Genomic DNA, 60,948 nt, shown 5'->3' on the forward strand with positions numbered 1-60,948 from the left:
CAAATCACTTAAATTTGCTATTGTTGTGAGAACAAGTAAGATCTGGTCTCTTAGCAACTTTAAGGTTTATAATACAGTATTGTTGGCTAGAATCACTACCCTGTTCATAAGATCTCCAGAATTATTTTTTGGAGCAGGAGAGAGCAAAAGCTGGGGAATGACACTGAAACCAGGTTGGACAATCAGTGCCTTAAATCATATGGTACAAAATGTCCTTCATAAAAGAGGGAGACATTAAGACATTTCCAGATAAGCCAAGGCTTATATTCATTATCATTAGACTTACCCGACAAGCAATGATAAATGAATCCTTCAATTTGAAGTAAAAAAGGACAATAAAAAATAAATCAAAGCGATATGAAAATACAAAATTCTCCAATAAAGGTAAATACATGGACAATTACTGGTATAAGATCTTACTTTATTGTAATTTTTTAAAATACACTTTTTATTCTTTTATAGGATTTAAAAGACCAGAGCATAAAACCTAATGTTTGAACAGGGTGGGGCAAAAGTAAGTATGCATTTGTGACTATGCAAAACACAGCGGTTATCACCTACTTTTGCCCCACCCTATATATATTAATTGGTAGGCAATATAAAAAGATAGAGTTTGTGACATTATTAACATAAACTAAGGAAACAGAGCTATAATCGATTTGTTTTTATATGCAGTTGCAATTAGCAGCTTGTAAGAGATTATAACAAGAGAGAGAGAGTGTGTGTTTGTGTGTGTGTGTGTGTGTCCTACATAATAAAACCCTAATATGCAAAGTGACCAAATCATGGAACGAACAGTCACTATGATGTGCACTGACCACCAAGGGGCAGATGCTCAACGCAGGAGCTGCCCCCTGGTGGTTAGTGTACGCCCACAGTGGGAGCGCTGCTCAGCCAGAAGCTGGGCTCATGGCTGGCGAGCATGGGGAGCCTAAGCAGGCAGGCAGACATCACCTGAAGGATCCCATACTGTGAGAGGGCCCAGGCTGGGCTGAGAGACCCCACCCCCAGTGCACAAATGTCATGCACCCTGCCTCTAGAGTGTGTGTGTGTGTTTGTGTGTTTGTGTTTGTGTATCTCCTATCTAATAATAGACAGACATGGTAATTGACCATACCTTCACTACACCTCCCATTTGCTAATCAGCGTGATATGCAAATTAAACGCCAACAAAGATGGTGGCTAATTTGCATACTGCAGGCAGGGTGGGTCAGAGCCATTCTGCCTGCCCCGCTGCCATCCGGGCCTGCTATATGCCACCCGGGGCAGTGGCCGTCCCGTGTGCGACCCGACCCAGGGCAGCAGGGCAGGACAGTGTGGCTCCTCTGTCACCTCAGCTACCTCATCACAGTTGGGGGCCTAAGCCTTTAATTGGACATCCCCCGAGGGCTCCCTGGCTGCCAGAGGATGTCTGACTGCAAGCTTAGGCCTGATCCCTCTGGGAGTGGGCCTAAGTCAACAGGTGGACATCCCCGAAGGGATCCTGGACTGCAAATGGGAGCAGGCCGGGCTGAGGGATTTCCACCCTCACCCCCTGAGTGCACAAATTTTTGTGCACCGGGACTCTAATGTATATATATATATATATATATATATATATATATATATATATATACCATGTGCATTAATATTACTACTATTTAAAAAAAATAATAAGTGTAAGGAAGTGGAGCAATTGGAACCCTTGAGGATTGTTTGTAGAAGTGCAAACTAGTATAGAATGTAGTAATAAAAAACTTAAAATGGAATTACCAGCAATTCCATTTCTAGGTATATTTCCAAAAGTTGAAATGGAGATATTACACTTCTGTAAATGCAAGGGACCCAGTGTACAAAAATAATCTAAAACAAAGAGCAAATTTGGAATATATTATATTCAGATTTTAACACAGACGACAATGCTATAGTGATAAAAAATAGTATGCTATTGGCATAAAGATAGACATATATAACAATGGAATAAAACATAGACAAAATATTCATACATATATGCTCAATTGACTTCTAAGACTTGATTTTTAGAGCAGTTTTACATTCACCACAAAAGTGAGAAAGAAATGCAGAGATTTTCCTGCTCAGTGCATTTACTGTTTTCCTCATTATAAACATCACTCACCAGAATGGTACTTCATTTTCTTACTAAGGATATATCTACATTGAAACAGCAAAGTCAGCCATAGTTTATGGTTTACCTTAGGGCTCACTCTTGGTGTTGTACATTCCATGGGTATGGACAAACGTTTAATGAACTCCATCAATCATTATAAATATCAGATAGAGTATATTCATTTATTCCCCTAACAGTATTGTGCTGTGCCTATTCATGTCTCTCCCCATTCCTCCTAGAAACCAGTGATATTTTTATCTCCATAGTTTTACCTGTCATAGAATGTCATGCAGTTGTAACCATACAGTGTATAACATTTTCAAATTGGCTTTTTTTTCACTTAGTAATATGCATTTAGGGTTTCTCCATATCTTTTCATGGGTTCATAGCTCATTACTTTTTATCACTTTTTATCACTGAATAATATCCCATTATCCAAATGTATTCACATTTGTTTATGCATTCGTGTACTAACAGCAATCTTTGTTTCCAATTTTTGGCAATTGGGAATAAAGCTACTACATTAATAAAGATTTTTTGTGTGTACATAAATTATCAACTCTGTGGGTAAAATATCAAGGAACATAATCGCTCAATTGTATGTTAAGAGTATACTTAGTTATGGGGTAGGGGCTGGGCAGAGAGGGGTAAAGGAGGATAAAGGGGGGTCTCAGTAATACTATCCACTATATATATATTTGAAAAATAAAACTACCAAAAAAGAGAAACTGCCAAATTGCCTTCCAAAGTGGCTGAACCATTTCAGATTCCCATCAGCAATGTATGAGTTCTTGTTGCTCTACATCCTCGTCAGCATTTGGTGCTATCAGTGTTCCGGGATTTACCCAGTGCATTAGTGTTGTAGTAGCATCTCATTTTTTAAATTTAATTTCTCTGATGACATATATGTGGAGCAACTTTGCATATGCTCATTTGCCATCTAGATATATTTGATGAGTTGTCTGTTAAGGTCTTGGGCCCATTTTTTTTAATCGAGTTACTTATTTTCTTATTTTTGAGTTTTAAGAGTTTTTTGTACATAATGGATAACCATCCTTAATCAGATGTGGGTTTATTTTAAACATTTCTCCTAGTCCGTGCCTTCTTTTTTCATTCTCTTGATTTTGTCTTTCACAGAAAAGAAGTTTAAATGTTAATGAATTCCAGTTTATCAATTATTTCTTTTGTGGACTAAGCCTTTAGTTTTGTATCGTAAAAGCCATTACCACCCAAGGTCAGCCAGGTATTCTCCTATATTCTCTTCTAGGAGTTTTATAGTTCTACACTTTACATTTTGGTCTACAATCTTTTTTCAGCTCTTTTGTGAAGGGTGTAAGGTCCGTGTCGAGGTGTTCTGCATGCAGATGTCCAGTAATTCCAACACCATTTGTTGAGAAAACTATCCTTGCTCCATTGTATTGCCTTTCCTCTTTCCTCAAAGATCAGTTTGCTGTATTTATATGAATCTATTTCTAGATTCTTCCTTCTGTTCCACACATCATTTGTCTATTCTCTCACCAATATATACTGTCGTAATGTATCAATTGATTTTTGACAAGAGTTCTAAGAAAATTAAATGGTAAATTAATGGGTAAAAAATAGTCTTCTCAACAAATGATGGTATGAAAACTGGATAGCCACCTGCAAAATATATAACTTTGTAGCCATAATTCTCACCACATGCAAAAATTAACTCAAACTCTATCAAAGCTCCAAATGCCAGTACTAATGTTATAAAACTCTTAGAAGAAAACCTTGGTGCAGGTCTTTTTCAGTTTAGATTACACAGCAATTTCTTTTACTGAACAACAAAGGTACATGCAACTAAGGAAAAATATAGATAAGTTGGAATTCGTTAAATTTGTAAAAATTGCAGCAAAGGGTACATCAATAAAGTAAAAAAGACAATCTGAAAATCAGGGAAAACTTTTGCAAGCCACATCTATATTTCTAAAAGCCTAAGCGACCAAATGACCAAACAGCTGAACAACTAGTTGACTATTCGCTATGATGCTCACTGACCAACAGAGTGCAGACGCTCAATGCAGGAGCTGCCCCCTGGTGGCCAGTGTTCTCCCACAGTGGGAGTGCCACTCAGCTGACTAACAGGTGCCAGACACCTGGCTCATGGCTGGCAAGTGCAGTGGTGGTAGCTTGAGCCTCTCCTGCCTCCACAGCAGCACTAATGAGAGTGAGGGAGGCAGGTGCAGCAGAGCTTGGACGAGCAGGAGCAACATGGTGCCTGGCCTGGGCTCAGGTTCCTCACTGGCCGCCTGCTGCTTTGCACACTATTACATTCCTCGGGTGATGTCTGACTGCCAACTTCCCCCAAGGGGTCCTGGATTGCAAGAGGACACAGGCCAGGCGGAGGGACCCCACCGGTTCATGAATCTGTGGACTGGGCCTCTAGTATCTTATAAGGGCATTGGATCTAGATTATATTAAGTACACTAACAACCTTTGTCTTGACTGATTTGTGAGTGGCCAAGAAATTAATGTAATTTTCCCCCAATCCTCAGAAATCATACAATATCTTTGAATAGATTTTGCAGTTCATTCAATCATAGATAAGGCCTATGTTTTATAATACAAATCCGTATTGCCTAATATTCATGATTGTAAGATTGACCCTGGGTACTTGTTAGAATTCAAGTCCTATATCCCTCTTCTAGAGGCTTTGACTCTCTCTGATAAAGAGAATCCTAAGGGTCTGTAATTTTAATGAACACCCGGGTAATGTGTTATTTTTTTTACCTTTCAAAGTAGTTCCTTTTAGTTACCAAAGTAATCATGTGCTTTAATCCATTAATCAACAAAAGGTTGTATTTTTAATAAAGATAATATTGTTTAACATTGTATTGATTGAAATATTTATGATTGTAAATTGCATTAGGTTTTATATTATCAAACACATGATTAAGGTAGTTTTTCAACTGCTATTTAATAATTGAACAGAGAATGAAAATCAATCAAAAGTTCTTAGAGTTGAGAGACAATTTTCAACACTCCATATTCCATCTTGTATAGCATACAAGGCTTTGTCCGGTCACCTAGGAATTTTACACCCTGATTGAAAAGACTGTAGAATTCACTGGAAAATAGGATTGCCATAAAAGCCATAAGAGTGTGTAGCTCAATCAGTTGCATTCCCCATATTGCTTAAATCCAAAAGATCTCTTACTTTCTCTGTAAAGAAAAAGAGAAAAAGACATTATAAACAGCATTTAAAATTACCTGGATAATTTTCACTAAGTGCTTGTAAATGAGCAGCATGATGTGGAGAAGCTGTGCTCCACCTCCACAACAAACTGAGACCTACATACTCCCCAGAACCTTCACACATCCTTCCCTCATCTGGGGCTACTTGGCTCTTCCTACATGGTCAGTCCTGGTTCAGTCGTGGAAACCACCCAGACTCGAGAGATGAGAGGAATGGAGATTGTTTTGATGGTTCTCTGAAATAGAAGCCACTTTGGGGATTAAATAAGAGGAAATAATTTTGAGAGAAAACTAAGAGGAAAATAGGAAGGCTGGCTGAATCTTTAGACTGCAGACTCCTTTGGAGTGGAGCACATAGGAAAGGAGGTTGAGTGGAAGGGTGCTGGAATGCCCTGCTGTCTAAGGAAGGTTCACAGTCTGTCATGGAGTTTAGAGACAAGGTTGACCCACAGAGGAGTCCCATCCTAGCATGAATAGGCCCATTGTGATGGATTTCAAATTGCTGTAGTCAACTAGTGTTTGTTGCTCAGTTATGGTCCCTGTAGCTTGGTTGCTACATCACAAAGATGATCAGTTATCATATGGACTTCAGAAGTCAATATATTGGGCATAGACTCATTCGTAAGTCCTAGTGGTTAAATTAATTGATTTGTACATTTCCAGAATATCCAGCAGATATATTTAGAGGTCAAATATAAATCTGCTTTTGCAAATGAGAACTCCTGGGAAAGGTACCAGTGTGATCCTCTGGCATTTATTGAGATAGTACAATTTTTTCCCATATATACTAGTACTGTGCATAGGCTTTCAAAAACATGGGTTTTCCTATCGTCTTGTGATGGTTTCCTCATTATTTTGGAAGAGCCGATATTTAGTCTTATATTCTTACAACATTTCACTGCAGAAAACGCATGGATTGGAGTATGTTTTCGTATTCGAAGCGCAGACTGGATCCATTTCTCTGGTGCACATATGTAATCTATCTTTAAATATTTTACAGTCTGGCTGTCAAACATAAAGAACAACATAAAATTTGTCAGATAATGAACTCTTTGAAAAAAATGTCTTTAACCTTAGTACAAGATTCCATGCATCCAAATGGAATGAAAATATTCTATATATTGGTTTGGAAATACACAGTCTACTTAGTCATAAAATTTTATTGATATATTTTTACAAACCCAATATCATTCTTAAAAATCAGACAAATGGTTGAATGTATTTTTATAATGTAACCACTCTCATCTCACTTCTACTCATACCTGCATCAGATTTCCCCCATTGTTTCATACCACAAAAAATAGTAAAAAGGTATTTTAATAATTTCCCTATCTTTTTCAATGATTTAACTACTGGAGAATCAGATACATTCAGATTATCACCACATATGTATATATTCATATGTTAGTATTTGCATACATATATATGTGAAATTTGGTTAGTTATGGCACTATTCGTAATTTTACTTAAATAAACAATATGGTGTGTATTCTTACATTACTGCCTTTTGAAATGTCCTTGTAATCTTTATCTATTTAAGTGTTTTCCCCTCTGTATTATTCTCCTCTATGAATATGTGAAAATTATTATTTTTTTTATCCACCTTTCAGTGGATAATTTTTGCAATCCTCTTGTTTTGCTAGAGAAATAATTCTACTTTAAGTAGACTGTAACCTTTATCAGGTGCTTGCACATAACAAGGATACCCAATAATGTAATCTTTGAAATAATGGGATATTTTATCTTGTCCAAAATACCAAATATTTTTATATGGCTGGCTAGATTTTATTTCTTGAACTTAGCATAATAATGGCACAGTTTAAATAAAAACTTTTGAAGGATCATTCTGTTGCACATTTTTTTTTTGGTGAATTTTTTCTTTTTTTATAAAAGAACAAGTGAGAAGGACTAGAGAGATAGAAACACCAATGATAAGAGAGATATCAAAAAGTTGCCTCCTGCAGACCTCCTACCAGGGATTAAGCCCACAACCTAGGATTGTGCCCTGACCAGGAATTGAACCAGGGGCCTCTTGGTTTATGGGTCAGCGTTTAACCACTGAACAACACTGGCAGGGCTGTCTGGTGAAATTTGCTGTTAAAACTTACAATCTATATATATAAAAGCCTAAGTGACTGAATAACCAAACGACTGAATGACCATTTAACCAGTTGCTTTCATGTGCACCAACCACCATGGGGCAGGTGCTCAATGCAGGAGCTGCCCCCTGGTGGTCAGTGTGCTCCCACAGCGGGAGCAATGCTCAGCTGACTGATGGGCACTAAACACCAGGCTCATAGCTGGTGAGTGCCGCTGCAGCATCACACTACCAAGCAGCAGCGGCAGGCGCAGCTGGGCTGGGATGAATGGGAGCGGCGCAGCACCTGGAGGCCTACCACTTTGTGCACTACTACATCCCTCGGGGGATGTCAGACTTCCTGTTTGGGGTTTTTCAGTTTTTAGAAGGTGACATGCTGCATGCACAAGGTGTTTCAACACCTCCAGAGAGTTCAGAAGCAGCATTCTATAATCTAACATGTGAATGTCTCTACAGCAATGCTCTGCAAATGGAATCATTTACAATTGGCTTTTTTCCACTTAGCATAATTCTCTGTAGATTTATGTGGGTATCATTCATTTTTTAATTGCTGAATAGTATTACATGCTATGAATGTACTTCAGTTTGTTTAAACATGCACCAGCTGAAAGGCATCTGAGTCCTTCAGCTGGTGCATGCAGGCCAGGCTGAAATCAAAAGTCCAACATCCCCCCACAGGTCCCAGGTTGCGAGAGGGAGCAAGCCAGGCTGAGGGACTCCACCATTGCATGAATCCGTGCACCAGGCCTCTAGTATAAAATAATTAAAAGTTGCCCTGCCAGTGTCGCTCAGTGATTGATTATCGATCTATGAACCAAAAGATCACGGTTCCAATCCTAGTAAGGGCACAAGCCCAGGTTGTAGGGTGCATCCCTAGTGTGGGGCATGCAAGAGGCAGCCTATCAATGATTCTCTCTCGTCATTGATGTTTCTGTATCTCTCTCCCTCTCCCTTCCTCTCTGAGATAAATAAAAAAAATCTTAAAAATATTAAAAGCTTTTTTAATTTCCAAATTAATCATTATTAACTTACCTTTTTGCGAATGCGTCTTAGTGATGCAATAAAGGTTTCTGCAACAAACACACAAAAGAAAATGTAAAAATAAGAAGGGAAAGAAATCAGAGTCTCTGGTGGAAGAACCTATACTTCCTAGTAGCAAAATTCTATACAAGTTGCCTACTCAGGACCCCCAAGTTCTGAGGTGAGCCTTTTGTGGTAATATCAAAATTGTAATTCACAAAAACATCCAAATCAGGAAATATAATTCCAAATTATTCTCATCTGTGAAAAATAATTTGAAGTGTTTTGCAGTAATCATCAAACTCTCCTGTGAAGACACCATAGTTCTTTTTATTAATTTTTTAATAAATGAGACATCCTATTCAGAGAAGACAATGCCTTGTTTAATGCCAATTAATATGACTTGCCTAAGGTCACCTAACTTGAAGAAATTATTGCTTCATGAAATAGTACTCAGTTCTAATATCAGGGTCCAATTCAACACATCACAGCTCCTTTACTCAAATTCACCATTCTTCTTGCACTGAAGGAAGATAAATTTTGAATGAATTCTCACCTTATACAAAGTTTTGACTTTTGTGGCTTCAGAATTGGCAAACAACAAATCAGATTGCACAGGATTATCTGATCTGGGAGACATCATTACTCCCTGCAATCAGCATTTAGCAAACATGGAATCTGACCTCCAAAATAATAATTAGGTAAATATCTTTATTTTCATAAAGATAGTCATATAGTCATAAATGAACAAAAAACTAAGTTCTACTGCTCATTCTAACCCACCTCTCTGCCTCCATGTCTCTAAGGTGGAAATGAGAAGAAATAACCCACAGATAAAATTTTAAAAGGGGGTTTGTAACATGCCTGCTTTCATTTTGCCAGTTTAAGTATTACAAACCCAATGAAAGAAGCTGCTACATTTCTAGGCAATAGATGTGATCTCCTGCATTTTCTAAGATGTGTGAATTGCTTCATCCAGAATTGAAAATGCACTCACCAGAATAAAGAGGGAATACCGAGGCAGTGATGAAAATAATTTTGAGCAATGATGAGAAAAAGGACATTTTATCAAATCTGTAGAAGAAACCCAAAAGGGATGTTTACAACACATGACACAGAGACAAATTTCCTATTTGCAATTGAATGTTTCTTACAGGCGAAGGACCTGCTACTCCCCTAGTTACCTTATTATGTTGGACTTTTCCCTTTTTTCTTTGCCGAAACACAGAAGATCAAGGAGACATACATGGGAACAGAAGGTCTCGTAGAGACTTGAGAGAAACCACAGGACACATTGTCAGCACACTTAAGAATGAGCTGTTCATTCCCAAACCTTGGCTCAGCCCAAAGAGGCCTGACACCACTTAAGGAAATATGAGCACTGGAATCTCCTTTTTCCTCAGAATATAGAAACATTTGAGGAAGGACTGACCTGAAGCAGGCCTCACAGCAATGCTGCACACCATGGCCAGCCCATAGATTCCCCACCCAACCTCCCTGAAACAGGAGGCAGTGGAGCCTGACGCCTACAGCTCTGGAGACTGTGCCTATTTTGTTCCCCTTTCTTTGTCAACCACCTTCACCCAGCTGAGGTGTCTCCTTTACTGGCTTGCTGTTGAGGAGCTTGATGGGGTTAAAATACATGCCTCATAATAACATAAGGCAGAGGTATTTTGTGTAAAACAGCTTGTGAGAGATGCCACTCAAATATTTCCCAATAGGTCTTCCCTCGGCAGGAGGTTTGGGGAGATATTATGATATTCTCAAAAATATGGGGAGGGGATAAAGTTATAAACAGTTCTTTAAAACCCTAAAATACAGAAAAGATGTGAAAGCTTTTCAAGCTACTGAGTAAAGCAAGAAAGAGAACAATTAATTTTGGAAACTGTAATTACATCTATATATAGGCCTTTAATATTTTGAAACACTGGGGCACATTCGACTCAATTGGAGATATGGTTTCTTAAACTTTTTATTTTGAGAAAAAATGTAGAATCTCATAAAGCTGTAAGTAATAGTACAGTAAGTTATCATGTTTCTTTTAACCAATTTCCCCCACTGGGAACATCTCGTAAAGCTAGAGTACAATTTCACCACCAGGAATTTTTAAAAAGCTCCCAGATGAATATTAGGCAGCCAGCTTTGAACCTGGGCTCAAATACAACATGCAAATATTAAGACCAGGAGAGAGAGAAGGCTCAGTAGCGAAATTGAGACTATGAGCCACAGTGCCCTAAAGTTTATATTGAATCATTTGATCTGAGGAATAAGTGAAGAAAACGAGATCATGTCAGTATAACCCAGCTGACTTAAAATAGAGTCTGTATAGTCAGGCTGACAAAATTAGTTCAAACCAAATGTGCTGAAGCATGAGGAATGGATTTTACTTTAACTAGCCTGAGGACTCATAAATGGAGGGATATTTCATGTTCATGAATAGGGAGACTCCTTACTGTGAAGATGTCAGTTACTCCCAAGTTGACCTATAGATTCAGTAGAGTCCCAATCAAAATCCCAGCAAGTTATTGTGTGGCTGCTATTAAACCAATTCTAAAGTTTATATGGAAACTCAAAAAACAAAAAGAGAATAGCCAAAGAGTATTGAAGGAGAAGAACAGAGTAGGAGAATTGATGCTACTCACCTTCAAGACGTACTATAACTAACTCAATAATCAAGACAGTGTGTTATTGGCAAAAGAAGAGACAACTTGATGAATGGAGCAGAACAGAGATTCCAGAAACGGACCCCCATAAATGTAGCCAAATCTTTTTTGACAAATGAGCAAGGGTAATACAATGAGGCAAAGATAGTTTCTCAAAATTAGTGCCTGAACCACTGGATATCCACATTCTATAAAATAAATGTAAGCATAGACCTTATACCCATCACAGAAAGTATATCAACATGAATCACAGACCTAAATGTAAAAATGCAAACTATAGAACTCCTAGGAAATAAGATAGGAGAAACCTATATGACTTTGGGAATAGTGAATACTGTTAAATTACAATGCCAAAGGCATGATCCATGGAAGAAATAACTGATAAGTCAGACTTAATTAAAAACTCCTGTAGTGTGAAAGATGATAATAAGACGATGAGAAGACAAGCCACAAACTGGGAGAAAATATTTTCAACAGACACATTGATGAAAGGACTGTTATCCAAAATATACAAAGCAATCTTAAAATTCATAAAAACAGAAACAAATATTTGGCTTAAAAATGGGCCAAAGTCTTTAACAGGTACCTCCCAGAAAGAGGTATTAAGGTGTCAAATAAGAAAATATTGTCCACTGATACATCCACAAGGAAATTAAATTGTAAAATGAAATGCACCACACACCTATTAGAATGCACAAATTCCAGAACATTGACAATACCAAATGCTTGCAAGGATGTGGAGCAACAGAAACTCTCTTTCACTATTGGTGGAAATGCATGATAGAACAACCATTTATAAAAGAGTTTGGTAGGTTATTACAAAACTAAATAACCCAGTAATAATGCTGTTTGATATTTACCTAAAGGGGTTGAAATCTTATGCCCACAAAAAAAATGGGGGGGAAAAAAGCTTTCACACTGATGTTTAGAGCAACTTTATTCAAATTCCCAAAACAAGGGAGCAATCAAAATGTCCTTCTGTAGCCCTCACTGGTTTGGCTCAGTAGACAGAGCGTTGGCCTGTGGACTCAAGGGTCCCAGGTTTGATTCTGGTCAAGGGCATGTACCTTTGTTGGGGGCACATCCCCACTAGGGGTTGTGCAGGAGGCAGCTGATTGATGTTTCTCTCTCATCTGTGTTTCTAACTCTCTATCCCTCTCCCTTCCTCTCTGTAAAAAAATCAACAAAATATATTTTTAAAAATGTCCATCTGTAGGTGAATGGATAAATAAACTGTGGTACAACCAACCGATGGATTGTTATTCAGACCTAAAAAAAAAAAAAAAAAAAAAAAAACTATCAAGCCATGAAAAGACATGAAGGAACTTTAATGTATGTTGCGAAGTGAATGAAGTCAATCTGATAAGGCTTCATACTGTATAATTCCAACTATATGATATTCTGGAAAAGGGAAAACTGTGGAGACAGTAAAAAGGTCAATGGCAGTCAGGGATAGGGAGGTGGAGTGATGAATAAGTGGAGCCCAGAGGAATTTTAGGGCAGTAAAAATATGCAATACCATAATGATTAATGTATCTCATGATATATTTGTTCAAACTCATAGCATATGCAACACCAAGAGTAAACTTAATGTAAGCTATAGACTTTGTGTGAATATGAAGTGTCAATGTGTTTGCATCATTCTTAACAAATGTACCACTCTGTTGTTGGTGTTGATAATGGACGAGGCTATGCATGTGTAGGGGCAGGGGAGATAGAGATATATAGGAAATCTCTGTACTTTATTCTCTATTTTGCTGTGAACTAAAAATTATTATTCAAAGTAATTCTTAATAAAATTATACATGTACAAGTTTATTTGTTTTCTGATGTATAATCTGTACTTGCAAAAGTTGGAAACATTTATATACTGGAATATAAAAGGTTGAATTATACCTTGTACTTCCATACAGTATAGTACTATACATCTCATTAAGAAGGAGAAATATAAGCATGAATATGTATGCTTCTGGATTGCTGGAATTTCTATATTTTCTCTGGAGAGGGTAGTAATTTAGGATTTCACTTTGTAACACCATTATTATTGCAAGAATTTTCCCATATAACAGTTCATTTTATAATAACTTATAAAATTGTAATGTTTCCCATTTCCTAATAAGTGAGAGGTAATCTACCCACATCATACAAATCAAAGATTTTAGCCAATTTAGTTCCTGCACAAATAAAAGACTTTAAATAACTTGGTATCGTCAGTGATATTTCCATGTATGTTGTGAGAAGACATGAATGCAGTTCTTTTAATGAGGACACAACAGGGCATGAGTGAGACTTCTTTGGCATTGACTATGGATAGGAAAGTCCATTTTCCGAAACTATGTACAATGCTGATTTCTACAGTAGATCTAACCTTGTCTCAAAAAGCATTATATTATTTAAACCCAACAAAACCTTCATTTGAAGATATCATTTTGTTACTGACAGTTTTAGATGAAGAAACTGAAGAGCAAGAAAGATAATAACTTGCTAATATCATTCTATAAAGAGAATTAATTGAGACTGATTATTTCAAGGTTGTTTCCATTGTCCATGCAGTTGCTTCACAATAAACAACTCTCAGTTTCAAGGCAGATGAATTGCCCCAAGAGATATCAAAGAGCGTTTGCCTAACATAAGGCTTTGATGTTAGAACTGATAACTGAAAATGTAAGTCCTTGAAAGAGGTTATTCTAACAAATTCCATTGGAAAATATGACCTTCAAAACAGACAAGGATTGTTCAAATACTTCAGCTCTGTAGGTTGAAAACAGATGAATTTCCCTGCCCCAGTATCCAGTGGCCATTCGAATCCACTCTACAGTTTATTTCCTTTTACAATATATGGATTTTTTTTAATCCATTAATGTAATCTTAAAGGGGCATTTGCATTGTTCTCTATTTGGTTTACTGGTTCAAGGATTCTAAACCAAATGGAACAACCAATTTTCTTCCTAGATGACACCAAATCTTGCCTACATTTTTTAGGATATGAGAAATTCTCTATCCAGGATTGGAAACTGTACTCACCAGGAGAAAACGGAAATGCCAACACGATGATAAAAAATCTGGCTTTGATATTCAATGAGAAGTTAGCCATTTGAACTCCTTAGAAAGTTGTAAAGAAACCAGAATGTTATAAAGAAACTTGTAAGGAAACCAGAATGTTTATGACACAGCCCCATAAATAATTCAGTGAAGGAAGGCCATTTCCTGGATCCTCCAACTTGAGGAATAACAGCTATAACACCTGAGTTGTTAAACTCCTTCACTTTTCTTTTCTTCTTTTTTTTAAATTCTCACCCAAGGATACTTTTTCCATTGACTTTCAGTGAGAGTGGAAGAGATGGAGGCAGGGAAGAAGGATAGGAGGGAGGGTGGGAGGGAAGGGAGGAAGGGTAAGAGAAAGTGAGAGAGAGAAAGACATCTGTGAGAGACACATTTATTGGTTGCCTCCTCCACATGCCCAGACTAGGACCTGGATAGAACCTGCAACCCAGGTACATACCCTTGACCAGGAATCGAACCCAAGACCCTTTTGGGGGGAGAGGTAGCGAGGGAGTTGCACTCCAACCACTGAGTCATACCGGGCAGGGCTAAACCCCTTTACTTTTCACTAGGGAAGACTGTTCCCTTTTTTCCTCCTGCACCCAAATTAAAAGTAAACATGTTAAACAATACAAAAAAAAAAAAAAACAGACCTCAACAGCAGTTAAGAATATATGCCATTTTGAATGCTCAGTTTATCCTTCAGAGAATCAGGAACAATTATTCCTATAAGAACCAGAGCTGAGCAGTCCTGACAGCAATATTGTACAAAAACCACAACAATGATGCCCCATGTTACCCACCTCAAGAAGACACAGTACAAAGGGAGACAGTGGATGTCTTGTTTACTTGTGCAGCCTCAGCCAGCTCCTCTATGTGGAGCAGTGTATTTTAAATACTGCTATAGGAAAGCAAATGTCAGGAGAGATAAGACACAGAGGGATCAAAGGTGGGGCAGTGACTGGGATGTTGCCACACACAGAGGTCCTCAAAGCCATTCCTACAGCAGGAAGTTTAGAGGACAATTTTATCTGATGGGCATAATGAATGGGGAGGGGAGAAAATGGTAATTATGTCTATAGATCCTAAAATAAATAAGACATGAAGTCTTTCTAAGCAAGGGAGCTGTGTAAGATCAGGAGATAAGGCAGGAAAAGAATGTCAGAAACTACAATTTGCAAATATGTCTGGAACATCAGTAGTTTTCAAACATAGATAGCTATGAGAGGTACCTGGAGAACTTTGTAAAATTACCTGTGCCCATGTTCCCTCCCCAAGGTTGCAATTCCATTTGCTATATGAGATGCTAGTGACTGATGTGTTTTTTTTTAAGTTTCTAACATGATGGTAACTTGCAGCTACAGTTGAATGTGACTGAGCTAGAGCCACAGAGCAATCTCTGGGACACTATTACATCAGTCTTCCTGCCTCCATGTACCAGAGTTTCATCGTTAGTTGAGATACATACAAACCTGTGGCTAGTTCTATTCACACATTTAAATTTGTCTTCTTTTGGAAATTTACCTTGTTTCAAATTTCTTTCTTTTTTTAAATATATTTCTTTATTGATTTCAGAGAGAAAGGGAGAAGGAGAGAGAGAGAGAAACATCAATGATGAGAGAGAATCACCGATCGGCTGCCTACTGCACACCCACCACTGGGGACAGAGCTCGCAACCCAGGCACGTGCCTTGGCTGGAATCGAACCCGGGACCCTTCAGTCTGCAGGCTGATGCTCTATCCACTGAACCAAGCCAGCTAGGGCTTATTTCAAATTTCTATGATCAAGTCTCAAAAAAAGGAAAATAAATGCTAAAATGTTAATGATACCTTATTCTTAGGAATCTAGAGCCAGTCCTGGCTGGTGTTTCTCAGTGGTTAGAGGGTCAGCCCATGCATTGAAGGGTTTCAGGATTGATTCCCAATTAAGGGCACCTACGCGGGTTGCAGGTTCCATTCCCAGTCCCAACGGGTGCACTGGCATCCAATGGGGGTGAAGGGGCCTCCAATCCATGTGTCTTTCTCACATTAGTGTTTCTCTCCCTCTCTCTTTCTCACTTTCTCTTCCCCCCACTTCTCTACCTTCCACTCTCTAAAAATCAATGGAAAAAATATCCTCGGGTTAAGACTAACAACAACAAAAGAATCTAGAGCCAGACAATTGTGCTTCAGGTCTTAACTATGTGGCTTAGTAGGTGAGGGACCTTTAAAAATTGCATATATTATCTAATTATAAGTTAACTCATTTGTAAAAAATGAATTAAAATGAAATATCTGCTTGCAGTTGTTAAATGATTTGTTACATACAAAATGCCTAAAAGTGCCTGTACCAGATTAGCATAGAATAAAAGGCCTAGGAAGCAACAGAAGCATTTTCAAATAGTTAATTAAAACCTGTTATATAAAAAGGATATATAATTTACTGACAAAATATCAGCGAGTTGAATACAGCAACATTTTTTAAAGATTATTGTTGCCCTGACCAGTTTGGCCCCATGGATAGAGCATCGGCCTGCGACTCAAGGGTCCCAGGTTCGATTCTGGTCAAGGGCATGTACCTTGGTTGCAGGCACATACCCAGAAGGGAGTGTACAGGAGGCAGCTGACTGATGTTTCTCTCTCATCGATGTTTCTAACTCTCTATCCCTCTCTCTTCCTCTCTGTAAAAAAATCAATAAAATATATATATTTTTAAAAAGATTATTGTTAAGTAGGATTTTCCACCACTCAAGATTGATTCAGCTAGATGGTACTGCCAAAAATTGATTGGTAAATTCAAATTTAGATGATAAAGGGCTCTATTGAATTGCCTTAAAACAAATGAGCGCTCATACAAATTAGAAAAATAATAGAAGCTAACACAACTGCTTTTAAAGTGCACATGATCTAGGATTAATCTTTAGTAAATAAAAGCTAACTTGAGGATGTTGGTTTAATTAAGGACATGCAGTTGCCCACTACTCTCTAGCCTTGGAGCTAGCAGACCAGATGCTAGCTTCCCAGACAGATGGGAAACCAGGGTAATGAGTTTGGAGCCTTAATGTGCCACTTTACAAAGCTAGAAGGGCACAAGATGCCTCAGATGAAGATCCAGACATTTGTGATAAAGCCTGATTAGGATGTTAGGGTGATTGAAAATGATAGCATATAAAGAATAAGATGTGTGTTTGTTAAATGAACTTACCAGTAACAGAACACATTTTTATTGAAGAAAAAGAAAGTAATCTTGTCCTAAAGTAAATTATGTTCTAAAATAAAAAAGGAAGAAGAACAAAAGATAGCCCTAACTGGTTTGGCTCAGTGGATAGAGCGTCGGCCTGTGGACTGAAGGGCCCTGGGTTCGATTCTGGTCAAGGGCATGTCCCTTGGTTGCAGGCACATCTCCAGTAGGGGGTGTGCAGGAGTCAGCTGATCAATGTTTTTAACTCTCTATCCCTCTCCCTTCCTCTCTGTAAAAAATCAGTAAAATATATATTTTTAAAAAGAACAAAAGATAAAAGGTTTATGAAAGTTGCAGAACGTCTGTGTGTGTTGAATAAGGTTCATGGAAAAGGAATCCTGAAAAAGAAATCTTATGTGTGGTCAAACTAAGTTTGGAATGGATTCATTTAAGTTAAAGTATGCTGATCCAGAATTGGGATTGGGTTTCTCTCTCTGTTAAAAGGACAAAAGGTTTCTTTTTCTATATTCTTGGCATGCTCTTAATAGGAAATTATAAGGGAGAGTAAGATGTACTCTGCACCATCAGTCTTTGATTGCTTAGGTAAAGCAAATCTTAATATCTAAAGAGCTAACTTTTCCTTCTAACAATTTAACTTCCTATAATTTCTTGTGAAGTTGTTTTTTTTTAATTCTTTATTGATTAAAGTATTATATATGTCACCTTTTTCCCCCATTAACCTCTCCTCGGCCACTCCCACCCCCAGCACATGCCCTCACCCCCCTAGTGTTTGTGTCCATTGGTAATGCTTATATGCATGCATACAAGTCAGTTCGATGTGTCTCTGTCTCTGGATCTCTTTTTGTTCATCAGTTTATCTTGTTCATTATATTCTACAAATGAGTGAGATCATGTGATATTTATCTTTATCCAACCGGCTTATTTCACTTAGCATAATGCTCTCCAGGTCCATCCACGCTGTTGCAAATGATAAGAGTTCCTTCTTTTTTACAGCAGCATAGTATTCCATTGTGTAGATGTACCACAGGTTTTTAATCCACTCATCTGTTGATGGATGCTTAGGCTGTTTCCAAATCTTAGCTATTGTAAATTGTGCTGCTATGAACATAGGGGTGCATATATCCTTTCTGATTGGTATTTCTGTTTTCTTGGGATATATTCTTAAAAGTGGGTTTACTGGGTCAAATGGGAGTTCCATTTTTAATTTTTTGAGGAAACAGCATACTGTGTTCCTCAGTGGCTGTACCAGTCTGCATTCCCACCAGCAGTGCATGAGAGTTCCTTTTTCTCCACATCCTCACCAACACGTGTCCTTTGTTGATTTGTTGATGATAGCCATTCTGACAGGTATGAGATGGTACCTCATTGCCGTTTTGATTTGTGTCTCTCAAATGATTAGTGACTTTGAGCATGTTTTCATATGTCTCTTCTGTATGTGCTCTTTCAAAAGGTGTCTATTTAGAAAACCAAGATGGCGGCATAGGTAAACACCGGAGAATGCTGCCTTGCACAACCACTTCAAAAATACAACTAAAAGATGGAATGGATATCACCCAGGACCACAGGAAGGCTGGCTGAGTGGAAATTCTACAACTAGAAGGAAAGAGAAAAGCATACCGAGACTCAGAGGAGGCGCAGTACGGAAGTAAAATACTAAGGTGCGGAGGTGCGTGCGGAGCAGGCTGGCGGTTGAGGGCACGGTTATCGTTTTCAATCAGGAGGGAGCCTCAGGCTCTGAGCTCCAGTTCCGGGTGAGTCTCTAGGGACCCAGACTCATACGGGAGAAGCGGGACTGTCTGGCATCGGTTGGAACTCGAGGGCAGCTTTCTCTCCGAGGTACTTGTGTACTGGGCTGCATATCTGGCTCTTTGGCCAGATGGGTCATGCTGTGCTGTCTGCTCCTAAAACACACAGATAGGAAGGTACTGAAATCAGGCCAGGCCTTGAGATATGGTCTCATGGCCCCTTCCCAGCACACAGGCCTTCTTTCTCAGAAGGCCCGGAAGTCTCATTCCAAATTTGGGAGACAAAGGACTGGGAAAAGTATAAATAAAGAGAGTTTCCTCCATATTGGGGGGCCCAGAATTTGAAAGACACCTTTTCTCTGGGCCTCCACAAAATTTAATAATAAAATGTAACTCCTGTAGTCTGGGCTGCAGTTCAGCCTCTGTTTCGGCGGGGTGCTGTAACTATAGTCAGCTGGCCAGCTTAATAAAGGCTCTCAAATTTAAATTCTGAGTCGGTGGTCTATCTTGCTGAGTCAACCCATAACACTTGCAGTGGTCGCTGGGACACTGAGAGGCAGAGCCTCTGGGGACGGGACTGAGAGCAGCCATAACTGCTCGGCCCATCCCCTGGGACCCGCCCTGCCCAAGCCCTGCACAGAGGCATTTGCTGGTTAGCCTCAGGCAAAGGCTAGATTAGCACCTCCCTAGAGGACAGAATTTTTCCCACTGCAGACACAGCTGATTCTCACAGCCAGTTGGCCTGGAGGTCAAATCCCCCCCAGTGTTACCTACAACAATCAAGGCTTAACTACAACAAGACGGTGCACAAAGACCACTAGGGGTTGCACCAAGAAAGCATAAAAAATGTGGAGACAAAGAAACAGGGACAGAAATGGAGGAAGGCAAAATGCTGGATATAGAGCTCAAAACCACACTTTTAAGGTCTCTCAAGAACTGTCTAGAAGCCGCTGATAAATTTAGTAAGGCCCTCGAAAAGACTGGTGAGACCGCCGATAAATTTAGTAAGGCCCTCGAAAAGACTGGTGAGACCGCTGATAAATATAGTGAGATCCTCAAGAAATCTAATGAGACCCTCGATGTTGTGATAAAGGACCAACTAGAAATTAAGCATACATTGACTGAAATAAAGAATATTACACAGACTCCCAACAACAGACCAGAGGAGCGCAAGAATCAAGTCAAAGATTCAAAATGCGAAGAAGCAAAAAACACCCAACTGGAAAAGCAAAATAAAAAAAGAATCCGAAAATACAAAGATAGTGTAAGGATCCTCTGGGACAGCTTCAAGCGTACCAATATCAGAATTATAGGGGTGCCAGAAGATGAGAGAGAGCAAGATATTGAAAACCTATTTGAAGAAATAATGACAGAAAACTTCCCCTACCTGGTGAAAGAAATAGACTTACAGGTCCAGGAAGCACAGAGAACCCCACACAAAAGGAATCCAAAGAGGACCACACCAAGACACATCATAATTAAAATTCCAAGAGCAAAAGACAAAGAGAGAATCTTAAAAGCAGCAAGAGAAAGACAGTCAGTTACCTACAAGGGAGTACCCATACGACTGTCAGCTGATTTCTCAACAGAAACTTTGCAGGCCACAAGGGAGTGGCAAGAAATATTCAAAGTGATGAATGCCAAGAACCTACAACCAAGATTACTTTATCCAGCAAAGCTATCATTCAGAATTGAAGGTCAGATAAAGAGCTTCACAGATAAGGAAAAGCTAAAGGAGGTCATCACCACCAAACCAGTATTATATGAAATGCTGAAAGGTATCCTTTAAGAAGAGGAAGAAGAAGAAATAGGTAAAGATACAAATTTTGAACAATAAATATGCATCTATCAACAAGTGAATCTAAGAATTAAGTGAATAAATAATCTGATGAACAGAATGAACTGGTGATGATAATAGAATCAGGGACATAGAAAGGGAATGGACTGACTATTCTTGGTGGGGGGGGAAGGGATGTGGGGGATGCGGGAAGAGACTAAACAAAAATCGTGCACCTATGGATGAGGACAGTGGGTGGGGAGTGAGGGCAGAGGGTGGGGTGGGAACTGGAAGGAGGGGAGTGATGGGGGGGGGAAAGAGGAACAAATGTAATAATCTGAACAATAAAGACTTAATTTTTTTTAAAAAAGTGTCTATTTAGGTCCTTTGCCCATTTTTTGATTGGGTTGTTCATCTTCCTCTTGTTAAGTTGTATGAGTTCCCTGTAAATTTTGGAGATTAAACCCTTATCAGAGATAACATTGGCAAATATGTTCTCCCATGCAGTGGTCTTTCTTGTTGTTTTGTTGATGGTTTCTTTAGTGGTGCAGAAGCTTTTTATTTTGATGTAGTCCCATTTGTTTATTTTCTCCTTAGTTTCCATTGCCCTAGGAGCTGTATCAGTAAAGATGTTGATACAACCAACATATGTCTGATATTTTGCTGCCTGTGGTTTCCTCTAAGATTTTTATGATTTCCCATCTTACATTTAAGTCCTTTATCCATTTTGAGTTTATTTTTGTGTCTAGTGTAAGTTGGTGGTCTAGTTTAATTTTTTTGCATGTATCTGTCCAATTTTCCCAACACCATTTATTGAAGAGACTGTCTTGACTCCATTGTATGCTCTTGCCTCTTTGTCAAATATTAATTGAACATAGTGGCTTGGGTTGATTTCTGAGTTCTCTGTTCTGTTCCATTCGTCTGTGTGTCTGTTCTTGTGTCAGTACCAGGCAGTTTTGAGGACAGTGGCTTTGTAATATAGCTTGATATCTGGTATTGAGATCCCTCCTACTTTGTTCTTTCTCAGGATTGCTGCAGCTATTCAGGGTCTTTTTTATTCCATATGAATTTTTGAAGCATTTGTTCTTGGTCTGTGAAATATGCCGTTGGTATTTTAATGTGGATTGCACTGAATCTATAGATTTATTTGGATAGTATAGACATTTTAGTGATGTTGAGTCTACCAGTCCATGAACACAGTATATTCTTCCATTTGTTTATGTCTTCCTCTGTCTCTTTTTTCAATGTTCTGTAGTTTTCTGAGTACAAGTCTTTTACCTCCTTAGTTAAACTTATTCCCAGGTATCTTAATTATTTTGTTGCAATGGTAAATTGGATTTTTTAAAAATTTCTCTTTCTGTAAGTTCATTATCTATATATATATATAAAAGCCTAAGTGACCGAATGACCAGCCAACCGGTTGCTATGACACACACTGACCACTAGGGGACAGACACTCAACACAGGAGTTGTCCCCTGGTGGTCACTGTGCTCCCACAGCCAACCTCCCGTGGCTGGCCAATCTCCTGCAGTCCCTGATCCCCAACCCCGAGCTGCCCACAGTCGCTCCCTGCACACCCCACCAGCCAATAGACCCCAATTGCCGGCCAGGCTGAGGGACTGTACCCATGCATGAATTTGTGCACTGAGCCTCTAGTTGGTGTATAAAAAAGCCATAGATTTTTGGGTGTTAATTTTGTATCCTACTACATTGCCAAATTCATTTATTAAGTCTAATAGTTTTTTGATGGTGTCTTTTGGGTTTTTTATGTACAATATCATGTCTTCTGGGAATAATGACAGTCTTACTTCTTCATTTCCAATTTGAATGCCTTTTATTTCTTCTTCTTGCCTGATAGCAATGGCTAATACTTCCAGTACTATGTCGAACAGGAGTTGTGAGAGTGGGCATCCCTGTCTTGTTCCTGTTCTTAGGGGAAATGGTTTTAGTTTTTGCCCATTGAGTATGATGTTGGCTGTAGGTTTGTCATACAAGGCTTTTATTATGATGAGGTATGATCCTTCTATTCCCACTTTGCTGAGAGTTTTTATCAAGAAAGGGTGTTGGATTTTGTCAAATGCTTTTTCTACATCAATTGATATGATTATGTGGTTTTTATCTCTTCATTTGTTTATGTGATGTATCACATTTATTGATTGCAGATATTGCACCATCTTTGCATCCCTGGAATAAATCCCACTTGGTCATGGTGTAGGATCTTTCTAATGTAATGCTCGATCCGATTTGCTAGGAATTTGTTGAGAATTTTAGCATCTATGTTCATCAGAGATATTGGCCTGTAATTCTCTTTCTTTGTAGTGTCTTTATCTGGTTTTGGGATTAGGGTAATGCTGGCTTCAAAGAAAGAGGTTAGAAGTGTTCCTTCCTCTTGAAGTTTTTAGAATAGCCTGAGGAGAGTAGGTTTTAGTTCTTCTTTGAATGTTTGGTAAAACTCCCCTGAGAAGCCGTCTGGCCCAGGGCTTTTTGCTGGAAGTTTGTTGATGACTGATCAAATGTCCTCCTTAGTTATCAGCCTATTCAGCTTTTTAAATTCTTCCTGATTAAGTTTTGGAAGTTCATATTTTTCTAGGGATATGTCCATTTCTTCCAGGTTAACCAGTTTGCTGGAATAGAGTTGTTCATAGTTTTGTTTTGTTTGTTTTTTGTTTTTTACAATCCTTTATATATCTGTGGGGTCTGTTGTTAATTCTCCTCTTTCATTTCTGATTTTGTTTATTTGGGTCCTCTTTCTTTGCTTCTTGGTGAGCCTGGCTAGAGGTTCATTAATCTTGTTTATCCTTTCAAAGAACCAGCCAGCTCTTGATCTTTTGTATTGTTTTTGTTTGTTTGCTTTTGTTTTTTGTTTGGTCTCTATGTCATTTATTTCTGCTCTGATCTTTATTATTTCCTTCCTTCGAGTTACTCTAGGCTTTCTTGCTCCTCTCTTTCTAATTATTTAAGCTGTAGAGTTAGATAATTATTACAAGCTTTTCTTGTTTTTTGAGGTACCCTGTAGTGCCATGAACTTCCCTCTCAGGACTGCTTTTTCACTGTGTCCCATAGATTTTGGATTGTTGTGTTTTCATTGTCATTTGTTTCCAGGATGTTTTTAATTTCTTCTTTGAGCTCTTTGGTAACCCAATCATTGTTTAATAGCATGCTATTTAGCTTCCATGTGTTTGAGGGGTTTTTTATTATAATTGATTTCTAATATGCCATTGTGATCTGAGAAGATGCTTGATATGATTTCACTTTTCTTGAATTTGCATAGTGTCCCAATATGTGGTCTATCTTTGAAAATGCCCCATGTGACGTGAGAAGAATCTATATCCTGTAGCTTTGGCTGAAATGTTCTGAAGATGTCAATTAAGTCCATTTGATCTAGAGAGTCATTTAGGATTTTTTTTTTTCTGATTCTTTATTTAGTTGATTTATCCAGTGATGTCAATGGGGTATTAAAGTCCCCTACTATGATTATATTGCTATCTCTCCTTTGATATCTTCCACAAGTTTTTTATGTATTTGGGTGTTCCTGCATTGGGTGCATATATGTTTACCAGGGTTATATCCTCTTGTTGTATCGATCCCTTTATTATTATGAAGTGGCCTTCTTTATCTCTTTTTATGGCCTTCACTTTGAGGTCTATTTTGTCAGATATAAGTATTGCTACCCCACCTTTTTTTTCATTTCCATTTTCCTGAAAGATATTTTTCCATCCCTTCTCTTTTAGTCTGTCTGAGTCCCTTGTTGTGAGGTAGGTCTCTTTAGACAGCATATGTGTGGGTCATGTTTTCTTGTCCATTCAGCCTCTCCATATCTTTTGATTGGAGCATTAATTCATTTATATATAAGGTTATTATTGATAGGTACTTGTTTGTAGCCACTGTTTTTGTGTGCCTGTGTTTCTTCTTATCTTCCTATTTCTTCTTTTTACAACAGTCCTTTTAGCATTTCTTGCATTGTTGGCTTGGTAGTGATAAATTCCCTTAGCCTTTTTTTGTCTGTGAAGCTCCTGATTGCCCCTTCAATTTTTAATGATAGCCTTGCTGGATAAAGTATTCTTGGATTCGGTCCATTGCTTTGCATCACCTTGTGTACTTCATTCCATTTCTTTCTGGCCTGATGTGTATCTGTTGAGAAATCATTTGCTAGTGTAATGGGAGTTCCCTGGGTAACTTTCTGTCTCTCTCTTGCAGCCCTTAAGATTCTTTCTTTGTCATTAACATTTGCCATTGTAATTACGACGTGTCTTGGTGTATATCCTTTTAGGCTCATCTTGTTTGGGACTCTCTGTGCTTGTGTGAATTTTTTCTTCCCCAAATCAGGTAAGTTTTCTGTCATTATATCTAATCCTTGCTCCTCTTCTTATTGTTCTGGAAACCCTATAATACATGTGTTACTTCATTTCATGTTGTCCAAAAGCTCCCTTAGACTCTCCTTCTGCTTTCTAATTTTTTTCTCCAATTGCTGTTCAGATTGGATGTGTTTTTCTGTCCTGTCTTCTAATTCGCTAATTTGGTCCTCCGCTTCTTCTAGTCTACTGTTTAAACCTTCTGTAGTGTTTTCTATTGTACCTATATCGCTTTTTATTTCCTCTTGATTCTTACATAAGTTGTTGATTTTCTCATCCAGCCAGTTCAGGAAATGTATGGCCCTTATTCTGAATTCTTTTTCTGACATATTGCATGCCTCAGTTTCATTTAGTTCCTTTTATGACAACTCCTTTTCTTTCCTTTGGGGCTTGTTTCTTTGTCACCCCATTCTTGCTCTCACAGAAGGGTCGAGGCGCCAAGACACATGGGACCCAGGGTCACACCTCAGGCTTGGCAGGTGGGAGGGTGCAGTCCAAAGCTTGCAGGTGAGATGTGCAGGGCCTAGGGCCCACACCTCAGGCTTGGCAGGCAGGGAGTGCAGTCAGAGGCTTGCCTACAGGACACACAGGCCCGGGAGGATGCCACGGTTTTGGCAAGTGGGAACACAATCCGAGGCTTGCTGGCAGGACACGCAGCAGACTTGGCGGTCAGGGATCATAGTCAGAGGCTCGCCTGTGGGATGTGCGGGGCCGAGGCTGACCCCGCATCCAAGGAGGCTGGAGTCCCGGTGTCCGTGGGTCTGCAGCTGAGGTAGCAGGTATTTGGCCGGAGTGCCTGTACGATCCAGGGTGGTGTCTTAGGCCAGTCTGGGTGGTGGTGAGGCTGGACTCTTAGTCATAGTAGCTCTCCCCTTCAAAATGGCGTGGTTTCTGTCAGAGCTGGCCACCCAGGGAGTGATTTCAGAAGTACCAGGGGCTCTCTGTCTAGGAGAGCCTGGTCCACCAGCCCCTGAAAGTCCTGCAGGGTCTAACTGTCCCTCCCTCACATACACACACCACACACGTCCATACACTCCCCTTTTGCTCCCTCACTCACTCACACTCTCTCCCTCACTGCCATCCTGCTGGCCGCCATCTTCTGTCCTTTCTTGTGAAGTTTTTTAAGTGAACAATTAAAGGTATAGCTAAACTGAGGAAATCTCTCTTTACTAAAGGGTGAAATAAGACTAATTAAGCCTATTTGATGTTTTAAAAGTGGACTTCAATCCAATTTCACCCCCTACACACACAAGGATAAAAATGTAATAATGATGATTCATATGTATTCAGCCCTCCTCTGTCCTATCTTATCTGTCCCAAAAGCTGAGTGAGGACAGAACATGACTTGCTTTTTGAGATGTTTTATGAATCACTTTAAATAAATAGTTGGCTGTATTTTTTGTTCCCCCAAACTCTTCTGTTAATCCAATGAACAAATATTTATTAAACACTTATTTTGTTGCCACTCACTGTGCTAGACACTGGAAACACTGCATCATGCTCCTCCCTTCATGTGACTTGGACTAAGTTAGCTTGTCTTCTTTTTCTTTTTCTTTAAGTCATTATGTCTAATGACTTCAGCCATCCCCACCAACGAGGAGCAGCATATTTGTGATTACATCCTCCTGAACACCATAGGCAAGGGATCCTTTGCAGAGGTGAGGTTGGCCTGGCACACTCTGCCTGGCACAGACGTGGCTGTGAAAGTTGTGAATTTGCGGGGCTCCTCTGAAGATTTGAGAGAACTTCATTGTCTTAAAGGCTTGAATCACCTAAACATCACAATTATTTGGGGTGTTTGCCACCCAGGACAAACTGTATCTCTTCATGGAGTATGTGAGCAGAGGTCACTTATTTGATTATGTGGGAGAATGTGGATGCATGACTGAAGAGGAAGCCCGAACCATGTTTCACCAGGTATATCAGCAATACAGTACTGCCACCAGAGGGACATCGTACATAGGGACCTGAAGCCATAGAACATACTCAGAGAGTGATATGACATTCAAAGTAGCATTTGGCATTAGTACGGAATTTACAGATTAGAAACTGAGCACCTTCTGTGGATCCTTCGCCTATACGGTCCCAGAAATCTTGACGTTCCAACCCTATTATGGCCCGAAGATTGACATATGGAGCCTGGGGGTAGTTCTCTACAGGATGTTGACAGGGAGTCTGCCATTTGTGGGGCTGACCTTTGGGCAAGAGAAAAAATGGATATTGAGTGGGCACTTCTGTGAACCATCTTTTATGTCTCTAGAACAGGGGTGGGCAAACTTTGTGACTCGAGGGCCACAGTGGGTTCTTAAACTGGACCGGAGGGCCGGAACAAAAGCATGGATGGAGTGTTTGTGTGAACTAATATAAATTCAAAGTAAACATCATTACATAAAAGGGTACGGTCTTTTTTTTTTTTTTTTAGTTTTATTCATTTCAAACGGGCCAGATCCAGCCCGCGGGCCGTAGTTTCCCCACGGCTGCTCTAGAATGTCAACAACTTAAAAAAAATGAATGACTATTGACCCTAGCTAAAGACCAACCCTGGAAGATATAGCAAAGAACCCATGGGTCAATATGGACCAGGAGGAGGAACTGAGGCCATACATTGAGCCACCCTGGGGTGACTTGGACCCTCAGGTACCAGAAATAATGAAGAACCAGCATGAGATCCAGGAGTCAATAACATAAAGAAAATATAATAATATCATGAAGATTTACTAATTCTAGATAACAGGAAAACCAAGATGAAGGGCCATAGTATCAGGGTAAGGCCCTGCCACTCCCGTGACCTCACAGTGTTTCCTCAAACAAAGAGGTTCCACCAACCGGTAAGAATTCCAAATACCCTGCCAATCACCCAGCCAGCCTGGAAGCAAGGATGCCCACTTCCCCAGTCAGTCTAGATTCAAGGACCTCTACCCTCATTCCAGCCCTCCAGCAAGGGAGCCTCCCCGGGCTCCCTCTCTACCCTCAGCAGCAGCAGCAGAGCGGTGGTGGAGCCCCAGAGGAAGCCACCCATGAAAATTGCCTTCAAGCTGGGCAGCCTGATGGTGGAACCCCAGCCTCTTCCTCTGGACACAGCCAGGGCTGGCAGGGGGTGGCTAGGAGGGTCTTCAGGTTTTTCTTATGATTCCTATGCTGCAGGCTGTCCAGAAATAAAAAGTATCTTATAAAGACAAAAAAATCAAGCCAATAAATTGGTGAAAACACATTTTCAAGAATATACACAGTAAGAAACAAAAAAAGATGGGTGGATTCCTTTCTTCCTTTTGTATATATTACTGAATACCTATCAAGTGGTTAAAAAAATTGCAATGCACTACATTTACAAGGTCAAAATTGGGTATAGATGGAGTCTGTTCCTTCATAGAGCATACAATTTAATTATCTAGGAAGCAGTATTGTAGAGAGATTACAAGTACTGGCTTTGGAAAGAGGGAAAAGGAGGGGGAAATCAAAGACACTGGCTAAGAAAGGCATAGGCTATCACAAAAGACATTTATGGTCTTGGTTTAAGAAGACTAATGGATAATAAGTTAAAGGAAGGGAACATTGTTGACCAAAGTTAGAGAAAATAAGTGAACATGGACTTTGGAGCTAAACGTGTGTTTGAATCCCATCTCTACCCATTAGTAGCTTTGTTACTAGCTAGTGTCAGCAAATGAATTATCAGCCTCAGTTTTTTGTCTTTTTTATACAAGTTTCAGAGTGGTATAAACCTCATGGGATTATTGTGATTAGGAATGTCAACCATATAACCAGGTACTGGCAGAAAGAAAGAGATGGATAAATGTGAAGATATCTAGGGAAATTGATATGGAGATGATAAAATAAGGTAGATGGAAAAATTAATTATATGGCAAAGAGAGAAAAAGAGCCTCCATCCTGAGGCTTCCCTGATCCATAAAGAAGAGGTGAAGTTTCCCATTCAAAGTAAGGTAGAGGAAGTGAGGTCAGATAGCTTTTAAAAATGAGTAAAACGAAATGATATGGAGATAGGTGGCATAGGAGGCAACATGACATTAAATAAGAGGCTTCCTTAGGAATCTAGAGGGCTTAGCTGATTATAGCAGGACTGTAGAGTCCATTGTGTGGAATTTGTTATCTCCTTGCTCCACAAACAATCTCTGGACCAGGAAAATAGAAAACTACATTTGGCCCAGGTTGGAAGAAAGAGGAAGGAGTAAAGAGAAGGATGTCAAGAGAGTACGGTCACATCAAAGGGCTAATTATAAATGTCAGACCTTGGGACTCAGGCTGGGAAGAGACTATACAGAAGCAAAAGGAGAGATTAAAGTCTAGGAAATAAAAATGTGCCCGATAATGGCAAATAATTTTCAGGCTTGCCTAAGCTGATATGTAGTGGAGGGAAACAAGCGGAGATTTGGGGAGGCTTGGGTATTGCAAAGATGATTGGTTATGGTGCCAGAGTGTCCCAGGCTAATATCAGAAATCATGTCCTAGAAGGATAAAACAAGTAAACCTTCTCAAAAGCAGGAGTGACTTCAGTGGGGAGAGGAGATGGCAAAGATTGGAACTAGTATTGAATTCAACAAGAAAGTTCATCACATCATCTGGAATGTGGTAAGTAACCTGATTTGCAAATGTCATCAGATACTTAGCATGCAATTTTTTCTTGTTCTTATGATCCACAATGAGAAACTGATTCTGGACACAATGGGTATGAGGCTGCCTGTCGCTACTTGAGCCAAATTAAGCAGAGACAGGGTTGAATAATGTATGAGTGTTTATTCCAATAATGTTGGCAGTATGGGGAGAGCAGTTGGTCACCCTGGAAATTCTGCTCTCGGCAAAGGAGGTAGGTAGGGCCTGCAGTCCGGCCTTCAGGAGCTCAAAGTCCTATAACAAGGGGGCTAATCTTCTATGATGTTACAAACAGCTCAGCCCGTTCCTGGGACCAGGAGATGGTCAGCATTCCTGAGGCAAACTCCTGGAGTGGGTCAGTCCGGGCACAGCAACCAAATCAAAGGGTGTCCTGTTCTTGGTCTGCTTTTAAAATGTATTTTCTTCTTGCAGCACATCCTCCAGTTTCCCAGGGTCTGCAAGAAAACCTCTTATCTATAGTTGGCAACATTAGTAATCATTATAAAACAAGTGTGGCTCTATTCTTATATGCTCTTCCCTCTATAAAAACCACAAGTACAGAACCTCCAGGGATATCCTTGCCTACTGGAGCGTGAAACATCACAAGGAGTGGTTCAGGGAGGTGGACAGAGCAAACCAGGAAATAGCCTTAGGTGTTCCTGGCCACAGCAAGACTGCTCGAGGCTAGCCGTGACCTCGGAATGACTACAACAGGCTGACTTTTGGTAGCAGCCTTATTCAGGTAGCATCTCTTCACCTCTACCCATGTACCAAGTCTGTTCTGGGATCTCTTTGGCTTTCTTCTCTGTCAGTAGATTTCCCTGTATCTTAGGAAAACTTCGTAGCTAACGTTTTCCTTCCTCATTTCTCTATGTGCCCACCAGCTGTGCCTTGGAGAAGAGACAGAATGGATAGAGTAGGGCATGAGGAAGGTAATAAAATGACTTGGAAAGTATCTTCTCTGGGCCTCAATATTCCCATCCTTACAAAAGAAGAGTTTGGCCAAAGAAATTGGCAATTTATAGTTATGCTCTTTATGTATATTAATATCACTTGATCTTCTCAATATCCTATGAAGTTCATGCTTCTCAGGCTCACATTTCTAAGAGAGGTTGAAGCCTGAATTTGCACTCAGATAGATATAGATATAGATATAGATATAGATATAGATATAGATATAGATATAGATATCATTTGTCATATCTATCCATGAGTATCTGCATATAAGTCATAAAAATCATTGTGTACCTATATATGAGTCATATAATTTATAAAAATCATAAAAAATTAATTCTAGATCTAGCTATAGCTATATATACTTATTCTTGCATCAGGGAAGATATACATAATTATGCCCCAGGACCAACAATTCCAATTTTAATTCATTCCTTGTATTTGAGTGCAGGTAACTGGCCTGGAAAAAGGAACTTCATTAGGAAAAGGAAGACTTCAGTGTGGGAGAAATTGGTTGGTCCCTGGGAATCAAATGACTTGCATTATTAAATGACATTTTCCTGATGGTGCAGGACAGACCTGAGTTCACACCTGTGATTTCTGAATTCTTAAAAATCCTTATAGTCTTCATTCACTAGCATGAGTGTATAGTGGAGAGGATCTATTTTAGGGTGAGCCTGTTTGTAGGTAACATGCCCGAGGTCAGCCCTTGTGAAAGCCCTGAGCCTGATTCCTCTTCCAAACCAGGACAGGAACTACACACTGGCTGCTGGTAAAGAAAAAAGTAAAAGTTATTGTCATTGTTTTCTTTCCTTATTTAGAACAGAAGGGCCCTCTCTGGTCTGAATCCCTGGAAACCAGGACAAGGTGAGACAGCCATGGCCAAGTGTATGGAAATGGCACCACCTCAGGGTGCTGGTTTATTCCATTTTTGGAAAGCCAAGGGATTAGGAATTAACTCTCCTGAGTATTTGAAAAGTGCAAGGGATTAGGAATTAACTCTCCTGAGTATTTTCACAGGCCTCACCCAAGCAGGACATTAAGTGAGATCGAATGGCTGCCTTTCCATGCGTGATCGTATTTTTCTTGGTCTCCTCCACTTGGGCACCTACTGTTTTTTCAGGTAAGCAAATGTGTGGGTCTTGGGAGAGAAACATCTGATTTTCTTTTAGTTGGAGGGAAGAAAAAGAATAACATGGATGGATGGAAAATGTTTTGCTGAAACACGGGCCTTTGGGCTTGACAATGCAAATTGGTATCAATTGGGCATCATTATTAGAAACACCACTATCTGAAAACCAAGTACATGATGCATGGGCCAAGGAAAATCATAAGGGCAATTCAAAATTACTTTGAACATAAAGAAAATGAACAAAAGTTTAGGTTCAAATATATGTCATTGCCTCCATACCCTTTTCCTTTTACTCCAATCCCACCATCATCTGGCACGTACCCAATCTCATTAGATTCTACTTTATCTTACTTGTATTTTTTTTTTGCTCAAATAAACATATATATGTACATTTTATTATTCCTCCTACTTTCTTAAATAAACAATAGCATGCTATAGATAGCTACTAGTTGAATCTGTTTTCATTTGTTCGTTTGTCACTTCTTGTTTAATATCCCACATGTGAGTGAAATCATAGTTTCTGTCCTTTCCTGTTTGACTTATTTTACTTAGCATAATACTCTCATTTGAAACATGTATTCTTGGATGTTTTAAATATCATCTGATGGTGAGAGATAAGGAAGAGCAGAACTATAATAGATCTTATTTCATTCTCCCACATCCAGCTGGTCATCCTCTATCCCCAGGCAACACCAGCACCACTCACGCAAACCAGTTCACTGAATCTCTCAGCCTCTCTAGGGCTCAGGGAACTCCTAGGTTTTCTCATCATTCACTGTCATCTTTAATTCAGCCTCTTGATAGGAACAAGCCTAATACTTTATTTACTGTAGCATGTTGAACTTTTTACAATATATATATTTTTTATAGATTTTAGATGGGAAGGGAGAGAGAGACAGAGATAGAAACATCAGTGAGAGAGAATCATCGATCGGCTGTCTCCTGGGATGGAGCCCGAAACCTGGGCATGTGCCCCAACCGGAACCGAACCTTGCGACCTCTTGGTTCCTGGGTCAGTGCTCAACTGCTGAGCCACACCCAGCCAAGCCATATTGAGCCATATACTTATCCCACTTACAGTGAAGATGACACTAAAGCCAACAAAAGCCAAGTTACTTAATGAAAATAATATAGTTGGCACATTATGTGTACAATCCTGAAAGGTTTTTACTCTTTTCTCAATGACACAGCAAATTTATAAATGAAGTCAGGACTGTGAAAATAAAAGAAAGAATAAATAAATATATAAAGTAGTTACCACTCATAAATTCCGTTGTATAATTTTGTGCAAATGAGTAATTAAATTATACTTCTTTATTCAGTTAGTAACTTCAATAAGTGAAATCATACTCTATGGAAAACTTTTTTTTAATCTATTGTGTCTTTATTTTCAGGACTGAGACCACGGGACCCTGCTAAATGGCCTCCAGTAAATTTAAATTTCTTAATTCTGAATTCTGATTCTAACCTGATCACTCTCTTGACACAAGAGCCCTAAAACTTCATAGTGGTAAAGTAGAATGGAAATATTTGTGTGACCTTGGACATGTATCTTAACCTCTCCAGACTTATATTTACACCCAGGTAACATAAGCATGATGGTAGGAAAATATACTTCTGAGCATTAAATGAAACCATACCTGTCACTTGTTCAAGGTCACAAGGCTAAACCATGGTATATACAGGAATTATTTCCAGTCTCAATATAAACCCTAAATCTTTTTTTAAATTTTATTTTTCAATTAAAGTTGCTATTCAATATTATTTTATCTTAGTTTCAGGTGTACAGTATCGTGCTTATACAACCATATAAGTTACATAAATGATCACCCTAAATTTTCAAGTACCCACCTGGCACTATGCATAGTTATTATAATATTATTGATGACTAGAGGCCCGATATACAAAATTCATGCAAGGGGCTTGACCCTCGCAGCCGCGTCAGCTTGCCTTGGCCCTCACAGCTCCGGCTTCATCCAGAAGGTCGTCCGGTCTAATTAGCATAGATATTCCCTGTCATGTACTTTCTATCTCCATGATTGTTTTGTAACCACCAATCTGTACTTCTTAATCCCTTTGCCTCTTTTGCCCAGTCCTCCCAAATCCCTCCCCGCTGGCAAGCATCATCACTCTGTTCCCTGTATCTATAAGTCTGTTTCTGACAAGCCCTCACCCTGTCCTCTAGCTCACATACTCCTGATAGTGAGTTTCTGGCATTGGTACTCCTAGTTTAAATGAAAACTTTGCATTTGGGGTTGAAGCTGAGATGTTATAATGCTCATACTTGAAGAAATGGTGGGATGAGCAAAGACACTGCTGTCAGGAAAAAACAAACAAACAAAAAAACAAAAAAAACCTCCCTGACCATAGACCAAAACAGAGAAAATCCTTATAAAAGATCAACTGACTAGTAATAATTGATGTTATTTCTATGTGGGGCAGTAGTGGCAGGATAGGAATAAATAGAAGAAATCTATCAATCGTTACCTACATGATATTTTATATTATTTGCAGCCCCCATGTAGGATGTACTTTCCAATGGATCTCCTTTATGAACCAGATGAACCAGAATGCCCTGCTATAGCTGCCCCTGTTTGTGCTTCAAATGGCCACACTTTTCAGAATGAGTGTTTCTTTTGTCTTGCTCAGTGGTAAGTTCCAGTTAAAATGTCATTTTTCCTCTATATTTCTTCACAGAAATGTCAAATAATCTTAGCCAAGGAGCTGGATTTACTAATGCATGGGATTTTTTTCAATAGCCACTATTATTCACAAAAGACTGCAGACAGACTAAATATATAGTGATTTCTTTTTTTTAATGTAGTGAACATTCAACAAAACAAAAAATGCAAAAGAAAATAGAATAGGCAATTTACACAGGGCTCATTGCTTGAGAAAACATTGGGAATTGATAAAATGTGCAATGTGTTTAGGAAAACAAAGAGAAAATTGTGTTGAAAGGAATGTTATATAATGTTACAGAAATATATCCAAATATATAATATTGAGATAACAGTGATATATAAGGATGGAAAGTTAGGCAGAGGCTAACTTCTGGAAAATATAAATATTAGAGAATAGACTGTAGCTATGGGCATGCAAACCTAGTGAGAATTTGAGCAGAGTGTGTGAACTATGTGAACTGTGCATCATATAATTGCAGTTATTTTTTACTTCCTGGTAGAAAAAATCTGGCATTGCTATGTTGAATGGAAAGGTATCAGAATAGGAATGGGTTAGGGGATGAAAGATTCTCTGTTGAAAAATTTCACATAACACTTTGAATAATCATGACAGAGAGGAGGAATAGGCAAGCTGTGGTGGCGATGAGCAGGGATGGAGAAGAGATGGGCATAAAGGCAACTGTAAAAGCATCTCTCTTTCTTAGGATGACATTTGAAAGATAAGAGAATGTGTAACAATGTCCACTTTCCTTGTGATACTAATCTTTTTTTGTCTTCTCTTTAGGGAATTTGGTCATCGTATTAAGTTTGGTCACTATGGAAAATGTGAGCGTGTGCCATAGAGTATTCCATTCACTTATTCTTTTCATTACTTAATTCTGAAAATCATTTCTCTTGGCATTTGAGGATGTATAATAAATAACATGCCTGTCTATGCTGCACCCAAATTTGTAATGAAATTGGGAAAAAAAATTAAGCTAATGAAGAACTAAATACTGCATTTATTACAAATAAACATTATAACAAAAAAGGTGTTCAGTGTTCATCCCTGGGTGACGATTGTTTAGTGTCAGCTTTCATTGTGTGTGGGTCTAAGACAGTGGTTCCCAACATGGGACACATGCCTTACGGGGAGGGGGGGGGGCGGGCAATTTGATTTTTAAGGGGGACCATTCGAGAATTAGTTATTTACAGTGAATTTTTTGCATTTCTTATGGTTCTAGGGGCCTCATATACAGTATATAAATGTATATTGTGACATATCTATGCATTTTGGTCTCTGTTATATGTTTAGAAACTTTATTTGCTATTTTTTTCATATCACTTCATATTATTTTTTAACAATTTCTTAGTGATTTCTTCCTCAGTACTTCAACTGTCCTTTTGTTCTTTTACTTTTCTCTTTCATGGCTGCCATATTCTTTGGAATCTTGTTTAGACCAAGTTAATGGTCTTTTAGGCTTCCTCCACAAGAATAGGAGCTCACTTTTTGAATAGTAAGAATTATATGTCACAGGGGGACATCAGGATTTTAAAGATGCTTAGGTGGGGCATGGCCAAAAAAAGGTTGGGAACCACTAATCTAAGATCTGTGATCAGGTGGGCTTACCCAACACTCTCCTGGATTAAATTTATCGCAGATTGCAGGCTTATCTGCAAGGTCTGGCCCTGCCCCACTCATCTCACTTAAACACCTGAGCAAAAGAGAAAATAATTCACACAGCTGTTTGAGACTTTCTACCTGATATTCATGAGTGAAGCCCACCTGCATTAGGAGAGAAAACTTTCCACGTGCTAATAAGAAGAGGGAGAAGGATAGCCCAGAGTTTTTGGGGGGCAGACATGTTTTAGAGAGAGCTAGAAGGCGTTGATAACATGTGATTCCCTTGATTCCAGCATACCTAATTTTCACTCCATCTCATCGTTCCTATTCCATTGGTCAATAAATTCCTTTTTCTTTTTTGCTTAATCCTACTTACAACCTGTCACTTAAACTTAAAGGTCTTGATTAATACAGGGAGTTCATGTTATTTTTACATTTCAGGCTGGGGAAATGAACAGTGAAAAACTTGGGCTTCTGTGTGCTCTGTGTCATTACCTATTGTTGCCACTAGATGTCAGTCTCTTCTTAGTTTGACAAGTTCTTGATTTAACCAGTTATCTTTCAGAGGAGGTCCTACAACTCTACTTTCCAGCTAATCCGCAGTCTACTTCAGCGGGCAACAGGGACCCTCCTCCTTTTACCGCTTCTACCTTCCCTGGTTTTGTACAAGTTTTTGTATATAGAGGCCCAGGCCTGTCCTATTTTAAAGAGCCTGGGCTTCTGTGTTCTGTGTTAATTCTCCAGGTGATTCTAGTGCACATCTACATTTGAAAACTATTTTCTCTTTCTTTTTCTATTTTATTACATTTATTGGGGAGACATTGGTTAATAAAATTATATAGCTTTCAAGTGTGCAATTTATAATACACCATCCTATATAATAAAGAGCTAATATGCTAACTAGACTGGATGGCAGAACGACCTTCTGGAATGACCAGTGGACAGGGGACGGGGCCACAAGGCAGCCAGGGCCACGAGGGCTAAGGCAGCCAGAGCTGCAAAGGCCTACTCTTGCACGAATTTTGTGCATCAGGCCTCTAGTCTCCATATAGTTGTGTATTCACCACCCAAAGTCAAGTTATCTTCCTTCACCATATATTTGAACCTTTGCCACCCTTTTCTACCTCTGTCCTTTCCCTTTGTATCTATGTTTTTTGTTTGTTCATTTGTTTTCAGTTTTATATCCACATGAGTGAAATCATATGTGTGTGTGTTTTTACTTTTTCACTCTGACTTACTTTTCTTAGCATGATATTCTCAAGATCCATTCATGTTGTCGAAAATATAAGTATTTCATCTTGTTTTATGGCTGAGTAGCATTCCATTGTGTATATGTACCACATCTTCTTTATCCAATCATCACCAGTTGTTCCCATGTCTTGGCCACTGTGAATAATACTGCAAATGAACATAGGAGTGCATATATCTTTACAAATAAATGTTCTCAATTCTTTTTGGATAGAAAAGGGATTGCTGGGTAAGTCCTATTCTTAATTTTTAAAGGAACCTCTAAACTGTTTCCATGGTGGCTGTACCATTTTACATTCCCATCAGTGTGGTGAGAACTATTTTCTAGACTGAGTCCCTCCATTCCTCAGCATGTCCTCAACAACTGGCAGAATTGAAAGTGCAAGTAGTGATGTTACTGAGGAAGTGACATTGGGGAGGTAACTTTTCTCTGGGCTAACTTGTTTTATCTCTACAATGAGAATTTTAACTTGGATAATAAAAGTTATATAACATTTATATAATTAGCATTTCTATGTATACTGCTTTGTCTTTGTCACTACATCAAACATGAATAAAGTGAGGTCAATTAAACCCAAAATGCATTGACTGAGAGCCTAATTCAGATAGTCATTGGCTTTCTGAGTTGGATAGAGGACTCAGAGATCATCTAAACAATCTGTGACTTCTTCCACAATATTCCTAATGGGATAGCATGTACCCAGACTTTCCACCAATGGGAAATTCACTGCCTGATAAAGTATAAATAACACTATAGAGGTATGATCATTAGGAAGCACTGCTTGCCTTGAATCAAAACTTACATTTATGGTGCTTTCAACCATCAGAGCCTTTCATGGCAGAACAGTTTACTCACAGTTATCAGTAGAAGATGAATATTCTGTCTTCTAATCAATATATACTCAAATCATTTTTCTCCATTTACTTCAGTCATTTCTCAAGTCAAATATTTTTATTATTTCATGCTACATGGTCTGGACATGCTACATTTAGGTAGTATGTATCTTAAAGTATTTAGGCATAACCTCAATGGATGAAAGCTTTTGATTAGCTGATAAATTCTTTTCTCGATTACATTTGGACACTACCAGGACTGGTGGGTCCCTCGTATTGATGACATGGTGGTAGCAGCTGCAGAGAAGTAGGTAGAGGTTCTCTGTCAGCTCCATGGGATGCATTTGTCTTGTGGCCTCTTGCCACTGTGGTGACCCCCAGCCAGGCTATAGAATGGTTTCATCTTAAAGATGATTCTGAATCATTTGGGGGGGAAAGTAGAGGAGGATGTGTTAAACATTTCACAATTTGCTCTTCTTATTGAAGTTTAAAATTATCCTAAAATGGTTGAATTACTTGAAGTTCCAGTTAAGTCAGCATTTCTTTTTTTATTCACTGATGCAGAACAAACTATTTCTCCCAAATGCTGGGTGCATTCTGTGTTCCTCTACCTTTTAGCTAAGGACTCCTTGTTCAATTAGTAATTATGTGTTGAGAGTCTCTACTCTATGCAATGCACTGTGCTGGGTGCTGGGTTAAGCAAGCAAACAAGACAGGCCGGATCCTTTTCTTGTGGAACCTGCATTCTAGTGATGAGAGATGAATAATATACAGGGAGAGGGACAGGCAATGGCAGGTAGTAAGGAATGCTGTGATGACAATGAATAAAACAAAGTCAGATAATAACAAGTCAGGCAAATAATGGAAGTTCAATAAATAGACACTAAATATTTGAGACCATGAATTTCTAGACGCAGACTCTAATTTAAATCACCATAAGAAAAGCTTATAATAGAAAATGATAAGCAGAGAGAAACATGGAGAAAAGGGAATTTAAAAAAGAAAACTAGGTGAACCTTTTTAAATCCAATCTTGCATAGAATTTAGTAAAAACATTTACGCTAATCACAGAAAACACAGGCTAGAGCTTGTCTGACTTACAAGTTTTAAGGGAAAACACCCATATTAGATAACAGTGAAATTGGAGAAAATGGAATCTCTAGGCTGGCTTCTCATCCTTTGGGTATCTGTTCAAATATATCAACTCCTCTGAGAAGCCTCTCTGATTACTCAATCTAATTTGTCCCCTATCTCCATGTCATTCTCTAGCCTCATACCATGATATATTTTCTTTTGAATACTTGTCAACATATGAAATCATTTATTACATCATTTAATTATGTTTCCTTTTCATTCTACAAGAAAGTAAGTTCCAAGAAGTAGAGTCCTTGTCTGTCTTGTTCACCTGTGAACCTGCAGTGAGGAAAACTGGGACAGAGAAGAGAAGTGATGAGCTTGATTGTTACTGTGTCTGACTGTCGCTAAGTAATGGTATGTTGTATGTCAGGGCAGGAGGACTTACAGGGTTACATGCTATAAAGGAAATATTAAAGTGGCTGATTTGCCCATTCTGGAGAAAAAAGGCCTTTCTAGGCACTCTAGAGCTGCCTTTACATATCTGAAGGGATCTTCTTAGAAAGAGAGAGCAGATTCATTCTGTTGGGCTCCATTGTAGAGAACTAGAATGTCTGGAAGCCATATAGACATGGAGTTCTTTTGAATTTGAAAAAATTTCTGAACAATCTAAGCAGACCAAAATTGCACTCATCTTAATTGGTAACAAGTCTATATATTAGATATCATGGCATTAGGGAAAATGGTAGTAAATCCTTTCTTAATGTCCAAGAAAACACTAACATCTCTTTAGATGTTATTAAATGTTCTGTAAAATAATAAACTGTGGCAAATTAAGTTTGGTAAAAATTGAGTTTTAAAAAAGCAGGGGGAAAAGATCTGTATTGCAAAAAAATAATAATGGATCCTTTAATAAGTAATTCCCCAAATGAAATTGAGTATTCAGGGTTTCCCAAATCTGGTTGACCAGAGAATCCTTTAGTCAGGAAATACTAGTTAACTTTTCATGGGATACCAGTGTCTTAAAGATTCAAGGTCTATGATTCTCCGCAAGTAAGAAGGATATGAATTTGGGGTGGGAGTGCTGACGCTAACAGTGGTTCTCAACCTTCCTAATGCCACGACCCTTTCATACAGTTCCTCATGTTGTGGCGACCCCCAACCATAAAATTATTTTCGTTGCTACTTCATAACTGTAATTTTGCTACTGTTATGAATCGTAATGTAAATATCTGATATGCAGGATGTATTTTCATTGTTTGCGACCCACAAGTTGAGAACCGCTGTGCTAGAATGTTATAGATTGAATTGTGTCTCCCCCAATTCATGTGTTGAAGACCTAACTCCTAGCATGGCTATGTTTAGAAATCATGGCTTTACTTGGGTAAGTAGGGTTAAATGAAGTCAAAAGGTGGGGCCCTTATCTAATAGTACTTTAATCCATATTAGAAACAAAGAGACACCAGGGGTTCTGCACATGGAGCAAAGGTCACGTGAAGACACAGTGAGAAGATAGTTGTCTACAATCCAAAGAGAGAGGCCTTAAGACAAACCAGCCCTGCCAACACCCGGAACTGTGAGAACATTAATATATTTATTTTTTAACACATTTTTATTGATTTCAGAGAGGAAGGGAAAGGGAGAGAGAGATAGAAACATCAGTGATGAGAGAGAATCACTGAGTGGCTGCCTCCTGCACGCCCCACACTGGGGATCTAGCCCACAACCCGGGCATGTGCCCTAACTGCAATCGAACCATGACCTCCTGGTTCATAGGTAGATGCGCAAACACTGAGCCATGCCGGCGGGGCAGAACATTAATTTCTGATGATAAAATCACCCATTATTTGGTATTTTGTTTTGGCGGCCTTAGCAGACTAATATATTCACTAATGTTGGATGACTGGGGCTACAGGTTTTCCCTTCACTAGTGAACAAAATAGACATTATTTTACTAATAAGAGATGGGAGGTGTGTGTGTGTGTGTGTGTGTGTGTGTGTGTGTGTGTGTGTGGTGTCTAGATCCAGATAGTGTGTGGTCATTTAGGAGCAACATGAACCAACACAAAAAAATCATTACTGTTCAATTCAATAGTTCCATGATTGGAACTATTTACTCTTAGTCATTCAAAGAAAATAGAGTTGAACCAAAACATAATATTCCTGCATGTGCTCACTTCCTTTTCCCAACAGAAATGGAATAACTCCTGCTAGACACACGATCAAAATGCAAATGTCACTGTGCCTCAGTGCACACAGAGGCATGACCACAGTAGGGACTGCATCAAAAACCGAAAACAAGAAGATAAGAAAGGAGCTGGAGTGTAAAGGCATGATCACATAAGGGAGGCAGAAGCGGACAGACAAATGGCTAGAGCTACTGCAGCCAGATCTGGACCATGGATTTTAAAACTGTCACCAGAAGTCCTCACCTGCAGGGTGTTGAATGGAGTCTCTGCTGGATGCCAGGTAGGAAGGAGGCTGGTGGTTGGGGGTGGGCTGGTGCAGCAATTAGGAGATAAAAACCTGAATACATAGGGGAATTCCAACCTCTTGCCACTCACCCCAAATCAGCCTTATTCATCATTCGTACAAGTTAGTGTCCAAGAATACTAATTTTTAATTGGAAAACTCGAAGCAGCCACCTAGGCTAATCTCACTAGGTGTTTGGGAAGCAGGAAGCACAACATGGAGAAGGGACTGTCACACATTGCACCTCTGATAGATGACGGTGAGGGGACAGGGAAGGAACCCTTGTCTCCTGACTCTCAATCATCCCCTGTCCCCATCCCTCTCTCCAGAAGATACTCATCCATGAAAATGCCACACACTCTGACCCACTGCTCAACTCCCTCTGGCTCATTGGAAACATCAGCTGTCCTTCCTGTCTGCTCTGATTCTGCCAAGTCCACTCCTGTTATTCCAATGTTCAATGTGTCTCCAAATCTATCTCTAATGTCAAATGTGAAGACAATACATCAGAGTTACTAAAAGCATTGGCTCTTAACTTTAAACTAGCCTCTTCTCTAAGCCACTGCTGCCTTTAAATAACAGGACAAACACCACCTCTATTTTATAAGATTATTGGAAGCCTTAAATGAGATCATGCACACAGCAGGTGTAGCAGAGCTCTGTCACATTGAAGTGCTTGTCACATGGTTGTTTTTCATATTATTTCTTCCATTTCCTACAGCAGCCATTATTCTGTACTTGGATTACTGCCCAGCTGTGGTGCTGTTTTCCCTCCAGCTAAGTACCCCAGAACTCTTCATTCAAGCCATGCTCCAATTTAATTCTCGCACACGTGTCTAACCCTCTAATGGGCCACCTTTCTCTTCCCTGTGGCACCCCAAGTCCACCTGGAAAGAAATGAAGGATTCAACACTCTCAAACTGTCTTCTTATTTCATACCTTTATTTTTATTTTTATGTTTTTCATTTTGTCCTGCCTTCTCTAGAGTGGAAACACTGTTGTAGTGGTCCTCTCTGACAAGGCCTCCAGTTTTGGCCCCTTGCAGGAATATGAGGAGCAATAAATAAACTTTCCTTGGCAAAAAATGGAGAGTGTTTGTTTGTTTGTTTCTTTGTTTGTTTTTCTTCACAGACTTATCTTTCACTCCCAAAGGACCCTCTACACTTTGTGGCTCAATGTGCAGCTTGAAAATGTTCTCTCCCTGTGAATCGCTGCCAAACTACAAAGCAGTTCACACTTGATCATTTGACCTCACTTTTCCTCACCTTTTAAAACCCAAAGACCTTTATCTCCACCCATTCTTCATCTGTTTTGTCTTGAGATACACCCTGAGGATCATTATCTTAGCCCCACCCCTGAGAAATTCATCTGAAACTTGGCCTACTAGCCACTGCCTCCATACACAATTGTTCAAGTTCATATTGCCCACACCTACTTAAGTTCACACAAAGCCCAAACCTTGACCTCTAAACCCTTAACTGCTCACACCTTGCATAATCCATCAGAATCTTCTTGAACACTTAACTCTCTTCCAAGCCGACCACAGTCTTATGGCTCCCTCTCAAGTCTCTGATGTACACACCCCCTGTCCACAAAATCCCTCTTTTCCATTTCTCGCTCAGTACCAGCATGGTACTGCCAGGACCTGCTAATATCTAGTGCCGATTTTGTCTAGTGGCCGTTCATTTTTATAGCCCAGTTGACTCTCTGACAGCTCCCACTGATGTCTGTGCCAAGCCTTCTCCATCCTTCTCCACCTTTCAGACCAACCCAAATCTTGCACTGCCAGAGTCACCATCAGAACTTAAAAGCTGGACCCAACCTTACCATGGGTTTCCTGACATCCTTCTCCCTCAACCTTTCAAAGTATCTTCTTTAGATTCATCTAGTCTTCTCTGTCCCTGTATCAGAGGGAATGGTGCTTCAGTCTGTGCTGTTCATCTTATTTCCTGCTTTTCTAATTCCTCTAATTAACCACCCTCCAGCATGTATTTTATAGTTCTTCTTCCCTTTGGCTTTAAGGCATGCACAGTCTAGCTTAGACCTTTCTGAAGCATTTGCCTCTTCCATTCTCCTCCTCCCCTTTACTATCACACATCTAAAAAAAAAATATTGTAGCCTTATCTTTCCACTTTACCCTGGTCATCCATTGATTCCATTCCCAAGCCTCTTTGTTAAAATTGCATTTTCAAACTGCAGTGATAACTCCTCTTTGAAATATAATGGCTTTTTTTCAGTATTCATTCTCTTCACAAGTTCATAGAAATAATAAAACTTACAAAAATCTCTTTATTAGGATAATTTCTTTGCTTCTTTTCCATGACTGCACTCAAAGCAGTTTTCTCCATTAATTCATATCTTGGTCTTGGGTGAGATTAAATCCTCTGAGCCTCAACTTACTCACTGATAAAATAAGGGTCATACAAAGTCCTTCCTCATGAGTTATCATGAAGCTCACAATTCCCTATAATTAAGTACCATGTATCAAACTCTAATTATGATCTTAGCGCATGCTCACACACACACACACACACACACACACAAATTTATATATACAATCTCATTTAACCCTCAAAACCACTCTTGAGGTAAAACATTATTTCTCTGTCAGAGCTGAGAAACTAAAATATCCAGAGCTTAATCTATATACTCAAAGTCACAGAGTCAACATATATTTAAAATAAGATCACAAATAAAATCCACTGAAATTCATGCCCATATTATTTTTTTAAAATATATGTTTTTTTAATTGATTTCAGAGGGAGGGAGGAAGAGGGAGAGATAGATAGTAACATCATTGATGGGAGAGAATCATAGATCAGCGGCCTGCTGCATGCCCCCTACTGGGGATTGAGCCTGCAACTCCAGCTGATGGATCCACACTCAACCACTGAGCCACACCAGCTGGGCCATGGCTATATTCTTACTGCTAGATTATATTGATCGCCAAACAGATGTAAGATTCAAAACTTATAGAGTCATTCAACATAATTTGTTAGCTTATAATCTTTTGCAGATATTGTGTTTCAGAATGTACTAAAATAAACCTACCCGGCAGAGCACTGGGGGAGAAGAGTAAACTGACTTCCCCCAAGTTTTCATTCATTCATATGCCCTTAAACTCAGTAGACAAACAACATCCATTTGGCCCAATGCAGTTTATAAGCTAATGTCAGGAATCTGTAGCAGAAACCCTTGGCCCATTAATAATCATCATCATCATCACAATTACAATTACATGCACTGCACTTTGGATTGTCACGTACATGACACCAATTTTGTGAACTGTATTGTGGCAAGTAATAGTTCCTGATCGAGATGGAATGCAGCTAAAGTTCTGGGATAGTTTCTGTGTCATTTGCAAACTATTTTCAGTTCTCCCCCATCTGGTTGTCCAAGGACAAGGTAATAACACACTCCACATCCTCTATGATTGGGACAGCTCACCGGATGGTGAGGGAAAGTGGCAGTGGTGTCACCTCTGGACTGAAATATTTAATTTCTGAAAAGGGAGAGCCTCAAGAACACATCTACACTTAACCTTGACAATGAACAACATTTCAAATAGTGATAGCTCTGCCCACCTGGGACCCGTTGAAGATAATGCAGCACCATTAGATGACCACCTTACATGTTCAGCTTAATTAAAAAATATAATTTGTTCTGAGCCACGTATACCTTGGCTTATATGTTACCATAACATAACCCGGTGTTCCTGATAGCTTCATGAATGACTTACCCAAGATCACACAGCTAGAAAATGTCAACACTCTTCTCCAAACTTCATAAATACTAAAATCACTGTTCCTTCCACTAGGTCCCAGCTTGCTTCATAGGTTTATTGCCTCAAAAATAAAACTATAGTTTCCCAGAAGCCAAAATATAAACATAAGTATGATCTTTCAGATCTGGGTGTTTGTGAACTAAAGAAACTTTGATATTTGCACTGATTTCATAACTAGGCCAAGTCAAGTTCTTCTAATACAAGAGGTTTAGAATTCTAAAAGTCCCCACCTTTAGGACAGACAGAAAAATAGTTCTCACCTCAAATAACTAATGTGTTGGTCAGATAGGAAGTAGCAATTAAGTGACAAGGACTGCCACACCACCCAGGGTGTGACATTGTGCTTTGAGAGCCTCTCAAAGGCAGCATTGACTCTGAATCACCTCAGAGCAGAGGCGGGGAAGCCAGGCACTGCCATATAAATATGGCCCCTTTCCTACCTCATGGCTGATACAGCTGCTGTGTCAGCCTGAGAAGCCTTTGCATAGCAGCCACCTCCACCATGAAGATCATTGGGGGCCTCCTCCTGCTGTGCTCGGTGAACTACTTCTGCAGCAGCTCAGGTGAGGGAAGGGTAGAGAGTGAACAACCATTAAGCTTGTTTTTCCAAGGAGGTGAGCATCTGAGAGAAGTGTCTGGTTGTGTGGCTTTTAACTATATGGGTTTAGAATCAAAAGCATACTGGTTTAGACAAGAAACAGCCCTGGCCTGGGAATAGAGAATCTTATGTCCCTAATAGAATTGGGAGGGCAGGAGGAGGTTAGGTCTAGTGTCTTCGCATTCAAGGATTTTTGGGGAAAAAATCCATGGAACAAAGAAATGAACTCTTTTCTTCATAAGAACATTGGAAGTTGTTATACAATATTGGATACTATTCCGGATGTTGGATACTATTCCTCTGAGCAAAGATGCAGAACAACTTGGATGCCTCCCTAAATCAATTCAGAAGGTTTGAAATAAAGTACAATTCTCCACAGGCCAGGAGTCAACAATTAGACTTTCCATATGGTTAAAAAAATAAAATAAGATGTAAACACCTTAAAATGTTATTGCAACCCTTCATATCAATTAGAAGGGGAAGAATATCCAAGATGGTGCTTCAGTTCTTGGCAATGGTGGCTACAATACTGCCTGTTGCGATCTGACTTTAAACCACTACCAATGTCACAATGAGCTCCAGAAGTGTCCCATGGTAAGGAAGGGAGGAGATTGGGGTAATTCTCTTGCCTGAACCAAGGGTTTACCTAATGACTGTGTGCAAACAGCCAAAATTTTTGCATAAGAATGGGGTGTGTGCTGAGACTTATTGCCAGAGAAAACACAGAGTCTTAATCTCTGGGATCAAAATGACATTAATTAATGAGACTTCAAGACTTTGCTTTATTATTAACATTTCTATCTCTATTTCTCTTTCAGAAGCTGCTAGTCTGTCTTTAAGAACCGTGAGTATATTGAATTACATTTTCATTACTGTTGACTGTCACTTAGTCAACAAATAATTACCAAATATATATGGAGCATTAAGTCAGTATGCTTAGGGTGGTAAAAAGTGGAGGCAGACACAGATAAAGAAATCTCCCCTGCTGTTTGAAGAAGGATGACATGAATAACCATAGACTAAAATTATTCCTAAGTTAGAAAAGAGATGACTTCCAGTTGAGAGACTGGTGAAGTCTTGATGGAAAGGACAACATTTCAGAGGCAGGATCTTGGTTATTTGCGCAGGCTCTGGATTCAGATCTCAACCTCACCTCTTCCTAGCTTTTATGTGATACAAATTCTCTCTTCCAAGCCTTCATCTCCCCCAATCCTGTCAAGAGGGGTAATAGTAGAACCTACTCTATTCAGTTGTTCTGAATATTAAACAAAATTCCTGTAAGATTTAAGTTTAATGCCTGGTCTGGAAATGCTCAGGAATTGCTAACTGCGTGCACAAGTCATAATAGAAGTGGTGCCAGTGTGACTGGTATTTGTCATAGTGACATTAGTGCTTAATGTAGCGGCACCAGCATCAGAATATCTGAGCTGGAAATTCTAGGTTGGTATTTTGCTTCCTGTACAATAGAGGCCAGGCTAGCCTAGCTTCGGATCCAGGAACAACACAGAACATTCCACTTGTGTCTGTCACAGGTGGACTGCAGCATTTACAAGAAGTACCCAGTGGTGGCTATCCCTTGCCCCATCACATACCTGCCTGTTTGTGGTTCTGACTACATCACCTATGGGAATGAATGCCACTTGTGCATTGAGAACTTGTGAGTACCTCATGGGGCATGGAGGGGGAAGAACCTGGGGCCAGAGCCCTCCACTGCAAACCTCTCTTCTTTCCATGAGTCTGCTTAGCTCTCTGTGAGCTGTACTTAGTTCCACCCGGATGCAGCAGATGTGGATAGAAAACTGACCACCTCATAGAGTGGCCAGGTTTGAGCCACCATTATTTGCTCAACCATTCATTACAGAACCTCCAACTCCTATCTCTTAGTTGAAGTCCAACAATAGCATGAGTTTTCAAATTGCTGCCCGAAAGTCCAGAGATACTGTAGAGGCAATCATAAGTCACCTAAGGTGTTAAAGGGATAACTGGTGTGGTCTCCAACTCCAAGTTCAGCTTTTGACTATTTCCAGTTGTGGAGTTCCATATAATATCTTGCTTGCAGAAAGGGTCCTAAGCCCAACACTAAAAAACAATTGAGTCCGGCTGATGTGGCTCAGTTGGTTGAAAATCGTCCCATACACCGAGGTCACCAGTTTAATTCCCAGTCAGGGAACATGCCCAGGTTTTGGGCTCAATCCCCAGTAGGGGAGCATGCAGCAGGGAGCCAGTCAATGAATCTCTGTCATCATTGATGTTTCTATCTCTCTCTTTGTCTACCTTTTTCTCTCAAATCAATAAAGAAAAAAAAATTGAAAATTATAATCCTATATGACTTCTAAAAGGCCATAACACAGCTTGTTCCTTAGACAAACTGTGGCTAGAGGGCCTTTATCCTCCTCAGTTTCCTCATGGCTCTAAATATCTGTATTCTTAAGAGGGATAGAGGGAATATGGCTACCACAAATAGTTTTTCTTTTATCTAAAACTAGGGGCCCGGTGCACGAAATTCGTGCACTGGGTGTTGTGGGTGGGGGGAGTGTCCCTCAGCCCAGCCTGCCCCCTCTCACATACTGGGAGCCCTCAGGCGTTGACCCCCATCACCCTCCGATCGCCTGATCGGCCCCTTGCCCAGACCTGACGCCTCCCCCAGAGGTGTCAGGCTTGGACAGGGAACCCCCATCTCCCCCCCCCCCCCCGATCACTGGCTCTGGTCCCCCGCCCACCCCTGAGGCCTCTGGCCCAGGAATCATGCCTGGGCAGGGGACCCCCATCTCCCTGTGATCGCTTGCTCCAACCCCCGCCCAAGCCTGACGCCTCTGACCCAGACTTCAGGCCTGGGCAAGGGGACCATCATATCCCCCCAATCCCCGGCTCCGCCCCCCGCCCAGGCCTGATGCCTCAGCCAGAGGAGTTGACCCTCATCACCCTCTGATCACCAATCACCGGATCGGCCCCTTGACCAGGCCTGAGGCCTCCGGCAGAGGTGTCAGGGCTGGGCAGGGGACCCCCAGCTCCCCGCGGTTGCAGGCTCCGCCCCTGCCCAGGCCTAATGCCTCTGGCCTAGGCGTCCGGCCCAGGCAGCGGGGACCTGCAGTGGCAGCGGGGGGCGCCGCGATCGTGGGTGTCGCTTTAGGCCCAGGCAAGGGACCCCTAGCTCCTGGGACTGCCAGCTTCGACCGTGCCCAGCTCCCATCGCTGGCTCCACCCCTACTTCCTGCTATCACTGGCCAGGGCGGCAAAGGCGCCTGATTCTCCGATCATGGCTGGGGGGCAGGGCAAAGGCGGCCCCAGGGCCGCCTTTGCCCTGCCCCCCAGCTCTTACCTCCCCCCTGGGTTTCCAATCACTGTCAGTGGCAGGGGGCTTCTTCCTGCTTTCCCTTTCGCCTCCCTGCATTGTGCCTACATATGCAAATTAGCCGCCATCTTGTTGGCAGTTAACTGCCAATCTGCCAACTAAGATTGGCAGTTAACTGCCAATCTTAGTTGGCAGTTAATTTGCATATAGCCCTGTTTAGCCAATGAAAAAGGTATCGCCGTACGCCAATTACCATTTTTCTCTTTTATTAGTGTAGATAGGGGGGATGGGTCAGTGGATAGAGTGTTTGCCTGCAGACTGAAGATTCCCGGGTTTGATTCCAGTCAAGGGCACATGCCAAGGTTGCCAACTCGATCCCAGTAGGGGGCGTGCAGGAGGCAGCCAATCAATGATTCTCTATCATTGTTGATGTTTCTGTCTCGCTCCTTCTCCCTTCCTCTCTGGAATCAAAGTATATTTAAAATAGGGGGATGCAAGCTGTCAGCACTTGGACCTGCATCCCATGGGCATGATTTCTTTACATATTTTGTGTGGCCTGCACAGTGTTCTTGAAGGCAAACAACTGGAAAGATGTCACTTCTTTGGTGTAGAACAGGCAACTTAGCATTTACTGTTTGTACAGCAAGTGCACTTTGCTCATTGTTAATTCTCTTTTAGACCACTGTACTCTGGCCTCTTATTTTAGATCTTGTCTTTTTCATCTTTGTGATTATCTTAACAAGTTAAAATAGCAAGGTAAGCCCTAAGCCCTCAGCCCAGAAGGATATGTCTTCTTATTTACTCCTATGCAGGAATGTTTGCTTCACCAAAGTGGCAACTCTCTAACCTGCACACACTGGGCCTTTGGCCTAGAGACTAGCTTGTATTCAAGGACACGGAGGGAACCTGTGGTGGAAGCTGTCCTCCTAAAGCAGGACCCAGCTCCATCGCAGGTCCTGCTGACCAGGAAAGGCTAAAGGGCAGGCACTCCAACTTCCTGTGGCAGAATCCCTCCTTGGATGTTTGAAGACATTGGGTGACCAGCCTGGGCCCTGGGATCAGTGGAAGCAGCAGGTGGGGTGGAGGATTCACCAGCCTGGGGAAATTCTGCTTCTGCCTCTGAAAAGGACAGTCCTTTTCAGAGAATCCATTGCCTCACCTGCAAAATGAGGTTCTGCCTCAAGGTCTCTTTGGTTCCTTTCAGCTCTATTATTATGCAAAATTTCCTGTTGTGCTAATGAATTGTTAACTGTGTCTTCCTGTAGGAAAAGTTCTGGGAAGGTTCAGTTTCTTCATGAAGGAAGATGTTAACTTCTCCATAGACGTGTGTGGGGAGCAATGATATCCTGTGTCATCCTCATTGACCCTGGGCTCCGATGACCTTCTTCCTCACCATGGCAGAGGTTCTGGGGGATGGGCCGGGGAGGATGTGGGGCAGGGGCAGATGTGGAGTCATCTTTGTTGAGTGGGGAAAGTTGTTGTGCTTTCCTTCAAACTCATGCCCAACTGACTTACTGGCTTCTTTTTGTACCTCATTAAAAGAATCTCCCCAAAGAGTTTATCTTTACTTCTGTCTGTATTTGTGTCTTAGATCGGGGTATAATATCTCAGTTTTCAAAGAAAACTGAGGAACATATATATTTGATTGTTCAGGAGAAAGTTTTGTACAATGAACCCCAAGTGGCTGCCAAGAAATAAATGCGCGCACACACAAACACACACACACAGACAGACACACACACACACACAGACAAATATACACGTGATCACATACACACGGAATGAAATGGAGTTCAGTTCAATTAAAGCTCAAACTCTAGAGGGGGAGATAAACAAGAATTAAAAAATAATTATACACTCTTATAAATGCTGCGATATAAGTCATTACTAGGTACCATATTAGAATAATCTCTCTATAGTGTAAATCTGATTCTATTATTTCTCTGTTCAATACCCTTCATCTGTTACCCATTGTCTATGGTCTAGAATTCAGACTCCTCAGCATGGTGTTACCCACCCAGCTTCTTCTTCTCCCATTATCTCGGAAGGACACTGTCTCTAACACTCCTCTTCCCTGGCCCTGTGTCTGTACATGCACAGTTTCCTTTGCTGGAAATGGCTGTTACTTTTCTGGTTTCAGCTCAAATGTGGCCCTCCTGTGAAACCTTCTCTGAATTTGGTTTGGCAGAGAAGTGGCTGAGGAGTCAGGAGTTAGTTTGTAAACTAGTTCTGTCACATGCAAGCTGTGTAACTTTGAGTGGGTACCTAAACCCTGTGCTTGGCATATGGGGTTATTGTTGTGATGATTAAGTGAAAGAACACAAAGCACCCTGCAGGATATACACAATAAATATTAGAGCCTTTCCCTGATTACTCATCATTTGCTCACCTGTTGTTTCCTTGCATCTTGTATTACATTGTATTTAAATTGTCCTGAATAGTTGGTGGTAGTGTTCTTTTATCCTTATCAGATTGTAAACTCCTTGAGGGCAGGACTATATGTACATTTTTATATACCTAGTAATTAGTATAATGCTTGATTCATGGTTAGTATTTCATAAACATTACCAAATTGCTCTGGGACCATAGAAGAAGTTGAGTCTAATTCTGCCTAGGGTGTTGAAGTAGCCTCCCCTTGAGTTGTAATTCATCTGAGTATGTGTGGGTTGGGTAGGGAACAGGTAATTCCAGGGAAACAGAAAGCAAGTACAAAGGCACAGAACTTGAAAAATGCATACGAATTAATTACTGAACACAATTTCTCAATTTGTAAAAATGAATATTGAACACCTACCATGCTCATATCTCTAATCAAACTCAATCTCAGCTGCCTGACTTGCTCCCCCATCCGCTTTACCATCTCAGGAAACAGCAGTTGTACCAGATCCCCAAATGTGGGATACTTGGAAAAATTATCTCCCTGCTAAAGGGTATGAGTCATTGCTTGTTTATGCTTAATCAAGAATTGGCAGTTGATACCTTTTCTCTGTGCCCATTCTGGTGTCTCAATTGGCAACCTTTTCCATTCACACTAGAGAGGAAAGAGGAGATCCTGGGAATATTTCAACACCTATAAACTGCTATGCTGATGACAGTTCTTGCAAAAGTAGTACAAGTACATGCAGTAAAACTAGTGAAATCACTTTACCTCCTTGTAACGTCACTTCCTCATCTGTAGAACAAAAAACAATGGTAATAACTATGTGACAGATTTGTTATGAAGATCAAATTGTGTAACAGATGTGAAAGCACTCACACTTTTAAGGACATAAAGAGACAAGGAAATAATGCCAGCTTTATCGGGTCCTATTATCTATTAAATGGTCATGTAAATTCATCTGTCTTTCACAATAAAAGAACTTCCATACCCAGCAGATGTTTCTGACCTCCCAGGATTCCGATCCTACAAATAGGTGTTTCACAATCCAGGCAGGAACTCTTGACAATATAAAAGCAGCACGCAAGTGGCTGGGCAGACACCAGAAAGGCACTTCTTTTGCCTCCATCTGACTGCCCTTCACCTCTTCAGCAGCATGAGAGTGACAGCCTTTGTCCTGCTCTTGGCCCTGGCACTAATCTGTGAGTATCTCCCTCATAACACTGCCCCTCCCTTGATACCAATAGCTCCTGTCATCTTCTGCCCACATAATTCTGGGGTATACACTTCACATAGATAATAAGGGAAGTTTTTGAAAAGGCACATTTTTTTGGTCTCTACCAATATACATCACTAAATCATATCATCTCAGGCCCTGAGTTGGACCTAATTGGTCAACTAAGACCAAGTCCATTTTGTGTAACTGCTTTGGAAATTGTTCATCCAGACTCTACTCTGACTTGATATCAGTATTTACAGGGACTGATTTCTTCATGAAGCAGTCCAACCCACTGTTGGGCAGCATGAACTGTTACTTTCCTTCCACTATTGAGTTAAGGTCTGACTCCCTAGAATTCTCAACCCCTGCCATCTCTGCCTGCTACAAAAGAGCAGACACTGCCTAAAAAGAAAACTCCATTGTTTTCTCTTACTATTTCCTAAACTCTGATTATGATAGGAAGAAATAAGACTCGTTATTATAACAGCTTTTCCATGCTTTTGACTGCACTCTAATTCTGCTCTAAAACAAAAATCTGTTTTGTGTTTCAACTTTTGATAGGCTGATACGAAAGTTCTGAAGAGAATCTTATACTTTTCATGACAGGTTGAGAAAGCTGAAACATAAATCAAATATTATTTTTCTGATGAGATTAGATTCTTCCAGAGATTAACTTTTTCTTGTACTTGTTTTTCTTACAGATGTAGAATGTGCCCCACCTGGAAAACAGGTCAGTACATCCGTCTTGCTTTGAAAGTGCTACTTTTACGTAATTTTAATGCCTGTATCAGTAAGGAAAGCTTGACATTGTATAGAATTACGTTGCTATCCATTTGAATGGTTATTTTTTAAAGTTTCAAAACTGCTTTTATTCAAAAACTGTACACAGACCTTTCTGAAATGGAGGTGATTGGGGGAAAAAATGGTTAGATACCAGCATCTGGGTTTCAGTCCCAAGTCTTTGATCAGGTGACACTTAAAGCCCTAGTGCTTGGAAAGATTTAGCACAGTACCCAGGCATAGGAAAGCTCAGTAAGGACAAGTCCTGATTCTTACCATTTTTAAGTGGCCCACACTTTTCTTTGTTCTCTGACTTAGAAAATGAAGATTTTGGCTCATGTGAAGCTTTCCTTCATGGCTCATGTTAAGTAATGATTGTTATTAAGAAAATGTAGGTGTGACTGCAAAAACTTTAAACCAGCAGCCAGGCACTATGGGTTCTAGTCCAAGCTCTCCAGCTTTTTAGCGGTGTGACCCTGTGGCCTAGGCAGCTCCTTTCACGTCTGTGAGTCTTTTTTTTTTTAACCTATTAAAAAAAATAATATTAAGAACATAAGTTTGGAGTCAGGCAGGCCTGAATTCAAGCCATCCTTCAGGACTTAGTAGCTGTGTGAGAATGACAGGGATTAATGAGCATTAAGCCTTGGTCTTGTCCTGGTCTCTTTTTGACCATCACACCATTCTGGCACTAGGAGTTGAGCAGGCAAGGAGAGGAAGTGAAATCATGCTTGTGTGTCCTCAGCATGGGGCGCTACACTTTCTGTTCTGCTCCACTACACTTGAGGTTCCTCTGCTATCATGGCATGCTTACTATTTGTATTTCCAGCACTCAGCTCAGCTCTAAGACTAGGGCTCAGTGACTAGAGGAATGACTAAGTTCACTCCTAGAACAAATCTGAAGGGGAGGAGGAATTCAACTTTAACTTTGAGCATATTTCAGGTTATCCAAGTAGAAACATTAAACAATTAGTAAGATATCATGTCTGGAACTCTTGGGCAGAAAGAGCTGGGAATGCAGTCTTCTATACAGAACTGGAGTTTGTGCAGACCTGGAAGGGAAGCCTAGGGAGAGAAATTATAGCTGTTATTTATTCAGTGTTTTCCATGTTGTGTATTGCTAAGCATTTGACACACATCTGCTCAGGTATGCATTTGGTACTTTAATCTGACAATGTGGGTATATCACCTTCATTTTACAGATAAAGAAACTAAGGCTCAGAGAGGTGAAATTATTGTCCCAGGTTCGGAGAGTCAGGATTTGAATTCCAATGTGTTTGATTTTTCTGTCCACACTTTTCAATTTGCTCATAGATGAAAAACCCAGGAAATTCTTGTTTAGTATTTGTCTACTTGCTCCCACAAGTGGCTCATCCCCTTGGCTTTATTCTAGAAATTTCAAACAGTGGTTATCAACTACAGTCTATAATAATAAAAGCGTAATATGCTAATTAGACCGGACACCTTCTGGACGAAGCCAGGGCTGCAAGGGAAGCCCGGGTCTCAGGTGCCAGAGGGAAGCCGATGCCAGCAGCTGGGGGGAGGAAGGCCTTCTCTTGCATGAATTTCGTGAATCGGGACTCTAGTGTTAACATAAATCTGTCTATGTGCTGATGATGTGTATAGCAAGTCATTTGTTACCAGTAGTTAAAGTTGTCAATGGTGTACTAGTTATTAAAACGACAGTATTTCTATAATACATCTCACACTTGCATTCCTTTAGAACTTTTTAAGTGAAAGAGAGACAGCAGGAAACAAAACGTACCATGAGCATTAAGAGCTGACACATCAGCCAGTACTGACTATAGTGGGTGGATTCTACGTTTAAATAAATGGTGATTTATTTACCAGCTACCACTCATGATTTTATATCTTATATAAAACATCTCTGTACTTGATAGATTTCAAAGAAGTTAGATGAGGACAGACAACTAGAATACAAAATGAATGCATCCAGAGCCTTCTAAACTTACTTATATAATTCTAAATCCTGGGAATAAAAATTTGGTAGAGGGAATTGAAGATTTTTAATATCTATTTTCAGGTTGATTGTAGTAAGTTTAAAAAGCTACCACCAGGAGAAGAGACACAATGTTATACATTATATAAACCAATTTGTGGATCTGATGGCAAAACTTATGCCAATGATTGCTTCTTTTGTGATGAAGTTCAGTAAGTATTGAAACATTTTTCTATTCTATATTTAAAGTATAATAATTGTGTTAAGACAAATGTATCACATTTCAAAGAAGTGGTTTAAGGCATAAGGAATATGTGGATCATCTCATATTGAGTGTGATGAATGGGATTCTCACAATTCATAGGATTTGGAGTCCCTGGTACCATTGTACCCCTACATATTCTGGTAGTAATAGTCAACCAGAGAAGCCTAGCATCTCTGAATTGGAAGGAAACTTAAGGGTAATCTAATTCCACTTCCAACTACTAATTTATTGCTTACACTCCCTCTACAAAAAACATCACCAAGCCATCTCACAGTCTATGCTTGATTATTTCCAGGAACAAGGAACATTCCTCCTCCTAGGCATGCCAGTCTGCATCTGGTAGACTGTTTATTGTTCAGCTTCCACAGTTTAAATACATTAGAGTCCCCTAATGACTGGTACAAAAGAGGGACAATAGCTGCAAAACCTAAAGAACTTGCTCTGTTTCAGAGTATGATTTCTCCACAAAATGCGTATGTTGGAGTGCTAACAAAAATTAAATAGCCAACAGTACTTTAAAGGTTAAAGAGTAATTGTCTCCAAGATATATAGTAGCATCAGCTCACAAAAAGTTAAATGATAAGTTATGTACTAGAATATATAGAAACATATAGTTCCTTTTAACTATTTGCAAAATGTACATGGATAAAGACAAACATCTAATATATATGGTATATTATATATGGAATTTTTTTTATAAGCAACAAGTTACAATGTTATGACAGGAGGCATCTAAATATGCATCACCTTTAAATAAAATAATCCATTAAAATATGTTTTCAGGGACATAAACTGTGTTGTATTTGGAGCATTGTTCCTTATGCAATGAGCATTGTTCCTTATGTTAAATATTTCTAAATTGCAATCACTCCTCTTAAATATGTCAGTAAAGGGGGTAACCTGGTACATTTTGGGGTTCATTAGTAAAGTTTGGTTGCTAATAAAATGCTTATGGCTTTAATATCTCATTTGTTACTCTTTTCTCTCCACAGGAAAACTGACAACAAACTTCAATTTGTACGTTATGGGGAATGTTGAATCTATCCTGTGACTCCATTCACAAGAGGCACATTTCTTCTCCCATATGATCTTGCTACCATTGTCTTGATTTCTTTGTAGAATAAAGTAGACCTGAGTGAAATAAACATCGCTGACATTTTTTATTTAAGAGCAGAATCTTCTAGATTTGTTTCACTTTGGGGTATTGTCTAAAGACCATCTTATGGTCACATTCTGTGGGGGAAAGCCAATTAAGACCGGTATGGGAATCAGAAAATCAAAGGACCTAAAGCTGATGCCTTCCTCTTTCTCAAGCTAGGAAAACACCGTCCGTGCATGACTTCGTTCTAAAAAACAATCGAACAGATAAAGAGGGTGTTCAACTAATGCTTTATAAATAAACTAAATTAAGATGAACTGCATTTAACTTCTGTCACAAGTAAGCAAGGAAATTATAGTGTTTTATCCAAGATAATCCTAAAAGCAGATATCAACTCCTGATCCAGCCACAGAATTTGTAAGTATAGTAGCATCCTAATGTATAGCATTCTGTTTGCTTTCAAACTCTGAATTCCTTCTTATAGTTCCCATAAAAAAATCCACCCACAAAAAGAAATGCTTTTCAAGAGAGCGTGTGAGAGTGACTGAGACAGACGGGAGTTACCTTGCACAGCCACAGCCTAAAGCTCCTCATTATATTCCAACCTCTACTCTCAGCTCTTGCAACACCACTGTGCAAATCCTTGTCATTTGTAACACGAAGAGAACATTGCCATAAAATTTTAAAGATGCAGGAATAAAATAACACAAAACACAATTAAATACATTGCCAAAATGTGTTACTAGAAGTGAAGCCTACTCCAATGATAAGAAATCTCACCCTGTTTCCTTTGTATTTAGTTCTTCCTCATATGTAAGCATAGAGGCATTACTACATCCGATAAACAGGCCCTTCTGGAACAGGTAACTCCTGTTGGTCTCAGAACAAATGCTGAAACATTGGCTTTGGAATTTTCATGAACAATAAGAGTACAGATCAAGGAAATGAAAGTCAGGTCTATAAATACATGTCTTAACAAAACGCATCCAGCTGGATGTACCCTGAACACTTTTCAGAATTTCTTAAGGATAAAAAAGAAAACACTGAGGCAAAAAAAAAAAAAAAAAAAATCGGTTTTTTGGAGTGCCTGCTTACAACTGGAAAAAGCTGCTGGAGTTCTGAAAGATGCTCTGGAGGGTGCAGGAAACTATCATTCCCAGTTGCTTCTTTCCTGGGACAGGAGGCATTTAGCGCTCAAAAATAGGATTAGGGTGTGGAACTAAGGCCAGGCTCAGGGATGCCCCCTGTGACTCAACAAAGAGGAAGCCTGGGTTGGGTGTTTCATTCACCAAGAGCCCAGCCACCCCCCCCCCGCCCCACCCGCCCCCCCGCACCGCCCGCACCCCCGCCCCGCCCCGAATCTCCTTGCGCATGCGCAGCCCCTCTGTTCTGACCTTGGCCGGGGCTGCCTCTCTCTAACCTGCCCTGTACCCAGACCCTCTAGTTCTCTACACGTCTGGGTTGTGCTCCTAGCCTCCCTCCTCCTCTCCACTTCACCTCTCCTAGAAATGGAGTCCAGTGGCAGACACCCAAAAATACTGGCAAACTTCTGTTGGGGCGCTCACCTCCCTGGTCGCCCTGTCTCTGCTTCCGCTGCCTGTCTGTTTGAGTTCCAGTTTTTCTTTTTTCTTTTTGAGGCCAACAGGTTGTCTGAACCACCATCTGTTTGCTGCCACACCCTATAGATATTAAAGCGTTCAACCTGCCAGACTGAAATTATTTGGTTATAATAGAAATGATTAAAATGTATAACTATTGGTTAAGGTGGTGATCATTTTGCAATATATACAACTATCCAATCATTATGCTGCACATATGAATCTAATATAATGTTATATATTAATTACACTTGAATTTTTATAAAGTGCACTAAGAAATAAAACAACAACAACAAAAAACACACAAAAAACACAATGGGGCTTTGGAAACAGAGAACCCTGGGGTCAAATCTAGATTTGCTACTTCTGAGTAACCTTGAGTTAGTGATTTAACCTCTGAGTTTCAGTTCCTGCATTTCCCACTGGGGGCAATAGCAGTTCCTATGAAATGGCATGAACCTAGGTACATACAGTACATAATATTGGGCCTGGCACATAATTAGCAAATAATCAATGAGTGGTTTAAAAAAGAATCACAGCAAAATTCTGTGGTTGTCCAGTTTGTCCCTTAAGCACAATGATGGTTCTACTTTAGGTTCTGGCCCTTCTTGATCTCCTCCCCACCCCATCATGCCTGCCTGACCCCTGCCTGACCCTGTGCTGAGAGACAGCACCATGAGCCTTCTGTTACAGCACATGGGCACTGAAGTCTGCCATATGAAATTTCCCATGAAGAGTAAGGCAAAATAAAAATCAGGGGCATCTAGAATATTCATGGTAGGGTACATAAGAAGCACTCAATACATACTATTCTTGTTGTTTAAAAGTATAAAACACTGATGGCTACAATCCTCACACTCAGTGAGGGACTGCCTTTATGGGATTCCTAAAAGATAACATGCAGCTTCTGTTGGATTCCGAGTGAGAAGGAGCTCACTCCTTTCTGAGGCAGTCATTAATGGGAACTCTTACTGTCAAAACTTCCCATCAAGCTTAGATTTGCCCCATAGTATTTACTCCCTCATTTGTCCTATATATAGCTTTTGAGCCACAAACTTGAGGCTCCTCTGAGAAGCCTCTCTGATTACTCTATCTAATTTGTCCCCTATCTCCATGTCATTCTCTAGCCTCATACCATGATATATTTTCTTTTGAATACTTGTCAACATATGAAATCATTTATTACATCTTTTAATTATGTTTTCTTTTCATTCTACAGGAAAGTAAGTTCCAAGAAGTAGAGTCCTTGTCTGTCTTGTTCACCTGTGAACCTGCAGTGAGGAAAACTGGGACAGAGAAGAGAAGTGATGAGCTTGATTGTTACTGTGTCTGACTGTCGCTAAGTAATGGTATGTTGTATGTCAGGGCAGGAGGACTTACAGGGTTACATGCTATAAAGGAAATATTAAAGTGGCTGATTTGCTCACTCTGGAGAAAAAAGGCCTTGCTAGGCACTCTAGAGCTGCCTTTACATATCTGAAGGGATCTTCTTAGAAAGAGAGAGCAGATTCATTCTGTTGGGCTCCATTGTGGAGAACTAGAATGTCTGGAAGCCATATAGACATGGAGTTCTTTTGAATTTGAAAAATTTCTGAACAATCTAAGCAGACCAAAAATGCAGTCATCTTACTTGGTAACAAGTCTGTATATTAGATATCATGACATTAGGCAAAATTGGAGTAAATCCTTTCTTAATGTCCAAGAAAACACTAACATCTCTTTAGATGTTATTAAATGTTCTGTAAAATAACAAACTGTGGCAAATTAAGTTTGGGGAAAATTGAGTTTTAAAAAAGTAGGGGGGAAAATCTGTATTGCAAAAAAAATAATAATAAAGGAGCCTTTAATAAGTAATTTGCCAAGTGAAATTGAGTATTCAGGGTTTCCCAAATCTGGTTGACCAGAGAATCCTTTAGTCAGGAAATACTAGTTAACTTTTCATGGGATACCAGTGTCTTAAATATTAAAGGTCTATGATTCTCAGCTGCCGGGGTCCTGCCCCAGCAGGTCCAGGGGTTCCCAAAGGCGTAGATGGAGTCGGCGAAGAAGGAAGGGCACGGAGACAGTGTTCAGTTGATCAGCAGCCTAGCCAGGATCTCCAGCCAGGATCTCCAGCCAAGTTCTGGTCTGGATCTCCAGAGAGGTTCTGCTGTTTATTGTCTTGTTACA

At 40.0% G+C, this 60,948-nt stretch overlaps 2 protein-coding genes and 1 long non-coding RNA gene across 3 annotated transcripts; all 3 read left to right on the plus strand.

Moving 5' to 3' along the window:
• Positions 1–31,816: 31,816 nt before the first annotated feature.
• SPINK13 (serine peptidase inhibitor Kazal type 13) lies at positions 31,817–35,421 on the plus strand (the record flags this gene model as incomplete). The annotated part of the gene is made up of 3 exons (XM_081092793.1): positions 31,817–31,886; positions 34,456–34,546; positions 35,364–35,421. The coding sequence occupies 3 exons, from the start codon at positions 31,817–31,819 to the stop codon at positions 35,419–35,421; spliced, it is 219 nt and encodes a 72-aa protein (XP_080948919.1).
• A 10,559-nt stretch (positions 35,422–45,980) lies between these two features.
• Positions 45,981–51,050, plus strand: LOC308519981 (serine protease inhibitor Kazal-type 7). The gene is made up of 4 exons (XM_081092356.1): positions 45,981–46,157; positions 47,011–47,036; positions 47,725–47,849; positions 50,750–51,050. Exons 1-4 carry the CDS (start codon positions 46,097–46,099, stop codon positions 50,793–50,795), a joined length of 258 nt encoding a protein of 85 aa, XP_080948482.1. The 5' UTR covers positions 45,981–46,096; the 3' UTR covers positions 50,796–51,050.
• Positions 51,051–53,781: 2,731 nt separating this feature from the next.
• LOC308519982 lies at positions 53,782–57,248 on the plus strand. Its single transcript, XR_013996058.1, has 3 exons — positions 53,782–53,810; positions 55,902–56,029; positions 57,075–57,248. It is a non-coding gene; the product is annotated as an uncharacterized lncRNA (long non-coding RNA).
• Positions 57,249–60,948: the final 3,700 nt, after the last annotated feature.

Source organism: Myotis nattereri (assembly GCF_964212035.1).
Source record: "Myotis nattereri genome assembly, chromosome: 5".
NCBI classification, from domain to species: Eukaryota; Metazoa; Chordata; class Mammalia; order Chiroptera; family Vespertilionidae; genus Myotis; species Myotis nattereri.

Coding starts and splice junctions, on each gene's coding strand:
- LOC308519981 (XM_081092356.1), top strand. CDS start 46,097: ATGAAGATCATTGGGGGCCTCCTCCTGCTGTGCTCGGTGAACTACTTC. Junction 47,037..47,724: donor CTAGTCTGTCTTTAAGAACC/GTGAGTATATTG, acceptor TGTCTGTCACAG/GTGGACTGCAGCATTTACAA. Junction 47,850..50,749: donor CACTTGTGCATTGAGAACTT/GTGAGTACCTCA, acceptor GTCTTCCTGTAG/GAAAAGTTCTGGGAAGGTTC.